This window comes from Saccopteryx leptura, chromosome 1, assembly GCF_036850995.1.
Source record: "Saccopteryx leptura isolate mSacLep1 chromosome 1, mSacLep1_pri_phased_curated, whole genome shotgun sequence".
NCBI classification, from domain to species: Eukaryota; Metazoa; Chordata; class Mammalia; order Chiroptera; family Emballonuridae; genus Saccopteryx; species Saccopteryx leptura.
The window spans coordinates 132,939,826-133,001,209 of NC_089503.1; the positions used below are offsets into that span (position 1 = coordinate 132,939,826).

The 61,384-nt window shown below is 50.8% G+C and overlaps 2 protein-coding genes across 4 annotated transcripts; both read left to right on the forward strand.

The window, feature by feature from the left end:
- The first annotated feature begins 13,799 nt into the window (after positions 1 to 13,799).
- Positions 13,800 to 29,630, forward strand: CLPTM1L (CLPTM1 like). 2 transcript variants are annotated; one of them, XM_066374912.1, is made up of 17 exons: positions 13,800 to 14,222; positions 14,736 to 14,836; positions 15,699 to 15,888; positions 17,273 to 17,421; positions 18,622 to 18,700; positions 19,950 to 20,067; positions 20,396 to 20,490; positions 21,243 to 21,327; positions 22,735 to 22,838; positions 23,809 to 23,874; positions 24,800 to 24,850; positions 26,105 to 26,187; positions 26,875 to 26,909; positions 27,693 to 27,748; positions 27,831 to 27,875; positions 28,351 to 28,466; positions 29,021 to 29,630. In XM_066374912.1, the coding sequence occupies exons 1-17, from the start codon at positions 14,061 to 14,063 to the stop codon at positions 29,103 to 29,105; spliced, it is 1,620 nt and encodes a 539-aa protein (XP_066231009.1). In that variant the 5' UTR covers positions 13,800 to 14,060; the 3' UTR covers positions 29,106 to 29,630. The 2 variants fall into 2 exon arrangements, with proteins under 2 accessions (XP_066231009.1, XP_066231016.1); XM_066374919.1 differs by having other exon boundaries at positions 17,276 to 17,421.
- A 9,992-nt stretch (positions 29,631 to 39,622) lies between these two features.
- TERT (telomerase reverse transcriptase) lies at positions 39,623 to 59,163 on the forward strand. 2 transcript variants are annotated; one of them, XM_066374933.1, is made up of 16 exons: positions 39,623 to 39,848; positions 39,977 to 41,246; positions 43,259 to 43,454; positions 44,722 to 44,902; positions 45,775 to 45,954; positions 46,701 to 46,859; positions 47,980 to 48,075; positions 48,676 to 48,761; positions 48,958 to 49,071; positions 49,459 to 49,530; positions 51,278 to 51,466; positions 53,984 to 54,110; positions 54,733 to 54,794; positions 56,719 to 56,843; positions 57,578 to 57,715; positions 58,277 to 59,163. In XM_066374933.1, exons 1-16 carry the CDS (start codon positions 39,630 to 39,632, stop codon positions 58,378 to 58,380), a joined length of 3,318 nt encoding a protein of 1,105 aa, XP_066231030.1. In that variant the 5' UTR covers positions 39,623 to 39,629; the 3' UTR covers positions 58,381 to 59,163. The 2 variants fall into 2 exon arrangements, with proteins under 2 accessions (XP_066231030.1, XP_066231041.1); XM_066374944.1 differs by having other exon boundaries at positions 58,199 to 58,360.
- The last annotated feature ends 2,221 nt before the right edge of the window (positions 59,164 to 61,384 follow it).

Consider the following 61,384-nt stretch of genomic DNA (forward strand, 5'->3'; position numbering starts at 1 on the left):
AGACAGGCCCCAACCCCAGAACTGTTCCACCGCAGGGCTGTTTCCACAAACATGCTCTATCACTGTTTGCACTGAATATAGTTCCCTTTACCACACCCTAAATAGGGGATTCCTGTTGGTGTTAGGTTGGTGCCAACGATCATCAGTTGACAGGTACAATACCCACACCACGCACAGATTACCACTGAGGACCAGCACTGCTATCTCTTGGCACCTGGGCTCCCAACCCTTGGCCTGAGCCCCTATGGTACTTCTCCCCTTCTGACCCTGCACTCACCCCACCCTACCCCTGCCCTTTCCCTCCAGCCTGGCCAACTGTCCACTGGCCCAGGGGTGTGTCAGCTCAGCCAGGATGAGACAGAGGAACACCTGACCCAGCCCGGCCCAGGTCTCTGGACGGCAGTATTTTGGCTGTATGCTGTAAGACAAACAGAACTGTGCACAAATGCTGTGCCCTAGTTAGGAAATTTGTTTTGCACAGAGCTATGAGTTAGCAATCCTGGAATTACTTTGTTTTCTAGAATTGAGCAAGCGAGCAAACATGTTTTGGATAATCAGAACTGGATACATAATTTTACATAATTTTCGGGCACTGTACAAAATGAGAACATGGGGCCCTTGTTCAGAACTCGTTAACAATTTCAGGACAGTGACAGCAGAGTGTTAAAGCAAGTCCTTCCATGCTGGAGGCCCTGTGGATCATGAGTCTCGTGTTTGGATAAGGTGAACGTTGGTCCCCTCAGCAGAATTCTAGTCATAAACGCAGAAGGAATGTCAGACAGAGAAAGACAGCATTATGTGATGTCACTTACATGTGTATTCTTAAAAAACCCTGAATTCATAGGAAAAGAGAGATTTGCACTTACCAGAGGTGTGGGGTGGGGCAGAGGAATTGGAGGAAGGGAGCTGACGGTACACACTTCCAGGTACAAGTCCTGGGAGTGTCAATACAGACTGCAGTTAGCATTGTCACGTGGAATATAGGAAAGTTTCTAAGACGGCATATCCCAAAGTTTTCATCATGGGGCAGGGGGGACCAAATTTTTTTCCTCCTCATATCTATATGAAGTGCTGGATGTTAACTAAACTTACTGAGGTCATCATTTCAAAATTTAACAAGTTAAGCCATTATGCTGTATATCTTAAATTTATATATCAGTTATATCTCAATAAAACTAAAAGAATATAAAGCTATTGATATTTAAAATTAATAATAATAAAGTAAAATGTGAAGTCCTAACAATACAAAGTGCTGACAACAATGCAGAAAACTGGAACTGAAAAAGAAATGCAGAAGGAATGATGGAAAAAGAATGGCCGTTTGGCAAACACCACAGTGGTCACTGTCTTAGGCAAGAACCATCAGGGGGTATTAACATCTGTAGACAGAATCATGATGAGAAATGGGATGCTTCCTTGGTCTCCCCAAAAGATAATTAAAGGGAAAGTAGTACCTTTGCAGTAGAGAAGCGTGGCTGACACCTGTCACTAAGCAACCCAGAATAAGACAGGTGGTCGTAGACACATCAATAGTACCACCTCTGGGTGAGGGACCCCAAGAAAGCCCAGCACCCTCCACAGGCTCCTGCCTTAAGGACATGGCTTGATGGTGGCCATGAGGAAAGAGCAGATGAGTGCACACTGGAAGACTGTGTACTTATCAGTGGCCAGTGCCCCCCAAAGTGTCAAGACTGAGGGACTGTGTCCCCTAGGAGGGGACACAGGAGACATGACAACTAAATGTAATGTGGATCCTGCCAGGAGAGGACATTGTGGTCAGGCTGCTGGTTGGTCAGTAGTGCTGCTGGTGTTAGGCCCGAGTGTGAGTTGTGTCCCATGGCCAAATGAACGGGACTTTGAGGGAAGCTGCTGCAGAATAGGCTGGAATTCTCTGTATGGTTTGTGTAACTTTTTTTATAAGCCTGAAGTCATCTTAAAATAAAAATTTAGGCCCTGGCCAGTTGGTTCAGTGGTAGAGTGTCGGCCCAATGTGTGGAAATCCTGGGTTCGATTCCCAGTCAGGGCACACAGGAGAAGTGTCCATCTGCCTCTCCACCCTTCCCCCTCTCCTTCCTCTCTCTTCCCCTCCCACAGCCAAGGCTCCACTGGAGCACAACTAGCCCGGGTGCTGAAGATGGCTCCATGGCCTCCACCTCAGGTCCTAGAATGGCTCCAGTTGTAAAGGAGCAATGCCCCAGATGGGCAGAGCATCGCCCCCTGGTGGGCATGCTGGATGGATGCTGGTCAGGCACATGTAGGAGTCTGTCTGACTGCCTCCCTACTTCTAGCTTCAGAAAAAATACAACAACAAAGAAAAGTTAGAACATAAAAACATTAACATAAAAGATTCTCTTTGGGTTGGCCCATTGGTTCAGTGGATAGAGCATTGGCCCAGCATATGGACATCCCTGGTTCAATTCCCAGTCAGGGCACACAGGAAAAGTGACTATCTGCTTCTCCTCCTCTCCCCCTGGTTCGAGTGTGTAGATAGCTCGGTGGTCTGAGCGTGTCAGCCTCAGGCACTAAAAATAGCTCAGTACTTGAGCATTGGCCCCAGATGGAGTTGCCGGGTGGATCTTGGTTGGGGTGTATACAGGAATCTGCCTCAGTATCTCCCCTCTCTAACATGGAAAAAAAGAAGATTCTCTTTTGCCCTTTGAGTATATCCCATTAAGGATATCCATCGTGTGTACTGTGTTCAAAAGTCATTCAGAATAATTCCTTCATCAGTGTGGTTATGTTACTACCACTTTGACATATAGTTGTACTGGAGTGAATAGTGCTCCCCAAATTCATATCCACCCAGAACCTCAGAATACAGCCTTATTTGGAAATTAGGTCTTTGTAGACATGATTAGTTAAAATGAGGTCCTACTGCAGTGGGCTGGGCTAATGTCCTTGTAGGAAGAGGAGAGACACAGACACAGAAAAGCAGCCATGTGAAGATGGACACAGAGACTGAGTAACACGGCCACAGTCCAGGACTCCAAGCACTACTGAAAACTGCAGAGCTGGAGAGACCTGGATAGGTCCTCCATCAGAGCCCCAGAAGGTACAGCTCTGCCAGCACCTTACTTGAAATCATCGATTTTTATTGAATGATTGAAATCGTTGTTGGCCTCTGGCCTCCAGAACTGCAAGAATCAATTTTGAGCCCTGTCATTTGCATATTTGCTATGCAGCCCCAGGAACTGACCCAGCAGAGCAGATGAGAAAGAGAAGGGGAGGAGGAGCAGGAAGCATCAACTCTCATATTTGCCTTGACCAGGCAAGCCCAGGGTTTCGAACCAGCGACCTCCGTGTTCCAGGTTGATGCTTTATCCACTGCGCTAACACAGGTCAGGCCACTGTTGACTTTCTATTTCGCCCAAACCCCCCACCCCCTGGCTATCTCCATGCCCTGTAACAAATCACAGTGATGCTTTAACCCCTTTCTTATTTCACTTAAGAACACAAAAGGGAGACAGCCACAATCAGCACAGAGATGACTTTTTATTTATTTACAACAGCATTGGCAGCTGTCCCTGTTTAACGCTTAATGAATAAACCTACTCTTCAGTATTTGGGCCGTTCTCAGTCTTGCACTATGAGCACCAGCATTGCCATTGTCAGGTACATGAGGACACAGTTTTGTGGCTGCAGCCACTCTCCCCTCCCCAGGGCGTCAGCTTGTCACAGGACCACCTGCTTCATCACAAGACGCTTTAAGCATGTTGTCAAACCTCCCTATCTCTGCCTCTGATGTGGCACCTTTGCCCATGGTCCACAGGAGCTCTGGCCCCTTTCTCTGCACATTTTCCTAAGAGATAGTTGGGCTTCTTCATCTGGATTGAAGAAGCAAGTTATAATTTATTATAATTTATAGGCAAACACTTCCCCCAGTGTGCTACTTGTATTTGATTTTGTTTGCAGTGATTTTGTTTGCACAAAGTTTATCTTTCATTTTTAATAGACTTTAATTTTTGGAGAAGTTTTAGTTTCACAGCAAATTTGAGCAAAAGGTACAAAGATTTCCCATCTACACTTTGCCCCTACACTCATGCAGCATCTCCCATTGTCAGCATCCCACCAGGTGAGACACTAGTGATAACTACTGAACCCATACTGACATGTCATCATCACCCAGAGTCCATAGTTCACACTAGTGTCATTCTTGTTGTTATGCATTCTGTGACTTTGAACAAAGGTATAAGGACACATAACCATCATTATAGTGTCATATAGAGTAGTTTTACTGCCCTAAAAATCCCCTGTGATCCATCTCTTCATCTTTCCCATCCCCAACCCCTGACAACCACTGACCTTTTCTGTCCCCATAGTTTTCTTTTCCAGAATGTCATAGAGTTAGAATCATACAGTGTGTTACCTTTTCAGATTGGCTTCTTTTGTTTAGCAATATGCATTCAAGTTTCTCCATGTCTTTTCATGGCTTCACAGCTCACTTATTTTGAGCTGAATATCTCATTGTCTAGATCAGGGGTCTCAAACTTGCAGGGGTCTCAAACCCGCCGAACAATTTTGTGCAGCCCGCAGACTAATCCACGAAGTTCAAAATATTTTGGATAAAATTAAGTAAGCCTAGGGGCCTACTTGTACTTTTCATTTCTCTAGCATCCTAGCTAGATATTAGCTTAGTTAACAGCAGTTGTGATGCGAACTACAGTTTCTGGTCGTTTTGTGACACTGAGTAAACTGCATGTACGATTGTGCTTGTTGTACTGATTTTTTTTTGTTTTCAACTGCAGTGAGAAAAGTGTTGCGTAACAGTTGCCTTTTGTAGACCTAGTGCGGCCTGCCGAATGGCTGTGATCTTGCTCTGCGGCCCACATGCTGAGTTGAGTTTGAGACCCCTGGTCTAGATGTACCAGTTTGTCCATTCACCTACTGAAAATATCTTGGTTGCTTTATAATTGCCAAGCCTTGGCAATTATGAATAAAGCTTCTATAAACACCCAAATGCATGTTTTTGTGTGGACATAAGTTTTCAGATCATTTGGGTAAATTCCAAGGAGCATATAACTGCAGGATCATACACAGTAATGGTATATTCAGTTTGTAAGAAATGGTTAAGCTGTCTTCCAAAGTGGCTGCATTCTCACCAGAAATGCATGAGACTTCCTGTTGCTCCACATCCTCACCAGCATTTGGTGTTCTGATTATTGGCTATTCTAATAAGTGTGTCATAATATCTCATTGTTTTAATTTTCATTTCCCTGACGACATATGATATGGAGCCTCTATTCATATGCTTATTTGCCATCCATATGTCATCTTTCATGAGGTGCCTATCAAAGTCTTTGGCCCATTTTTTTAAGTGAAAGGAGGGGAGATACAGAGACAGACTCCAACATGCACCCTTACTGGGATCCACCTGGTGACCCCCATATGGGGCTGATGCTCTGCCTGTCTGGGGCCATGCTCACATCCAAGCTATTTTTAGCACCTGAAGTGGAGGCTCCACAGAGCCATCCTCAGCACCCAGGGCCAACACAGTCTAACCAATGATCTATGGCTGCAGGAGAAGAAGAGAGAGAGAAGGGGAAGCGGGAAGAAGCAGATAGTCACCTCTCCTGCATGCCCTGATGGGAATTAAACCCAAGACTTCCACGCACTGCATCAACACTCTGTCGGGAGCCGATCAATGACTGCTGGCTGACAAGGTCACAGCAGAGAAGATCCACAACTGCTGGCTGACAAGGTCACAGCAGAGAAGATCCACAACTGCTGGCTGACAAGGTCACAGCAGGAGAAGACCCACAACTGCTGGCTGACAAGGTCACAGCAGAAGAAGATCAAAAACTGCTGATTGACAAAGTCACAGCAGAGAAGACCAATGGCTGCGGGGTGACAAAGTCACTGCAAAGGAAAGGCACAACGATACTTCCCCCTTTGACCTTTTTGTATTAATCTGGCCTTATATCCCCCTTTTTCTGGGTGTGTGCTATTATTTATGGCACAGGGATAATAGTACCATGCTTTCCCTGTAGATTCGTAGTAATTTCTTTGGAAATGAGACAGAGGGTGAGAGGGTGTGAGTTCCACAGGAAAGCCTGTAAGCCCCTTGAACTGGGCTCATAAACATAAGAGGCTGGCTATGATATCCCTCGTAAAGGGTTAAGTTTGTAGGAGAATTTCTTCTTATTAATCATGTTAGAAAGAATAGATTGTGACTTATGAATAGATAGGAAACAGTAACTATACACAGAGCACCTTTCAGCCTTCACTTAATTCATCATTTTTCCTCCCTAGCCTTTTCATGTGATAGAGTAAAGAAACTTTCCTTTCTTCTTGCATACCTGACCTGCAGGTGGTGGAACACTATTTTCCAAGAATAAGGAGAGGAATGTGGTGGGATCCATAGCAGCAATAGCAATTAATGCCTTCTGATATTATATTGCTACTAAGCTGTCTTGCAGGTGCACTCTATGTATCTTTTTTTTTTTTTTTTTTTTACAGAGGCAGAGATAGACAGGGACAGACAGACAGGAACGGAGAGAGATGAGAAGCATCAATCATTAGTTTCTCGTTGCCTGTTGCGACTTCTTAGTTGTTCATTGATTGCTTTCTCACATGTGCCTTGACCACGGGCCTTCAGCAGACCGAGTAACCCCCTGCTGGAGCCAGCGACCTTGGGTCTAAGCTGGTGAGCTCTTTGCTCAAGCCAGATGAGCCCGCGCTCAAGCTGGCGACCTCGGGGTCTCGAACCTGGGTCCTTCCGCATCCCAGTCCGACGCTCTATCCACTGCGCCACCACCTGGTCAGGCTGCACTCTATGTATCTTTAAGCAAAAGTTACTCTTGATGTTATGCCAATTTCTCAGTAAACAAGCCTTTTGAAGTCTTGTGAATAATTAGGACACTGCATGAACTCAGGGCCATTTGCCTGAGCAAGCGGTGGTCCTTTGCTAGTCCTTGATGATTTCGTCTGCTAATCTCTCTCTCTATGCCCTTGACTCACAACAACAGTAAGGTAGAGTTATTAATTAGTACTAATCTTTTAGAAGTTTGTACCAATATTGTTATTGCTATTCAAGTTATTGTATAACTGTACTTTGAATAACTTACCACCTGATTTATAGCTTATAGATATGAATTAACTGTTACCTAAAAATATGTAACCATAGTGAAACAAAAACAATGATTAATCAATGTATTCAAAATACCATGTGATTGTAACTTAGTGTGTGTGTATAAAAAGAAAGTTAGACCAGCATTTGGTGGAGACGCCTGGCAGTAAATGCTAACAAGAGAATAAAGAGAAAGAAAAGAATTTGGCTCTCTCACTCGATTCGTGCTGACGCCGTCTCTTCCTGTGGGACCCCTGGATTCCCCCCGGGGCTGGACCCGGCAACACTCTACTGCTGAATTTGGCCCATTTTTTAAACCAAGTTGTATGTTTTCTTATTAGTGAGTTTTAAGAGTTCTTTGTCTGTTTTGGATAACAGTCTTTTATCAGATGTGTCGTTTGCAAATAAAGCAGTCCCCCTTTATCTATGGTTTCACTTTCCATGGTATCAGGTCTGAAAATATTATATATTAAATGAAAATTTCAGAAATAAGTAATTTAAGAGATTTAAATTGTGAGCTGCTTTGAGTAGTGTGATTAAATCTCGTGCCATCCCACTCTGTCCTGCCGAGGACATGAATCATCGCATTGTCTGGTGTGTCCACACTACATATGTTACCCACCTGTGCATCACTTAGTAGCTGTCTTGATTATCAGGTCAACTGTCATGGTATCACAGTGCTTGTACTTAAGTCACCTTTATTTTACTTAATACTAGTGCCAAAGCACAAGAGTCATGATGCTGGCAATTCTGGTATACTAAAGAGAAGCCATAAAGTGCTTCCTGTAAGTAAAAAGGTATGGCTGTATAGGTAAAAAACAGAGTTATATAGGGTAGTTTCACACATCCACGGGGGAGGGGGGGGTCTTGGAATGTATCCCTCGTGGATAAGGAGAGAATAGCATATTATTCCCAATGTGGGGCTTGTTTTATTTTCCTGACATTGCCTTTCACAGAGCAGAAGTTTTTAGTTTTAATAAACTACAGTTTATTTCTTTCATAGATCATGATTTCAGTGTCATATCTAAAACGTCATCACCGGATCTAAGGTCTTCTAGATTTTCTCTTTTATTATCTTCTAGGAGTGCCATAGTTTTGCATTTTACATTTAGGGCTTTGATCCATTTTTAGTTAATTTGGTGAAGGATATAAGGTCTGTGTCTAGATTCATCTTTTCTCATGGGGATGTCCATGAACCATCTGTTGTTCCAGAACAATCTGTTAAAGAGACTATCTTTGCTCCATCGTAATGTCCAGGCTCCTTTGTCAAATATCAGTGACTATATTTGTGTGGGTCTGTTTCTGGGCTCTATTCTGTTGCATTGATCAATGTGTCTATTTCTTCACTAACATCACAATATCTTGATTACTGCAGCTTTATGCTAAGTCTTGAAGTTGGGTGGTGTCAGTCCTCTGACTTTGTTCTTCTCTTTCAATATTGTATTGGCTGTTCTGGATCTTATTCCTTCATACAAATTTTAGAATCAGTTTGTCCGTATCCATAGAATAACTTGCTGGGATTTTGATTGCGTAGATTTCATTTTAAGTGGTTGGTTGATTTTATTGATCCTCTATTTGTTCTTCTGAATTGTAAATTATAATTAGATAGGCTCATCTCTCTCCTGTGATATCACGGGCCTCACCACATTTTCCTCTAGACCTTACATGTTTCATGTTTTACATTTAGGTCTCCGGTCCTTTGGGGTTATTCTGAGGTAGGGTATGACCTAAGGATTCAGTTTTATTAGTTTCTAAATGGATACCTAATTGTCCCAATAATATTATTCAAAGTTGATTTTTGTCACCTTTACCATATGCCAAAGCTCAGTATGTATTTGATTCTATTTCTGAACTTTCTAGTCTGTTCCATTGGCCTGTCTAAAAAATAAAAATTTGAATATTTTGAACAATAGATGAATTTTCAAAACAATTATTGAAAAACTTAGCCTGAACTGTGGTGGCGCAGTGGATAAAGTGTCATCCTGGAATGCTGCGGTGGCTGGTTTGAGACCCTGGGCTTGCCTGGTCAAGGCACATACAGGAGTTGAAGCTTCCTGTTCCTTCCCACTTCTCTCTCTCTCTCCCCTCTCTAAAATGAATGTTTCAAAAAAAGAAAAAAACTTTCATACCTATTCTTTTCTCTTTTCATTCAGTTAAGAGCTAAACATCCGTGATGCAGACTGTGTTACCCAGTCACTTTTGTTCTCCAGCAAACAGCAATTGCAAAAACAGGCAGTCACACCCTCCCGCTATGATGAATATATCCCAATCCTGCAAACCATTTAAAAAATTGGAAATCCATTACTTCCTAAGCCCACCCAGAAAATCTCATCAATGTATTGACTGGACACTTATTTTACATGGAGTTGACATTAACCAAAATCCAGGCTTCTCTTTTAAATAATTATTTCAGATTTGTCACTTAGGCAAAGTGTGACAAGGGCCGATATTTATTTTTTCCAAGCAGATTGTACGTACAGTCAACCAACCACACTCCACTAGGATTTATTCATCATCTAACAGAAGTTTAGGATGACACATATCCCCCTGCCTTTAATTCTAGGGACAATGAGTATAGAAAAGAAGGATTCTAATGTCACTGTCTTATTTTCAATTCCTAAGCCCAGCCTCTTACAGATGTTCAGATGTTTATTCTTTCTGGTTTCCTTGAATTAAAGAATGTAGTGAAAAGTTGAGGTTGGCTTTAGGGCATCGTAGGCTTGCTGTCACTCCGTGGGGTGGCATATGCTTCTTCTCAAAAGAGCAATTCCACCCATTATTCCAGCTGGTTGTCAGAAACTATTCATTGGGTATCAGTGAGTCGCAATCTCATCAAACTCAATATCCCACCCTTTATAACAAAAGTGGGGTTTTTTTCTCTCCACCCCTCCTCTTTGGCAACCTTCAACTTTTTCTCCATATTTATGGATCTGTGTCTGTTATGTTTATACATTTGTTTTTGGTTATTTAGATTTCACATGTAAGTGCAATTGTACAGTATTTGTCTTTCTCTGTGTAACAAACATTTTATAGTGCCCACTTGCTCTGCTGAAAAATCAATTTAATGATCTGTCATAAAAGGAGAAGTACAGGTTGATTAGGTGTGCTAGTACACTGCATAAACCTTGGTACCTGAACATACAGCACCCTTTTACTGGAATATGTGGCATATTCGAGTCTCTTGTATAGAAGCTGTAGGCAGTGAGGACAGCAAGTACATATGACACATGCAAAACTGCCATCCAGAATGATGACCTACTACTGGATGTTCTCAACAAAGCAAAGACACATCCCTGAATACCTCAACACATATTCCTAGAAAAGTCACAGTATGTTAAAATCATGCAAAAATTATGTGTTTATTTGTAAACAAGTTGGAGTATAGGTTCCAGCTTTTCACTGTGGCAGAACTTCCAAATGTGTATAGGATGAATGAGAAGGCATTCTTTGTTTGAATTTTAGGGTGTCTGGAATCCAACACACCTAACAGACCTGTCTGTCATCAGGGCAACCTATCAAAGGCCCACAAATATTTCAAGTAGCTCTTCCTGGGCAGAGAACCTGGTGCTGTAGATGATGACTGGAGGGAAGAAATAGCAAAAAGAGCAGTGGCTTCCGGATCCACCTGCATGAACCTGACCAGCCCACGAAGCTCTGTGTAATGCCCAAGTTGCTTCTTTTCATATCTCTCATTCCACCATTGAGCAAAGTTCATTGCCACTTTCCACAGAAACCTAACTTGCAGATCCAACATTGGCTTGTGACACTGAGATAGGAAGGGAAAGAGGATGAGTGGTCAGAGGACAGCCATCATACCTGCGTTTATTCTTTTCAGATCATCTGAAACAATCTTGTCAGGTGGCCCTGGGGCTGCATGTCAGTTACAGCAGCATCTCTATGACTAGGGCATCCTCTGCCTGTGTGCACCTGCAGTGGGGATGGGTGTTACCCATACTTCCAGCATGTCTGAGGAGCCCACAGATGCCCCAGAGGCCCATTTCCTCACGTCTGGGAGGGCTCTGTGCCCTACTTGTGTCTCCATGAGGTTGACTCAGAACTGTCATGATTGTGCCCACTCAGGGGGCAATTATAATAACAATTAGAGCCCAGAGCTGGAACTCAGGTGAAATGTCAGCAGGGATCACTGGGAAGCTCGCTTGATGAAGCATCAGACATGGCCAGCTTGCAATTAGGTCTCCCTGCCACAAAAAGAGCTCTTCCAATAATACACTGTTGGCTTTCAAAGTCGTTTGGCTCCCCATCTGTGCCAGAGAATAAAATCTACTGTATGTTCAAAAATAGATTTTCTAAGGTGACTACAAACCCCAATATTAACACTAAAGTCATATTGAAAGCTCTGTGGGAAGGGCAGCCCAATTTTTATTTATTTTTTACAGAGACAGAGAGTGAGTCAGAGAGAGGGATAGACAGGGACAAACAGGAACGAAGAGAGATAAGAAGCATCAATCATTAGTTTTTCATTGTGTGTTGCAACAACCTTAGTTGTTCATTGATTGCTTTCTCATATGTGCCTTGACCGTGGGCCTTCAGCAGACTGAGTAACCCCTTACTGGAACCAGCGACCTTGGGTTCACGCTGGTGGGCTTTTGCTCAAACCAGATGAGCCCGCGCTCAAGCTGGTGACTTCGAGGTCTCGAACCTGGGTCTTCCACATCCCAGTCCGACGCTCTATCCACTGCGCCACCACCTGGTCAGGCCCAATTTTTTGTAAGATAATAACTGGGCTCGTGTGTTCTAAGGCTGAAACCTGTAATGTCATTGTTTCTCCTCCTAGGAAATCCGCCATCAATGAGAGTGGGGCTTGGTGAACTGTCAGCACCTCACAGAAGGCACCGGAATCAACAGCTCCTCTGAATGCCTAGAGAGGCCACAGCTGTGATGTCATGAGTGTTAGGTCACCAAAGGCAGTATGATGCATAAGGGCTGATGAGTTTTATAAGAAATTTATGTATGCATCTGTGAACAACTGGGCTGAGTCCAAAATGGCATCAGCAGCGAAAGGAAGAGAAGCCCTATCCTACATAGGATGGGGTTTGGTGGTAGTTACCACCGCAGGGCAAAAACTTCTGTTACTGTTACTGTTACCTAGGCGGTTAAACACTAGGAGAGGGTGGTGATTAATGACTAAGTAACAGAATGTTCAGATAAGTGATGGAAGGTGACTCATTGTCAGGATGTCCAAGGAAACAGGTATCGAAGCCAGAAGCCAGATTCCTATGTTGTGCGGGGTTTGCTTTCTTCTGGCCTGACCAACCTTAGAATGAGCACCCATCTCTCCCAGTGCCCACCACCCCTACATCAGCCCCCAGTTTAGATAAGGACAGAACAAGCTGCCGGAGCCAGCTGTCAGAGAGGTTCAGGAGTGCCTGGCTTGGCACTCCTTCCTCTAATCCTCAAAACATCAGATAATGGTGACATTTTTAGAAGGATTCACAATGGAATGGGGGACTGTTATGGGATGAACTGTATCCCTCCAAATGCATATGCAAAATCCTAATCTCAGCACCTTAGAACGTCACTGAATCTAGACATACAGTCTTTAAAGAGGAAATCAAGCTAAGTGAGGTCACTGGGGTGGGCCCTGATCCCAACTAGTATCCTTATAAGAGGAGATCAGGACACAGATGCAGACAGAAAACCACCATGCGAGGAGACAGAAAAAAGAGACCCTCAGAAGGAACAGCTCTGCCAACCTCCTTGAACTTCCAGCCTCCAGGACTAAGACAAGAAATTTCTGATGTGTAATCTGCCCCATCTGTACTTCGTTACAGAGGCCATAGGAAACTCATACAGTTTCCCATGTGCCAGCCCTTCTGTATTGTTCACCCCCAGCCACACACTTGTCCTAAGGGATGATGTGACAGCTCATACCACGTGGCTGTTCCTGTGTGGGCACTGGCCACGGGTCCCACTTACTCTTCCTGACCTGTGACTGTTTTGCTTCTTATCCAACCCCAGATATTTTACCATCTTCCTTTCTCCCACTTCCCTCAGTTACCACCCCCGGATTTCATGTAATTCCCACTCCCTTATGTCTCCTTCTTTGATTCTAATGTTAAAATAAGTCGTAAAACTGCTATTCTCCAGAGCATTTTCAAGCCATTGAGCGTCTGCTTCCCAGCAACTGTCATCAGTTTGGCTCACAAAAACTTATAAAAACTCTACAGGTTTAAACGTTTCTTACCCAGACATTCAGAACCAGCCTTGCTACCCTTGTCCTAACAAAACCAACATGAAATCAGGTATTTAATTTTTGTGGATTTATTTACTATTTCCTTCTACTTTTATCCTAACGTTTCCAGACTTAGGGCTGAAAAAATAATACAGAATCTCTGTATCGCCTCCATCCAGGTTCTTCAAAAGTTAACATTTCACCCATTTGTAGGTCCGGTCAGGCCTAGGGCATAGCGGGTTCCACCGCGCGGGGTCCGCCTGCGATCTCGGGTGCGGATCGGCTAGGGGAGGTGGGGGCGGAATCCGCTCAGGACGGCGTCCCCTCTCTTTGGCGCTCCATGCTTACCGGGTCCTTGTCCCAGCCCCGCCCCGCTCCGGACCGGACCTGCCCAAAGAACAGGACCCTCTGGGCACCTCACAAGAGCCGCGCGGGAAGATGACGTCACCGTCTCGCGCCTCACGTGACTGTGTGTGCGCTCGCGCGGCAGCTAGACTACGCTTCCCAGGTCGCTGCGCGGCGCGTCCACTTCCTGCGGGTGGCGGAGGACCCGGAAGCTGCCGGCGCTCCGGCGAATCCCGCGGAGACAGGTAGGCGACGGCGGCGGCGAGAGTATGCGGGGCGGTCGGCGGCTAGCGGCGCCCAGCGCGTTAGTTTCCCGGTGGCGGCAGCGGCGCGCGGCAGCTCTCGTGTGAGCGGCGGCCGGAGCGTCCGACAGGGCGCCGGGAGGCTCTCGGGTCCGCGGCAGCGAGACGGATCGGAGCGGGTGGGCGCTGCGCTCCGCCCGGGGGCGGCAGCGCCATGTGGAGCGGCCGCAGCTCCTTCACCAGTCTGGTGGTGGGCGTGTTTGTGGTGTACGTGGTGCACACCTGCTGGGTCATGTATGGCATCGTCTACACTCGTCCGTGCGCCGGTGACGGTAACTGCATCCAGCCCTACCTGGCGCGCAGGCCCAAGCTGCAGGTGAGCTCTCGAGTGGGGTGGGGGTCTCCGCAACCGACCCGGGCCAAGGACTATTCTCACCTGAGCCGGGGAGGGTTGGTTGGGGTGGGGGGCGCTTCTTATTTGAAAAAACAGGGCTGGACAGGGGTTTGGACTCTTCTCACCTGAGCGAGGGGGCTCTCCTAGCCTGATCCTGCATCTCCCCCCACCCATATCCTAAAGACCCTGCCTGCATGGTGTTCTCAGGCAGGCTCCAGACACTTCCCCTTGTTTCCCCATTACAAGTTACCCAGAGTCATCGTACCCCTGCTCTGTGATCTAGTCAGCTACACACTTCAGCAAGTTGGTTTTTTGCAGCAGACACATCAGATACAGCCATTCATTCATAGGTCAGAGTGCTATCCCTTAGGGAGTTAAAAATGAAACCATTCCCTATCCAGCAGCATCAGATTGCTCTCCCTCAGGGTAGGTGTTTGACGTGTGTATTTTGCGGCAGGGTCCTTGCCAAGCTAATTTTCTTGACGTCGTTTCCAGCTGAGTGTGTACACCACCACTCGGTCCAACATTGGTGCTGAGAACAACGTGGATCTCGTCTTGAACGTGGAAGATTTTGATGTGGAGTCCAAATTTGAAAGGTGTGGTTATGGGACAAAGTGTCAGTGATAGGGTTAGCATCATCAAATGTTTAGGTTGTTTAAAAGTTGACTTTCTGTATATAACAAAGTTACCTTAGAGGAGCAGTATTACCTAATCTTGTGAATAATAGAAGTGTTCATGGGAAACCTATATGTGATATATAAACAGTCATACTTTTGTTTTACTTGAAAGTAACAGATAAGTTTACCATTTAGGAAGCAGCTAATACTAGCGTCAGATGACTGTAGGATATGCACCAGCCACGGGGGGTTGTTGAAGGAGTGGGTGTTGCAGTAGAAATGACATACGGTTTCCCACAGCAAACTACTTGTCTCTTCCTAGCTGAAGGCATTTCATATTTAACTGTGGCTCTAGTGTCTTGAGATTTCAACAAGCATAACAAAAAATGATGTGCTTGTCAGGAGTCTACCTTTTTCCTCTACATCGTCTGGAGGTATCAGATAGAGTAATGGGAACATATGCTGGAATGAACGTCCTCCAGCCAGCCTGCCACATCAGAGAGCTGCAGAGGCAGTACAGCGAGCAAGGGACGTGCACACTTGGGGTCAGCCACTGCCTGCCTGTGGCCTAGGCAAGTGACTGACCTCTCTGAGCACCAGGAAATGCAGACTTTTTGGCTTTGAGGCATTGCTGCCCAATGTTTTAGAACATGTTCCAAAACCTCTGTACCTGGACTCACAGTTAGTCATAGGCAGGTAGGTTTTGTTTTTAGTACTTACGAACTAAAATTAGTTGGTGGGAAGTGGCATAATTTATAAAGATATTTGAGTAGTCTCTGCTGTGTACATATACATAGAATATAAATGTACATGCTTGAAATTGTAATTTGTCTTATTTTAGGACAGTTAATGTTTCTGTACCAAAGAAAACAAGAAATAACGGGACGCTGTATGCCTATATCTTTCTCCATCATTCTGGCATTCTGCCGTGGCATGATGGGAAGCAGGTGCACCTAGTGAGCCCTCTGACCACTTACATGGTCCCAAAACCGGAAGAGGTCAATCTGCTTACCGGGGAATCTGCTGCGCAGGTGAGCCTCTTCATCAGGTTATCAGTCAAATGGGGCCTATACTGACTACTTGGAATTCACACCTGCATGTCACTGCACATGCAACTTAGATCTAGGGCTGGGGTGACTGTTGTACAGTAAAGCTGTGTGACATTATTGAACACATCAATCTTTCAGCTGAATAATTTCCTATGGTTTTCCCATAAATTTTATGTCAAATTAGTGACGTGCACATTAACCCACTGATACTTTTTATCCAGATTGTTTCTCAGGGAGCATAAGTGCAGGGCGGTGCTTTCTGCAGAGCTCAGCTGCAGTCATTACTTAGAGTTGGGAGACTCACTACACTGTGTACGACAGACAGCTCGTCAATATTTATTCTACGAATATAAATCAAAACTATTAAAAAGGCGTATGTACAGGTTATGGTTTATACATTCATGAAAACTATATGGTCCAAGAAACAATAGAAATCACATAAGTGACCATTAACAAAGCCTTGGGTAAAGGAATTCTGGTGTTTGGATCTGTGTTGAATGTAAGGTGAGATTTACAAACAAGAAAGTTGGTAACTTTTCAGAAAGTTTCTGTGATGCTGCTCCCGCGGTTCAGGGCAGGTTTTAGAAACCCTGCCGGGCTGGTCTGACCTCTCAGTGTGTACTCCCTGCTGTGTGCCCTTGAGACACCCGTCACGTCTCTTTCCCTAGAGACAGTGGAGCCCGCCTCGTGGGGCATTTGGGAAATCAGAGAAGAGGTGGGTGTAAAGGTTTTGGGGGGGGTCTTTGGAATATACAAATGCCAAACGTTAGCTGTTACTATTTTTTAAAATATTTATTTGTTTTGCTGCTATTATTTGGGAGATAAATTATTGCATCTAAACTATATTTTTGGTAGGAGATGAATGAAAATTCACTGTTTCCTAGAATTTATCAGTTAGATCTGAAATAAAGATTTAGTTAATTGGGATGGATGCCTAGTCATTGACATAGCTCCTTCCAGACAACCTGATGTCCCTGGTTGAGAAATAGTCTCCTTTTCAGTCTCATTGCACTCGCACGGCGGTTAGCTCCAACTCTCCTACACCTCCTGCAGTTGTCTGGGGGCCTCACCTGCCTCAGGATCCCTGAGAAGTGGGCCTGCTTACATGGAAGACCCAAAATAGGAGTCAGTGAGATCTAGTGCCCTGTGCTGCTCTGTGGAGAGAAGGAAGTGAGGGATGTAAGTGTTTGGGGAACGGGCAGTCACAGCACCTGCCACACTCTGCCAGGCTTTGCTTCCTGGTTATGCAGTCTTGTCACATATTCCCAGGTGAGGGTGTCGGCCGCCCTCCTGCCTCGCCATTTCAGGCCTGGTTTCCCACCCAGCATTGACTTCTTTTCCTACTAAGTCATCCCTTTTCATTTAGCAGAGGATTGAAGCTGAGAAGAAGCCGATGAGTGCCCTGGATGAGCCCGTTTCTCACTGGAGAACAAGACTGACACTGAACGTGATGGTGGATGACTTTGTCTTTGATGGGTCCTCCTTGCCTGCCGATGTGCATCGATACATGAAGATGTAAGTGTGCTGGTCTGGCTGGTGGCTCAGGACCAGCATGGTGGGAGTGACTGTAGGATGCACCTAACTTGAGTGGCTTTGAGCATCACCCATTTGTCCTAAGCTGACATCAGAGCGGGCAACCCCAGTGGTGTGGGGGTGAAGGAAGCCCCTTGGGATGATAGCTCATGAAAATCCAAAAGTGGATTGGTCACACTTGTATCTTTGAGCCTTCCATAGGACGAGAGGCCAAGAGGGGCCTGAAGTGTTGCCCGGGCACCTTCCAGCCTTACCCTTTTCTCTGGTAGTCTGGCAAAGGTTGCTGCCAGAGCATTGGAATGAATGAGACTGGACGGGAGTTATCCTGCCCTTTGTTCTTGGTGAAGGCTTTCCTTAGAAAATGGAACATTGATGAGACCATGTCGTTTGAGTTTTGTCCTGTCTGTATCCTGACTACCTTGGGGGGCCATGGTCGGTGTTAATGTGACTCATTTATGTGTATTTAAAATTAACTTTTAGATCATGGTACTGTTACTTGCCATCATTAGTTAAGCGTAACTGTTAACATTGTTTGACCAGCTTAGACTAGTCTGTGTCTCGAGGCTTTGGGGAGCCAGCTGGTAGGTTAAGACCTATTATCAGGTCATCATGTAGCACTGACAAGTGGCCACGATAGTAATTATTTTTCTTCACTTGTCAGTGGTTCCTGTGATACCAGGAGCCTGTGATATCAGGAGGGGTTTTCCTTTTGTAATTTAAATCTTATTTTTGAATACATGATACATTTAGTTTAAAATACGAAAAGTATAGAAAGTGTCATTTGGTAAAAAGCCCCCAATCCAGACCTGTGGCATCGCCCCACCGCTCCCAGGCATGAAAAGCAGATAGGTTTTTATTTTCGTTTTTACTGCCTCACCAGGCTGCATCATGTCATTGCACAGATGGGCCCCTTGCTCTCTTTTTAAGCCCTGGGTGATACTGCACAGTGTGGCCATGTCCCTGTTTACCCATCTCCTCCTGGTGTGCACTCTGAGGGATGAGTGTAGCTTTTGAGACCTCTCTGCTTCCATAAGGAAGGTGTGTCCCTAGGACTATTGTGACCAGAAGCAACTGAAGGTGCAGGGTGGGATTTCTCAGGTAAATGCAGTGTCTGGGGATGCATTCAGTTCATCTAAGGTGACAGAAAACTTCATAGTGACTTGAAAACTGCTTCACTCCCAGGATTCAACTTGGGAACACTGTGCACTACCTCCCCATCCTGTTCATCGACCAGCTCAGCAATCGTGTGAAGGACCTCATGGTAAGTACTGCTCCCCTCTGGACTTCAGCGGCCGGTCTGCAGTGTGGCTGCCTCCTCGGCCTGCACTCGTGGTCCTTTTGTGTTTCTCACCTGGCATGGCTGTGCTCTGGGTTTCCGAGGCACACCCTTGAGCACCTGTGCCTCGCTGATGAAGGGCTCAAAAGATCCTTCATTAAGTGTTTGGACAGCAGGCACACAGGTTTTGGAAGGGCTGCCTGTTGGCTGAAGCAGCTTGTGGACATTGTTCTGTGATTCCTAGGTTTCTGCCACAAAGGTGCAGACTTTGTCCCACAAAGGGTACCCCAGTGAGGTGGTCCTGGCCAGCTGTTTGCCTGGCCTGAGGCTGGTGCACCGCATAGGGTGGCCTGACACCTGGCCCTGGTGTGTGGTGATGTGGTTTGTCTGGTTGCCAGGCTCACATTGTCCGCAGTACTCACTGTGAGGGGTCAAGGTGAGCACAGAATGTGACACTTGTGGGTGTGCCCAGGACCTTCAGGGACATGGTGGGGTCACTTCACTTTGTGCTAGGGGTTCCTCTCTCCTGGTACCTGGCCACTGTGGCCACGTATGCTGCTGGACATGAGACTGTACTTTCATTGCTGAGACAGCTTCTACTCCTATTTCTCTGCACTGTCGTGAGCCCAGCCTGAATGCTGCCTCTCCCTGGAGCTCTCTGCCTCCCCAGGTGGAGTGACTGCCCCTGCTCTGCACTTCGGGGCACTCGGCATGTAGGTGTGGGCAGAGCCGTCTGGTCTCCAGCCCTTCTAGGAGAGGGGCCTGTGTTTGGCTCAGTGGCACATGTGTTGCTAGTCCCTCGCATGTGGCGGTGCCTCTCATGCTAGGAAGAATGAGCAGAGGGGGCGTGGTCACAAGAAATGTGCAGGGCTCCCTCAGGAAGAGCTCTGAACATTGTGTGGAGGAGGAGCCCCGCCCACTCAGAGAGGATAGCATGGGCACTGGAGCGCCAGAGGAGAGGGAAGGAAGGAGGAAAGCTCAGCCTCAGGTGTGACCATACTGCCCAGGATGTAAGAGCATCTAAAGTCCACCAGCCATGTGGCCCTGGGTCTGAAGCCTCAGCCTCCACTGTGCCTGGGCTATGGTGGGTGCAGCACTTAGGGACAGAGTTACAGGGTTCATGCTCAGGGTACAACCCAGAGTGTGCAGTGGTCCGACCAGAGCCGAAGGAGGCAGGCTGGCAGCTGGATGCGCCCTGGCGGGGCAGGTTCTGACCGCACTGTCCCTCTGTTAGGTCATCAACCGCTCCACCACCGAGCTGCCCCTCACTGTGTCCTACGACAAGATCTCGCTGGGGAAGCTCCGCTTCTGGATCCACATGCAGGACGCCGTGTACTCGCTGCAGCAGTTAGGTGAGGCTGCACGTGCCCTCCCATACCTGTGGACAGGAGTGTCCTGTAGTTGCCAGTCCAGATAGTTTGTGCAAACTCGTTAGCCTTTGAACCTTGTGGTGCAGGTTCCTTCATGTAATTTTAATCAAGAAGGTCACTAGTGTTTGTTTCCAGTTTCTGTCTTTGAAAAGTCCTTGCCGATTACCTGAAAGTTTGCTTTACCCAGAACATAGTATTTGAAACACCAGTTTTGCTCAAGTGAACTCTTACTACCAAAACTTGCAAAAACTTTGTAATGTTAGGTAAGGTTGATGCTCATTTTATGTTATGTTATTTTTTTCCTTTTCAGGGTTTTCAGAGAAAGATGCTGATGAAGTGAAAGGAATTTTTGTTGATACCAACTTGTATTTCTTAGCATTGACCTTCTTTGTCGCAGCATTTCACGTGAGTTGGTGACTGAGTCCTTGTTGGTAATGGCAGTGGCAGGTGTGGATAGCTCTGAGGTGGTCAACCATGCTCAGCCTGGGGGTTGACATGGCGATGTCTGGCCTGGTGGTCCCTTGGTTCCCAACAGACCTGAGACTTGGCAGGTGGTCGTGCAAGGGCTTTTCTTCCAACTGAGTAGAGGGTGTCTGGAACTTAAGGACTTGGGACTTGGTTGATATAGGAGAGTGTTTTGAAAAGAAATGATATGAATTACTGATTATAAAAGATAAGTATTTTGTTATATAAATCCCAGTGTGGTGATCATAACATTAAACACCAGTTCTGTGTGGATGCCCTGTTTGAACATGGGTTTCCAGGCTGGTGGAGGGGAGCCATTACCGAGGGTGGCTGTGCCAAACTCAGTTCAGGTGGGAAGGTGAGACAGCCAGGCCAGGGGGCCGGCTGCAGCTGGTTCTCAGTGCCTTGGGCTCAGCCCCAGTCCAGCTAAAACCTTCCAGAACTGTGCTAGAAAACCACACTTTTTATCAAAAGGTTATATTCAGAATGAGCCTGTGTGCGTCTGAGGAGTACACGCCATGCACTGTTGCCACGACGGGAGGGGACTCTCCAAGCGTCCTGCGGCTTCCCGCCACTGCAGGCGGGGACTCCGGTTATTGTGAGCCCCGCAGTGCAGTACACGGGACACGTGGGGTCCACCTGCAGACTCACATGGGAGATAGATGCACACGACTGTCCTTTCTCCTTTTCAGCTTCTGTTTGATTTCCTGGCATTTAAAAATGACATCAGTTTCTGGAAGAAAAAGAAAAGCATGATTGGAATGTCCACCAAAGCAGGTAGATGCCCTCGGGATTTTTGACCCATTCTCAGAGTATTCTGCCATTGGTAAAGATGGGCTATGATGTTCATTTTGAAACCTAAGGTTATGGTTGTCTACGGCGAATGCTAGCTAGTTGCAGACCCAGCTCCCTGCTCCTATTCAGAGGGGCCTCTCTAGGGTACGTATGGTAATAACTGGGAAAGAGCTGTCTCCACAGTCTTCGTGTCATGTAAGCCTTTGTCCACAGAGAACAGAGGGCCATGGAGGCCATACAGTCCCACCTTGGTGACGACACAGATGCTGGTTTTAGTTATCGTCTGTCAGTTAGCCAAGCGTCTCCCTTGGAAACGGCATGCCCCCGTGGATGGTCTGGGATGCATGGCTGCTCCCCTGCCCGAGTCATCTGTGTCTTGAATTTTTCTTTTCTGTCCTCTAGTTTCCTCAGAGAGGACATCCCTCCCCTGCTGAGCCTTCCTGCCCCCTCCCAGCATTTTCAGGGGAGGGGAGGAGGAGGTCCCCAAGTCTGCCTATGGCAGGCAGCTGGCGTCTTCCTCCCTGGGCCCGTGCTCCTGGCGAGCACCATGCAGAACTGGCGCTGTGCTGCCACCAAGAGAAGCACGTAAGGCCTCAGGACATTTTTGGTCAGCTGCAGTGTTTTCTGAAGCATGATTTTAAAAGAAAAAGGGTACAGGTTTTAAAAGATAAATGTGTTTATCACAGACTTAGTATAAAAACGGGCAAGTGTGACGACTACAGGAAAGCAAGCCGTCATAATTCCAGTCAGGAACCCATTTTCTCACATGTTTGCTGTTTGTTTATGTGTTTGCAAGTATAACTTAAACAGTTCATGTAGCTAGGGTTGCCTTCTGCCGGGTTCTGGGGCCTTTTCTAATCATTTTAAACCATTTTCCTTAGTGCGTGTGGCCCACTGTTCACTGTTAGTACGCAAAGGGGGAGAAATATTGTAGGTCCACGCATGAGTGTGTGCGCATGCATGTGTTGGGAGCAGGGGCAGGGTGTGCATGTGTGGGCTGTACACATACAGGTGTGTATGTGTGGACTTCATACATACAGGTGTATGAGCAGGGCAGGCGTGAGCGTGCAGACTGTATGCAGGTGATAGGATGGGTGAGTGTGTGGGCTTTGCATATGCAAGTGTGTGGGGTGGGGCTGTACATGTGCAGGTGTGTGAGTAGGTTGGAGGTGTTGCACGTGTGGGCTATATTGTGCAGGTGTGTGTGAGGTGTGTGGGGGCTGTACATGTGCAGGTGTGTGAGTAGGGTGGAGGTGTTGCACGTGTGGGCTATATATGTGCAGGTGTGTGTGAGCTGGGCGGGGTGTTAAAGGTGTGTGGGGGCTGTACATGTGCAGTGTGTGTGTGAGCTGGGCAGAAGCCCCTCTCAACGCCCCCCTCTATTCCCAGTGCTCTGGCGCTGCTTCAGCACTGTCGTCATCTTCCTGTTCCTGCTGGACGAGCAGACAAGCCTGCTGGTACTGGTCCCGGCGGGTGTTGGAGCCGCCATCGAGGTGAGCAGTTGTCTGAGTTGCCACATGCCATGGTCCTTGGGCTCAAGCAATCAGTGTAGTCAGAAACCACGTAACTGTAAAAAGTGACATGGGGCCACCTCCATGGGCAGGCAGGGGTATGACTGCTGTTGGGTGTTGACCAAAGTGAGTGCTTAGAAGGTACCTTCTGGTGGCCCTGCAGTTCTTACTAAAAGGTCCTAGCACATCACATCCATCACAGAATGTGTTCTGACACATTTAAAGCCCCACATGGCCTGTACTATGCTGGATGCTGTTGGGAGCAGAAGCATGCAGTGTGGCCTCCAGAAGCTTAGCACCGTGTGGGCTCAGGAAAGAGCGCCCTGTGGGGCCGGCAGGCTCAGGCCACACCTCAAGGATGAAAGTAGTGTTGGGACACAGGAATGGTGGAGGTGGCAGCCTGCATGCCCCTGCTCTGCGAGTCCCAGCCCTCCTCACACGTGGCTGTCAGGTCAGGGACTGTACTCATGCCCATGGAGAAAGATCTCAGATGAAGAGCCTCCCAGAGCCACTCCTGCAGTGTGGAAACCACTCTCTGAGGCAGTGACGTCCCTCCTATCTCAGTAAGGCAGCAAGTGGTGCATGGGTCCCCGAGAGACCCAGAAATGGCAGGGTTTGGGTTGAGGCTGGGGCCTTCCGATGCCAGGAAGAAAGTGCCAGGGTGAATATTTAGAGGCAGGCAGGCAGGCAGACTGGTGTGAGCCAGTCAGGTGCAGACTAGCTGAGAAGGGGGCTCAGCCCAGAGGACAGCCACCCTGAGGGCCTGCTTGTTGGTGCCCAGAGTCAGTTATAGAGTCCATGTGGGGGACAAGCTACTGAGTTGGCATGCAGGCTAGGGGCCAGGTCCCGGGGCCTAAGCAGGCAGGTGCCTTGTCCACAAGGGTTTGAGTGCTGAGTTCTGGTATCTCCTTACTCTAAGGATCATAAATGTTGTTTTATTGTGTCTCCTCAGCTGTGGAAAGTGAAAAAGGCTCTGAAAATGACTGTTGTTTGGAGAGGCCTCCGGCCCACATTTCAGGTCTGTCTGCTGTGCTGCTTTCTGGGGTTCTTTCTCCCTTTTGTCCAACTCCGTCTGTTTCCCTCTGTATTGCCCATCGTTCACATGCACCAGCTTGTCTGCTGGTGGATTTCATAGCCGCACCTAATGGGACCCTATAGCATGGGACTATCCTCCAGTGACATGACTGCTTGGTTGGTTGATCACAGCTGATTCTAGGTACACATGGGGATGCCCCAATCATAGACCAGACCTTGCAGCCCCCTCACTAAAAGGCAAGTCACTTTCACACTGAGATAAGACGCTGGTCTGACAGCTCCCACACGCCGGTGAGCAGTTCAGACTGGCTTCCCAAAGAGCCTGCTACAGCCTGGGGCTTGTCTCAGCTGCTGGGTGTTCAGGAGCTTCCCACAGATTGGGGAAGGGGGTTGAGTGGCGTGTGGGGTTTCCAGGTAGACCTCAGTTGAGGGATTTATGACCCTCCCACATCCAGGTCCTAAACAGATCAAGGACTGGAAATCTGACAAGTAAAATGCAGTTTGTTTTCTGTAAGTTAGACTAGTGAACCCACCTTTATTGATTTAAGAGCAGTGTCAGAGTGCATCTGTACAGTGTAAGTGTTTTCACTGAAAAAACAATCCACCAGCGGTAAGAATAGGAAGTAGCCCCATGAGTAAGATGCACGTGGATGGGGCTGCTTCTGCCATGCAGACACAGTGTGGCTCAGGGTTCAGGATAGAGTGGGACAGAAACGCTGCCTGCTGGTTCCGCAGGTGGAGGGGGGTGTGGTTATGCTAACCACAACCTTGACGGTGGGTGGTGCTTTCAGCCGAGTGTGGCTGGGTGTATGTCTCTGCTGGTCGGTACAGGTCTCTGTCCTAGTGAAGCCATGTTCAGCCTGTCTTAAGTCATCCAGTTAACATGATTGTGTTGAATTTTACAACAGTTTGGCACCTACAGCGAGTCTGAGAGGAAAACTGAGGAATACGACACTCAGGTGCGAAGCAGGGGGGTATGGGCAGTGTGCAAGTCCAGCAGGCAAGTAACTGACGATTTACTGTGACGTTCATGGGACCAAGCCTTGGAATTAGGGACAGAGCTGCATTGGAGGTGTCCCTTTGCTGGATCAGCAGGAGCATAGGGAGGCCGACCCCCACAGCACTGGTATCTGGAGTGAAGTCAGATGCTTTTGACTCCTCGGATTATTGGATACAATCCTGAGTGGTTTTCTAACTTGGAAAAGAGCCATAAGGCTTCTCCCTGTTTTCGGGTCCCTGCAGGTGTCCTTGTGCTCGTGTTTCCCAGGACATCTTTATTTTCATAAGCAGATTCATCCCCTGGGGTGTTTTTGGTTGCTATGCGCTCACTCTGTCACTCAGACCTGGGTGGCCCCGCAGGGAGGCCCATGGGCTGGGGCTGTCGTGGCGGAGCAGCAGTTTGCAGTGGGACCATACAGCGTGTCCTATAGAGGGGTGGGTGTGTTGATTGCATTCTAACTTTTATTGAGGCTACAACAGGGGTCCCCAAACTGCGGGCCACATGCAGCCCCCTGAGGCCATTTATCCGTTCCCCACCACACTTCCAGAAGAGGCACCTCTTTCATTGGTGATCAGTGAGAGGAGCACATTGACCATCTCATTAGCCAAAAGCAGGTCCATAGTTCCCATTGAAATACTGGTCAGTTTGTTGATTTAAATTGACTTGTTCTTTATTTTAAATATTGTATTTGTTCCCGTTTTGTTTTTTTTACTTTAAGATATGTGCAGTGTGCATAGGGATTTGTTCATAGGTTTTTTTTATAGTCCGGCCCTCCAGCGGTCTGAGGGACAGTGACCTGGGCCCCTGTGTAAAAAGTTTGGGGACCCCTGGGCTACAATAAAGTCCAAGTCAGAATAAATACAAGGATATGGCTGCACTGACTAGGACAGCAGTCTTGACGCAAGCCTAGGAGAGTATCTTCAGATTTTTATCCACCACATTTATTCACTGATTGTTGTAGGCTAGTTTGTTTTGGGTGAGCCAGTACTCTGTTATCGACATCACAGTCTACATAGCCAGGCTCTGGGTGCTATGAGTTCTGTGGGTTTGATAAACACACTGACGTGTTTCCTTTTGCATTAGACAAGAGACAGCTACCCACATGTCAATTTCTTGCCTTATTTGTTTATTTTCCATTCTTGTGAGTTGCACTAAACACATTTACAAAGTTGTGAGGATTGGGCTCTAACAGGAAATTCTCTGCTCGCTGCAGGCCATGAAGTACCTGTCCTACCTGCTCTACCCTCTGTGCATTGGGGGCGCCATCTACTCACTGCTGAACATCAAGTATAAGAGGTATGTGTGCCACTAGGATTCCCCCTGCTACACTGGCACCAGGAGAGACCAGTACATCACTGATAGCCATGCTGATGGCCCCTGAGCCTCTGTCTGTGGCTCCGTCTCCTCTGCAGTGTGGAAAGCAGGACGTGTAGGGTCAGGAACACTCATGGGACTAGCCTTGGAATTAGGGACAGCTGCATTGGCAGTGTCCCTTTGCCCCTTTTGCCGGATCAGCAGGGAGCATAGGGAGGCTGACCCCCACAGCACTGCTGTCTAGGGTGAAGTCAGATGCACTTGACAAGGGAAAACCTGGTAGCACTGTGTGACTCTGCGTTCAGGGCCACACGGACCTGGGAAAGGGCCGGAGTGAGGACACAGCCCTGAGAGCTGGGGTTTTTCCATCTGCCTGGCAGTTCTGAAGGATAGTGTCTGTCTGTGCGCGCGCGCGCACACACACACACACACACACACACACACCCACCCACCCACCCCAGTGAGCCCAGGCTCCCAGGAAGCTGTTGGCGTGCTGGTCTATCCTGACCAAGGACCCTGGCCTCCATTGTGCAGATACCACACCTTGTTACGGGCTCTTGAGAGCTTGGGTGTTTACAGAGGACTCCCACAAGAGTCCTGGTTGTCAGTTCAACACACACTGATGAGGGAAGTTGGGCCTTCCGCAGTGACGGCTCTCTTTCTTTTCAGTTGGTATTCCTGGTTAATCAACAGCTTCGTCAATGGTGAGTCGTGTGTTTTTCTGTTCTGGTAACAACGTTTACAGCAGGTACCTTTTCACTGCTCCTGTGACATGAGGTTATGCTGTCAGGCCCTCTGCCCTACCCTGTGCGATCGGTTGGGCCCCAGGGTACCCAGTTTGCGACAGTACCACACAGGCTTCTCGATACTGGTGCCCTGAGTGGTCTGTTTTCTCTTCATGAAAACTCTCAGTGCTAGCAGTAAACAGCACTGTTCTTTATTTTTAACTATTTATTGACTAGAGAGAGAGAGAAAGAGAGAGGAACATAGATCTGTTCCTGTCTGCCCTGATCAGGAATCAAACCAGCAACCTCTGTGCTTTGGGACAGCACTCTTAACCAGCCGAGCTATCTGGCCAGGCATGAACAACATTGTTCTTACATCGGTTCCTTAGAGCAAACTAAAAGAGCAGCCCGAGAGCATGGAGCTCTGCATGGGCCTTGGGCTGCCCCAACCACAGCGCTGGGTCTCTGTGGGCATTTAAGGGCACAGAGCAGATGGGAGGGCTCCCTGATTGCCATGTTCACTGGGTTTGGTTCTCAAACCTGGCCGCAGACCCCAGAGGGGACCATATGGGGCAGACATCCTGCCCGCACAGCCCCAGCACTCGCATGGCCTCGGTAGGCGAGACGTGGCAATTGAGGAAAAAGATGCTGCTCTTTGAAGTTACTCTACCACCCAGAACAGCACAGGATGGAATGCCCAGTTCCGGGCTGTCAGCGTGTCACGGTCCGTGCAGGCTCTCTAGCCATGGCTTCTCTCCCTAGGGGTGTATGCCTTTGGGTTCCTCTTCATGCTGCCCCAACTCTTCGTGAACTACAAGGTAAGACGCATCCCCAGCCAGACGGTCGCCTCTGTTCTCTGTGCGGCCTGCCGCTGATCTGCACATGTCTCCTTGTCCCCAGATGAAGTCAGTGGCGCACCTGCCCTGGAAGGCCTTCACGTACAAGGTCAGTGTTCTGCCTGAAGGAGGTGCTGTGTGTATACAGGGCCACATTCCTGTCACAGTGGTAGGGTGTCTCCTTTAAACAGGAGAGCACAGAGTGACTTTAAAAGAGAGCAGCTCTGACTCTCATAGTGAAAGAAGATATTTTCTTGAGCTAAAAGCCGTGTTACTTGACAACACATATCAGGATTGGACACCCCTGGCCCAGTGACTGGTGTCTGGGAGTGGGGTCCCTAGCCCACAGTTAGGCTGCCCTGAGGGCTGTCTGGGCGTGCTGTGGCCAGTCCAGAGCCTCTGCCCACTCTTTTCTGTTTTCATTGTCACTACAAGAGTCTCATTGCCCGTGATGTATCTGCTATAAGGTGATTTGCTGACTCAGGTTATGAGTGTGAACAGGGCTCAGGTGGTTGGTTGGGCATCTCTGGGCGAGCCCCAGTGACCCATTCCTCACCTTGTCCCCTCTCCCACCCGGCCCACAGGCATTCAACACTTTCATTGACGATGTCTTCGCCTTCATCATCACCATGCCCACCTCCCATCGCCTTGCCTGTTTCAGGGACGACGTAGTGTTCCTCGTCTACCTGTACCAGCGATGGTGAGTGCCTCTGAGGTGTGCTGGCCAGGTGGAATCACACAGTTCCCGTTGCTGTGTACCTGGTCATCCTGTGGGGAAACCTACAGTTTGCAGTGATATTTGTGTGTTGCCCAAACTAGCATTCTAATTGTCTATGGTAGTCTGTGGAAGAAATTATTCTGACTGCCTATCTGCTGGTATAGAAATGCTTGTTCTGTCTGAATGATAGAGTCAGCCACTGTGGGCCTGTATCTCCATAGTCAAATTTGGTGCAGCACAAAGGAGGTTGCTGCCCCAGCCCCCATGCTGTGCTCCTAGGAGCTGAGATCAATCCGCTGGGCAGGCCTTCCCTAGGGCTTGTTCGAAGCTTCACTTTGACGTGTATGTCCTTGTCCTCTGATCAACCTCGAGCACAGAGCTCTGGCCTTACCACTTAAAAACATCAACAGGAGGGCAAGAGGAAAATCCCAAAATTTCTCTCACACAGTAAACTTCTGACAAACTTGATTGTTAATTATTGGGACTGGAGGAACTGTCCTCCCTTCAGAAGCACTAGAGCAGTTGTGTCCTTGCAGGCTCTACCCTGTGGATCGGAGCAGAGTGAACGAATTTGGGGAGTCCTACGAGGAGAGGCCCCAGCAGAAACCACACACACATTGAGCCCTGGCCTGGGTTGCCCGCGAGCCACTGCACAGCACGTCTTGGATGGTCAGCTGACTATTTTTGGATGTTTCTGGTGAATTCTTGGACATTACACCTTCTACATTGCCAAAACCTCTGAGCATTTCTCATACGTCCCGAGTCCCTTCACGTGGTGTTTGAGAGGAGCTGGCTTCACGTATGATGCCCCGGTGTGAAGACGTCTGTCTCAGTCACTAAGATGTTGGGTGCTCGTGGTCACCCTTGGCTGCTGGTGGCTCTCGGCAAAGGAGCGTCCAGTGTTAGCAGTGGCTGTGCCGTCACCGCAGCGCCCCCCACCCGGCAGAGTCCGGGGGCAGGAAGTGCGGATTTCCATCTCCAACTGTCTGTAAGTGCTCCTTATGTGAAATTTCAAATGCCTCTAAATCCATGCTGTATAGACTCTGGGATCAAATGGCTTTTTTTTCCTTTTTGTTTAAAAATTGGACTATTTTAAAGCTTAATGTATGTATGTTTCTATTTTAAAATAAATTTCTCTGGCTGTAACACTTTGTTGGCCTGCTACAATATGGGAAGCCTTTCAGCTACTTCAGTTTACCTTCTTCCCAGAGGTGAACATGTGACCTGGGTTTATAATGTGTTTGTTAAAAGGACAAATTTAAAGATCCTCTCCCCAACTTTGGGGTCATGAATGTTCTTAAATGTTTATATCTGATACTGAAGACTAGATGACTAAATTACTACACAGTCATGACTGGTCAGATTAGTGGTATTCTATTAGAGAAACACCCTAGGTCAACGTAGAGAGAGAAATAGCACAAGCAGGGCAGAGAGCAGCCACAGATTTGGAGGCAGTGAGGTTAATTGTGTGTTCAGTGAAATTGCATTCTTTTTTTTTTTTTTACTTTTTTTTTCTTTAAATATTTTATTGATTTTTATAGGGGGGAGGGAGAGAGAGATAGAGAGAGAAGGGGGAGGAGCAGGAAGCATCAACTCCCATATGTGCCTTGACCAGGCAAGCCCAAGGTTTCGAACCGGCAACCTCAGTGTTCCAGGTCAACACTTTATCCCACTGCGCCACCACAGGTCAGGCCTGAAATTGCATTCTTGAGGATCTGCTTTCAAAGTGTGTGTCCAGTTGCATGAGCACAGAAGGTAGCTGTCCATGTTTGCAGCACAGACATCAGTATCTCAGTCCCAACAGCTTGTGGGCCAGTCTTGGATTTCAGTCTTGCCACTAAGGGTCATCTTGATGCTCTGGCCTCTGCAGAAGTCCATGGAAGGGGGGCCCCTACTGGGAGACGGTGGAGGTGAGCAAGAGGCCGGCTCGCAGGAGAGCACATGTCCTTCCCATGTGTCCCCACTCGCTATCGCTGTCAACCTTGTCAAGAGTCAGCAGTTTTAGTTAAAGTGTGTGACTCTCCCTCAATGATTTGAAAGAGGAACACTGGTTTCAAGTGACCCGTTTTTAGTTTTATTATCAGAACATTGAAGTGGGTCCAGGAATCAGTCACTGCGACTCCTCACTTGCACAGAAAGTACTTATGAAGATTGGAACACCCTAGTGGGCTGGCCTTCTCCACACCCACAAGTTTTTTTTTTCTTAGGGTCGTTTTTTGTTTTGATCTTACAAAGGAAGAGAAAGAAACATTAATTTGTTGGTCCACTTAGTTGTATATTCATTGGTTGCTTCTTGCATGTGCCCTGACCTAGGGTCAAACCCTCAATCCTGGCACATTGCAACAACGCTCTAAACACCTGCCCAGGACTGCACTCACAAGTTTTACATAATGTATTTTCTTTGGGGAGCAGAGGTTTCTCTCTGAGGGTTCATTCCCACCCAAGTGGGCATGGCTCTGAGTAAAGTTGCTCCACGAACAGACCACCTGGCTAGGCCTGAGGGACTCTGCTGACCCTGGTACCAATTCAAGGCAGGCCACAAGGGGCTCTCGGCACCTGGGCCCAGTCCCCACATCAGTGACATCACACAGAACTTACTTCCTGGCATTTGAAGCCTAAAACTTGGCAGACTTAGAAAATTCTCTACGGACCTTTGCTGCTCTCTCATTTTCAGCATTATAAAATAGGTGTTAGGAGACTTGTTTTTGCTGACAGATTGTACAAAGGTTCTCATAGTACAGGAAGCTAATGAGTCCGGCAGCAAAGTGTGGGAACAGGGGTTCTAGATGGTCATTTGGACATCCCTGAGGACTGGCATTCCGAGGTGTTGGCACCGTTCTGCTGGCGGGTTTGTTTCTGAAGAGTCCGAGCTCACAGTGGCCCTTCAGTCACTTGTTTTCCAGGTTGTAAATCCCAGTACACATGGATCAGTCTTGTCTTGCGTCTGTTGAAGTCACATTCTTTTAAAAGAAATGTTTTATTAATAATTCCTTTAAAAAAGCTGTAGTCTCGTGTGTTAATAAGTTACTCACATTGGTCACTTTGGTGCCTGCCTCCATTTTTTTAAAGATAAACAAGTTTAAATCAAACGAGTTTGATATGAGAACTTAAGGTCCCTTCCAGCTTCAGGACTTAGCATTTTATTCTGACAGTAGGTAGAATGTCTCATAACCCTCAGAAGCTGTTAGGTTGGTTGTTGGGTAAAAGTGGAAACCTTGAAAACAACCAGAACGTGGAGTCACCCAGCAGCTCCTGATTTGGACTACCAGGCTCCGTACCTGGGCAGGTGGGCCTCTTAGCATAAGCACCCATGTCACAGAAGACATTCTCCAAACTGAGCCCCCTGGCCCTACCATTCTTGCATCTGCACAGACAGAATCCTGCAGTGGATGCTCAGGGCCTGGCTTGTCTCAGAATTCTCTGTCATCTGCCCATACTGCTGGCTGTGGCTACTTTGTTGTCTCCTGGGCGGTGTTCCATGGCATGAAGCTGCTACCATTTATCAACTGCTGGACAGACTTCAGGGTTTTGTCCATTTTGGCTTAGGAGTAGTTACCCTGAGCATTTGTGCACGTCATGTGGCAGACCTCGCAATCATTTCTTTTGGGGATTTACTGGGGGTGACAGGACCGTCATGGAGAATGTGCTTCAGTTTAGCAGAGCGCCCCGCCTCCAGTGCAGCCCCAACCCCACCTGCGTCACGCCCTCCCCGCCCTGGACTCCACCATCTAGTTATCTTACTGTTCAGGTGTGCGTGTGTGATCTTTTCAAGGTCCTGGTGACTGATCGTGTGGAGTGCCGCTTCATACTCTCACAACTCATTTCCCCTTTTTAGTGAAGTGCCTGGTTTTTCTTTTCTGTTTTTACCCCATCGTCATACTGTACATTTCTAACACCATTGCTGGGTGTGTTTAAAACTGCCTTAGTGAGATGAAGAGCATTTTCTCCTTTTTTATTCCTGAGAGTCATTCCCACATGATCTGAGAGGCAGCTGGCGAAACCGTCTGGACCTCAGGTTTCCCTTGTGGGCATGGTTTTACAACTGTCCTACCTGGTGTGATTGTGGTTAGAGTACTACGCAGGTGTTCTATTTCCTCCTGAAGTTTTACTGTTTTGTTTATTTAGAGAATTTGTTCATTTGATCTAAAGTTTCAAATTTATTGGTATGAAGTTGTTCATAACATCCTGTTGTTTTTTTATAATGCCTGTAGTGGCGTCTTCTTTTACTTCTGTGGTAGTTTCCCGAGGCTGCCATAGCAGAGGACCACAGACCGGGTAGCAAGCAGTTAATTAAAAAGATGGCAGTACCAAGTGTGGGTGAGGGCATGGTGCCAGTGCAACTCTCAGACTTTTCTGTGAACTGATAGGGATCCTTCCACCAAACTGTTGGCTCAAACAACAGACCTTTATTGTCTCCCAGAACTGGAGGCTGCAGGTCCGAGATCAAGGTGTTGGCAGGCTGATCCCTTCCAAGGGCTGAGGAGGACCTGTTCATTGCTCTCCTTGGCTTCATCTTTACTAGTGCTCTCCCTGTCTATGTGTCTGTCTTTAAGTTTCCCGTTTTTATAAGGACACAGTCATAATGGAGGGGGGTGGGGGGCCCTTCCTAATGAGCTTATCCCTTTTTTTAAATTTTAATTTATTGATTTTAGTGAGGGAGTGGGAAAGAGAGAGAGAGACAGGAGCATTGATCTGCTCTTGTATGTACCCTGACTAGAGATCGAACTGGCAAGCTCTGAGTTTCGGGACGATGCTCTAACCCAATGGTCCCCAACCTTTTTTGGGCCACGGACCGGTTTAATGTCAGAAAATATTTTCACGGACCGGCCTTTAGGGTGGGACGGATAAATGTATCCCGTGACCAAGATAAGAGTCAAGAGTGAGTCTTAGATGGATGTAACAGAGGGAATCTGGTCATTTTTTAAAAATAAAACATCGTTCAGACTTAAATATAAATAAAACGGAAATAATGTAAGTTGTTTATTCTTTCTCTGCGGACTGGTACCAAATGGCCCACGGACCAGTACTGGTCCGCGGCCCAGGGGTTGGGGACCACTGCTCTAACCAACTGAGCTATCCAGCCAGAGTATAATGCACTTATCTTAACTGGATTATATGCAAAGATCGTATTTCCAAATAAGGTTACATTCATAGGCTCTAGAGATTAGGGAATCAGCATAGGAATTTGGGGGAGATTCAGATACAAATCCATAACAACTCTTTGCATAGTTTCTGTATCTTCTTTTTTTCCTAATGCGTCTGATTTTGTCAATTTTACCATTATTGATCTTGTCAAAAAGATTAAAGGGTTAGCTGTGTTGATTTTTTATATTTTGTTTTCTCTCAATTTCTGCTCAGATCTTTATTGTTTCTTTTTACATGTGTTGGGTCTGTTTTGATATCCACTTTCCTACTTTTGGAAATGGGTAATCAGCTCATTAATACTCAGTCTTTCTTTTTCCCAAATGAGACATTAAAGTTCTGTTTTAGGAACTTCTTCTGGACAAGGAAAAGCAACAGGGGCTGAGTTTACTTCCCATGTGAAATGACAACATCTGGTCAAATGTGTGCTGTCACCATCTAAAGACCCTGAGCATCCGACAGGGAGAGGCGGTGATCTCTAAGAGGCAGGGCACAGAAGCGGCCAGTCCACACTTGCCCACCAGGAGAGACTCTCCAGGCTCCCGTGTGTGAACTGGGCAACCTGGCTGTCGCCCTGAGGCGAGGAGAGGAGACAGCATTGAGAGAGTGTTTGAGGGGAGGGAGCTACCCAGGGAGAAGTTTGGAGACCAGCAGAGGGTCCGCTGAGTACGCATCTGGTTATTGAACAGCGCATGTGTGTCAGGAAGCTACAAGTCTAACAAGGAACTGCCCAGAAGGACTAGAAGAAATGAGTTGTAGGACTCAATAGCAGCCAGAGCAGAAACCTCATAATTCAGGAGGTCCAGTTAGAGGACTCACAGGAGCATGGCCTTCAGTAGTTGGGGAAAATGAACCTTACGACAGACTAAGCACTGCTCTGGTTCCACCAGCAAAGCTTAAACACAAGATCTAAAAGGTTCAAGCTGTTTCCAAGAAAATGCTAAAACATATTCATAGGAATACAAAAATGTCCTTCACCCAACAAGATGAAATTCACAATATCTGCATCTGAATTAACAGATTGCAAAGAAGCAAGAAAATATAGCCCATAGTAAGGAGAATAACCAGTCACCTGGAGCTGAACCAGAAACGACAAATGTGATAGAATTGGCAGACAAGGATAGTAAAACGGTTATTAAATTTATTCTACATGAGAGGAAAGGTTAAAGGTGTTAAATCCTTCTAGATGCTCCTGGAGAATGGCTGGCAGAAATGGAAGGACTTAGAAACCTGTTGCAATAGTGGAAGAGATGACTGTGGCTAATGTGGCATGTACCGGAAAAAGGGATCAAGGACATTTCCTAGCATGTGGCTTTAGTCTTGCTTTCATCTTAAGCAGTGGCTGAGTCTATCTTTAAGGAAGTTCGAGTTTAGTTCCTCCTTTTATAAAATGACTGACACTCTTCTCAGGCTAAACCCAGAAGCCCTGGCTTTGCGGTCAGGTCATTACCCCCTACCTTCCCCTCACTCTTAATGATGGGAACAGATTGCCTCCGGGTCACAGAGTTACCCAGCCCTGAGCTTCTCTGAAGGACCCTGCTTCTGAAGGGCCTCACAGAGGCGCCTGGTCCCTGTGCCTTGCTCACAACAAACCAGCACTTGGCTAGGCCAGGAACATTGTGTTCACAGAGGGAGTGATTAAAGGACTTAATTCTGTAAGTAAATTCCACCTTTGGGCATCCCAGTGGATAATTCTAACTTAGTGCTTTCTTAAATTTCATCAAATACCTCCTAAGAGTGCAGAAATCTGAACGTGGGTGGCAGGAATGACTGTTTGCCAAGGTGCGAGGAATCAACACAGGCAGCCACGGGGGTTATGAGCCCTAAGCAGTTTTTATTGGTTTTCATAAGGGGGTTTAAGGTGCAAGAAAAAGTACACAGGAGATGGAAGCAGGTTAGGAAGGATTAACATTGTAAAGCCGCCAAGGGGGTGAGCAAAGGTCTCGTCCAGCTAAGAAAATGGGAAAACATGACAGTTTTCCCCAGGAAGTTCCAAACTGGATGAGGCTACAGCACCCGAGCTCCCTTGGACTCTCATGACCCAGTGGGGTCATGTCCCCAGTGTCCCCCACCCTGACGCTGATGCTGTCTGTCCTGGCTGTACTACAACACCAGTCTGGGGCCCTGGAGAAACACTAGCCTTGAACTGGGAGAGCCCAGGTTTGTGTCCAGGCTCTGCCCCAAATTATCCTGGGTTTCCAGGGAGCCACTACCTTGAACCTGGAAGAAAGCACAATAGCACTTATCTACCTACTTCCCAGGGGCTGCTCAGTGCTAGTGAACTTGCTAAAGTGTGCAAACTTGCCGGTGACTTGTAAAGCTTCTCATAAACAAAGACCATTATTCATAATATTTATCTTCACCACTAAGAATGAAATGTTGAGTAACTTCTTTGGCTTGACAAAACAGGCATAGAGCAACCACTATTTTATTACTCTTACTGTGTTCAGAGACCTGCTCAGACTTTTGACCTGTAAATCCAGAACAGAAAATGACTGGGGTTGCTGCCCCAGGCTGAGGTTGCTATCCCCCAGGCTGGGGAAACAACAGCAGCTGGAACAATGGTTCTTGGATTCAGTGAACCTGGGAGACAGGACAGATAGATGCAGAGATTCTATAGGACAGCCCTCCTCCATGCCACCCACCTACCTGGGACGACTGGGCACACAGGTTCCTGCAGCTGCGTCCTCTACTCCTTCCCCTTCCCAGCAGGCCCTTTGGCTCTCCTGCAGCTCTTTGCTTCCGCAGAAAACACTTTCTAAACTTGCCTTAAGGCTGTCCCCTCTTTTCAATCCCTATCTAGTTTGAGTGACAGCTCTCCTGGCACTCTCTTTACCTCACGAACATTCTCTGAGCCTGAAACGACCCCACAGCCCAAATGCTGGTCCTGGCGTTGCAGCCCTGAACTCGGGCTCTGCCAGTTTCTGATCCAGATCCCCCTCCTGGACGCCTCCCCCATCTCTGAGGTTGTCAAGGCCTCTCAGGTCTACAGGAGAGTCTCTATTCATCTACACACCTACAGTAAAAACTAGTTACACCACCAGATGCAGGCAAGGACACAGAAATGACAGTGCTGGGCACACAGTTCTATACAGGTAATAAGTAAAGTGATATCCAACTACCCACACATGTACCAGGGTCAGCATCTTGGCTCTGGCTTTAGTGCAACTGAGTTATGGGGACTCTGGGGGAGGAACCTGAGGCTGAGCTGAACTGGTTCCTCTAACTCTCCGCAACGGTGAGGGTTCTGGGCAGAATAATGCCCCCGAGATGCCACATCCTGGTCCTAGAACCTGTCAGTGTGACCTCACTTGGCACAAGGGGCTTTGCAAATAGGATTATATTAAGGATGTTGAGGTGGGGAGATGGTCCTGGATTATCCAGTTGGCCATAAATCAATCAATCCTGCAGTCCTTGGGAGAGGGAGAGGGAAGTGGAAGGGTCAGCCTTGGGGAGGAGTTGGAGTCAGAGCGATTGGAGGTGCTCCCAGTGTCCTTTCCTCGTGCCTAGCACCAGGTTTGGTATTGCACTGGCATTTCCACAGGCAAGGGCACGCTGTTGACTGGGTTTTGGTTTTACAGTGCTTAGTGGTCAGGTTCATGAGGAAGGTTTGTGAGCATCCATTATTTCAGACTGCATTCATCTGGCCACCTCCTTACCCAATGAGCCCTGTTTAGATCTGATTCCTTGACCTGGTCTTCCCTTTTCCTCCCGGCTGGAGGTCTGAGGCACAAGGTGTATGTGTTCATCCAGGACATTGACAAGAGGGTGACCAGGTGGGGTGTGCACTGGGCACTAGGCATGCTGTCCAGTGGGCACGGGCATGGGCAGTACCAGAGCACTTCACTGCAGTTTATCCATGCACAATCTTCCCCCTATTCCTGGGCTGCCACCCAGAGTTGAGCCCTGTGCAGGAACCAACTTAATCATTTTTAAGACATCTCCCTGGGCTCAAGTCACACTGGTCTGAAGTTTATGGAATTCCATTCCCCTCTTTGCTCAGATGTCTCCTCTTCAGTGTTTTCTGTAAAACACTGGGAGCCACAGTGGGCAGCACTGCAAGGCAGCTCTGGGCTACAGTCCCTGCAGGGTTCCTGACTCTCCCGGGGAGGAACCCAGTGTTCACTTACTGTGCACATTGTTGCAAATCTCTGGCCCTCACTCTCTTATTCATCATCTTCCACTGAATGAATGGTAGGTAGGTACATCTGCATCCTTTGGTTCCTGGCACGGAATCTGTCCTGTTTAGAAACCTTTGAGTGTAAAGTGAAGCCCATCCACTTAACTCCCAGTTGAAGTTGAGTAGGATTTTGTGGTTGTATCTTAAGTCGACAATGCCACTTTTTCTTGGAACATTTATCATGTGTTATGAGGCAATAGATTAAGACTATCTCTTGCACTGAAGCTACAATACTGGAGGACTCTGGATGTGGAACAATTCTATTTAAACTGGGAGATTTCTTCACAATAGATATGGCACTAGTCACATGCCTGTCATTTTCTGCCTTGGTTTTATATGTGTTTCGTTTTTTTAATTATGTTTTCTTGCCGGTTTCTCTGAGTAAACCAGAATGGCTTTGTTGCTGGAAAAGAACAAATTTCCTGAAGCAGCCACAAATCCTCTAGCAGCACAAAGGATCAAGTGCTCGCTCCCTGGACTTCGAGAATAGCAACCCTCATCCCCAGTATTACTAGGCAGCAGACACCCCAGGGCACGATAAATCTGAAACACATCTACCTGTCAAGGAAGGGAGAGCTGAACTGAGACCTGTTTAAATGCTAAGGCCATGAATAAAAGCAATTTCATGAGCAAGTTTCTTACATTTGTGAAAGGATAACATTTGTTTAGCAGTTCAATGTTTGCCAAACTCAGATCTGTCACCAACTACCATGAGCCTCTCCAGACCTGGAAGCTTCTCCACTTCTTAGTGATGCAAACATGACATCCTGCTGTGTCTGGATTTGGGTGGAATCACATTAGGATAACTCCTCTGAACTGTCTTGTTCCTGTGACCAGCCATTGTCTAAACTGTCCTCCTGTCTCTGGGGGAGGGGTATAGGGTGTGGAGAGTCTCTGCCACTAGGCGGGAACGTGGGGCTCCTGGCTCTTTCTGGGGCTGAAAGGCTGTAGGCCGGTCCTCTGGCCTGTCCAGTCTCACCTTCATCCGCCTGAGTTGGAGGGCCCACAGCTCTTGGGGGTCAGGCATGAAGGGAGGATGCTGGTGTGAGGAGCCCATGAATGGTGCCATGTAGGGAGCCTATGGTTCCACTTTCTAACCTTTCTCTGCAGACCAACCAGGTGCGTGATTTTGGGTTTTGTGTTTATGGTTGGGACAAGAGAAGCCTGAGGAGCCAAAGAGAAAGTACAGCCCTAGGCCAAGGAGACCAAGTCGGCAGGGGAGTACTGCTGCTGCCCGTTGCCTGCGCCAAAAAAAGCTCAAGAGCACCAATCGGTGCGCTTCGAGGATGGGCCTGCGCCTCTGATTCCCCCAAGCCTGCCTGGCCAGAGTGGTAGGGTCCATTCTCTCCTTTATACATCATTATGTATTGTCCGCTCCTTCCAACCCCTTCTGCTGGACCCCAGAGCAGCCCTTTATGCCGGAATCACGGCCCACGTGAGAAAATGACAAAACCCAAGGCCCTCTCTCCAAGGGGTGCCGAGTGCACCAGGTCTCCCACAGACTCCCTCGGGTAACCCCGGAGCCTTTCTGCTGTGCGATCCTCGCTGCAAGCCCTGCACCCTGGGAGTGGTCGCAAGGCGCAGGTGGGCAGGTTGCCGGGTGCAGCTGCTCAGTGGGTCTACTCCGGACTTCAGTGGCACAGAACGTCAGAGACCCGCGACCCCGCCCCTCCGACCTGGCCAGGCCCCGCCCCTTCCTTCCCCAGTCTCACCTCCGCGAGGACCCCGCCGGCCCCGCCCCTTCCTGCGAGCAGACCGCCCTTCTCCTGGACCCCTCCTCGCTGCGCGGCGCGTGCACGTGTGAGCCCTATCTACGGCCAGTGATGCCGCGTGCGCCGCGGTGCCGCGCCGTGCGCGCTCTGTTGCGGGGTCGCTACCGTGAGGTGCTGCCACTGGACAATTTCGTGCGGCGCCTGGGTTCCGAGGGCCGGCACCTCGTGCAGCAGGGGGACCCGATGGCCTTTCGCACGCTGGTGGACCAGTGTCTGGTGTGCGTGCCCTGGGACGCGCAGCCGCCCCCCGCCACACCGGACTTCCGCCAGGTGGGCTGCCCGGGGACCCCGGTTGGGCCTGCAGGGTGGGGTGAGGACCGTGGGGAATAAGGCTGTACGCCGCCGTGCTCCAGTTCCCGGGCACCTTGCACCAGCGACTTGTGTTCCTTCCCCCGTAGGTATCCTGCCTGAAGGAGCTGGTGGCCAGGGTCGTGCAGAGGCTTTGCGAGCGCGGCTTGAAGAACGTGCTGGCCTTCGGCTTCTCGCTGCTGGACGGGGCACGCGGCGGCCCGCCTGTGGCCTTCACAACCAACGTGCGTAGCTACATGCCTAACACAGTGACCGAGACACTGCGCGGCAGTGGCGCGTGGGGGCTGCTGCTGCGCCGTGTGGGCGATGATGTGCTCACCCACCTCCTGGCACGCTGCGCGTTGTATCTGCTGGTGGCCCCCAACTGCGCCTACCAGGTGTGCGGGCCACCGCTCTATGACCTCTGTACCACAAGAAACGTGGGCGGGATGCTGATTGGCCTCAGACCCCCCCACCAGGTGTGGAGTGGCAGCGGCCGGGAGGCTGGTGTATCCCTGGGCTGCCGCACTAGACGGCGGCGGAGCAGTGCGGGGGGAAGTCCGCCTCAAGCCAAGCGTACCAAGCGAGACCTGATCCTGGAGCCGGTATCTAGTGCTGGCGAACCCCGCGCAGGACCACCTACCAGGGTGCAAGCCGTGTCTGGGAAGGTCGAGCCGCAAAGGACCCAGCGCCCCATACCACTGTTGGGCCGCAAGCACGAGGCCCACTGCCCATCTTCTCGGCCATCATGTCCCCAGACCGCTCCCGGTCCCGGAGTTTTCATTGAGACCAAGCAGTTTCTCTACTGCTCTGGTGGCAAAGAACGACTGCGCTCCTCCTTCCTGCTCAGCTCCTTGCAGCCCAGCCTGACGGGGGCCCGGAGATTGGTAGAAACCATCTTTCTGGACTCAAAGCCCTTGCAGCCAGGGGCTCCCCACAAAACACGCCGCCTTCCAGGGCGTTACTGGAGGATGAGGCCCCTGTTCCGGGCACTGCTTGAGAACCATGCATGGTGCCCCTATGGCGCGTTGCTCAGGAAGCACTGCCCGCTACCGGCTGCAGCCACCCCAGTGGCAGCAGGGTCCTGTGACCAAGAGCATGGTAGAGTGGGCATTTGCGCCCGGGAAAAGGATCCTGGCCCACAACGTCTCATCCAGCTGCTCCACCAGCACAGCAGCCCGTGGCACGTACACGAGCTCCTGCGGGCCTGTCTTCACAGGGTAGTGCCTGCTGGGCTCTGGGGCTCCAGGCACAACGAGCGCCGCTTTTTGAAGAATGTGAAGAAATTCATCTCTCTGGGGAAGTACGCCAGGCTCTCATGTCAGGAGATGACCTGGAAGATGAAAGTGAAGGACTGTGCCTGGCTGTGCCAAAGCCCAGGTAAGGAGGTGGGTGCCATGGCCCTGCAGGCCCAAGCCCCATAAACAGCAATGCAGTAGAGCCCCCTCATTCCCTTCTCCATACACACCTAGCTTTTTGCTGCTGCTGGGTGGCTGTCTAGTTTCTCTGCAGCTGATTCTCCTGTCCCACCCACTTTGCATCAACCTAGAAGACTTTCATGAACTCAAGCAGGATCTGGGTGCTGGGCATGGGCAGTGAGATGGGACACATGGAGTGGGGCTATGGCAGCAGGATGCAGCATCCAGAACTTCTCTTGAGTGTTCCCAAATGTTATTCTTAATTCATTTTTTGACGTCCATACTTATCACCCTTGAGATAGTGGCCCGCTGATAGAAACAGAGGTTGGGACTAGAGCCCACTTTTCTGGGGGACTGAAGATAGAGGTCTGGCTTCCTGGATGCATCTGGTCAGCCAATATACAGACCCGAATTTAAGTTTTAACTGTGCAACTGCAGTGCCAAGTCAGGGCAACTGGACAAGTGAAAAAACTCTCCTGCACAAGGACCTTAGCCATCTTTAAAAAGGAAAGGGTCACCAGGGAGCAGAGGGAGCAGCAGGACGCTCTCCTGTGTCAGAGGAGTGAACAGCTCCTATGGGTGCTGGCTTGTGGTGTCCTTCCCCCTGGGTTTTTGTTCCCTTTGGTTTTTTGGGCTTGATGATGAGGTTCCCCTGGCCCCTACCACTCGGGCCCCTCTTGGCCAGTGTCCTTATCTGCACACCAGTGCCAGGAGTAGACAGAACCAGCCACCCTCCCTTCACCCCTGACGGAGGAGGAGCAGTGAGAACAGACCCAAGTTTTGCTATTTGACCTCACACCAACTTCCAAGACATTTAGAACTTCTATAAGGAAGATGGTTCAGAGCCCGCTATTACAGCCAGGCTTGCCCCACCCCCACCCCCACCCCCCATGCATGTTACAGCCTCCTGGGGTGGGAGCCTGAAAAGCGTTGCTCACATTTTCACATCAACTGCATTTAAATATTTTGTGGTTTCTTCCATCATGTCTTCTTTGATCTGTGAGTTATTTAGACATATTTTAGATTTTCCAAATGAATGGATATTTTAGGTTATCTTTTTCTTACTGATTTCCAGTTCACTTGTGTAGTGGTCTGAGTGAACCCCAGTTATATGAAACTTGCATTGAAAAGAGAAGAATGGGCCACCACCTCAACCCCTATGTCATTCCCCCACTAGCCTGGTCATGTCCAAAACTGGACACTCACTGCTTTCCATGGTTAATGTATATTTAGCTTTACCCCCTGTCGCCTTTGTTCCTCATCCTGTCTTCTGTCTCAGAGCTGCCTGTGGGTCCCTTTTCTTCTTTACGTTTCTGTCTGTGCAATGGCCCTTGTGGCAGCTCAGCTAGGTGTCACCCATGGACCTCTTCCCATGGTGTTTCACAAAATAAAAGGCAGAGAACCACAGAGAAGGACAGCGGTCTTGGTGTGTGTTCAGAGCCTGCAGAATGTAATATCCCTTAGCTGGCATATGACTGCCACCACTCACCGGTTTGTCCAGCCTGGAGAACCCCAGGCATTTCTGGATCCTGCTGCTCCATGAGGATGCCAGGATGCATGAGATTATACAAACCAGCACTCCACTGTGCGTCCCAGGTAGAGAGCTTGTATCTGTATTCTACATTCCGCTTGTACACCAGGACAGAGAGTGACCCCTTGTATCATCGCTGCCCAGTAGAAACAGAACACGAGCCACATGTATAAGTTCAGTTGTCCTAGTAGCCCCATTAAAGTAAAAAAGGAAAGGTGAATCTGACTTAACAGTAGATTTTATTAAAGCCCATTGCCAGTTCAACATGTAGTCAGTCAGTAGACATGTCATTGATGAGGTGCCCCACCTTCTTTCTCTGCCTGAGTCCATAAATCCTAGCCTGTGGGGTACGTGTGTAGCACAGTCAAGACCTGCCATTTCAAGTGGGCCACGGCAGCCGTGATGGGCCACGCAGGTGCGGTGAGCATGCGCTCTTGTTCCAGGGGTTCGCAGTGTCCCAGCTGCAGAACACCGTCTGAGAGAAGCGATCCTGGCCAAGTTCCTGTGCTGGTTGATGGGCACGTATGTGGTCGAGCTGCTTCGGTCGTTTTTTTATGTCACGGAGACCACATTTCAGAAGAACCGGCTCTTCTTCTTCCGGAAGAGTGTCTGGAGTCAGTTGCAAAACATTGGGATCAGGTATCATAGAGCGTCCCTCAACCTACTTCTTTGCACCTGCAGGTGCAGCCCTGGTTCCTGCTCTGGGTTCCCTGTGCTCCCCCTCACCTGGCCCATAGGGCTCCTACACTGGCCTGGACTCCTGGAGCTCTTCTGTTATCTATAGCATCAGGGGTTTGAGCTAGGTGATCTCTAGGAACTTGAAAGCGGGAACAGTGGTGCAAGGAAACCACTTCTACCCGGCGTGTGGTCAGTTCTATTTTAATTTGCACAGAGTAAGTGAGACTTAGGTCACAAGGTCATGAAACCCACCTACTGACGACTCACTGTGGCAAGTGTCTAGGGACAGAGGTGTCTGCTGTGAGGCAGGACCCTGAGGTGGAAACTTCCAGAAGGTTGATTTACCTCTGAGTGGGTTTGTCTCAGCTGCGCAGTGGCTGTTTGGGGTTTGTTGTGCAGAATTGTGGCAGATGCAAGCTGGATTGGGATCCGTCAGGGGTAGGGGCATAATGGCCCGACACACCAGCCTTCCTCCTCTCTGTGGCCAGCCTGGCCAAGGTGCCCTGTGCCCTTAGAAGGCTTAATGAGGACCCTCAAGTGGCCAGATCAGGGCTTCCAGGCTCCATGCACATTTGGGTCAAACCCAAGTCCGAGCCACACGTCGCTGGAGGGATGTGGTTACTTCTAAACCAGGGGTCTGGTCCCAGTCTTTCTGTGCCTGGGAGAGGGTCTGCAAGCTTTTATCATGGGTCTGTGTTGATACACAATGCACCTTTTTAATAATTTTTAAAAATTCATGGCATATGATCCAAAGTGGTCACTTAGACCCTCACCATGGGACCATCACCCTGCCTGTTGGGCAGTTAAATCTTGTGATGGGCTGTACTCTCCAGTGTCCTTTCACTGCTGGGACTACAGCTCAAGGGGCATTCTCAGCCTTGGCCCCTCCCTGTGGGTGGTTCAGGGGAAAGGCCAGCAGGGAGCTGGGAGGGTTCCCTGGAAAGACGATTCTGAGCCTTGTAGGGTTCCACCAAGTTACCCCCTGCACATTCCATGTGGTTGAACATGGGGTCTTTCTCCCAGGGGTCCCGTGGGGTCCCAGCGTAAACTACCCAGGGTTCTGTACCAGAGAGCACTGAGCATCCTGGACCCCTGTCACAGAGCGCGATCCAGCAGCATCTGGTCAGTAGGTCAGTGCAGCCTCATGGGCACCAGCACCTCTGCAGATCGACCTGCCTGGGTCCTCGTGTGGCCACCGAGCCACATCCCATGAGCTTCTCTATTTCAGACAACACTTCAACAGGGTGCAGCTTCGAGAACTGTCGGCAGCCGAAGTCAAGCAACATCAGGAAGCCAGACCCAGTCTGCTGATGTCCAGACTCCGCTTCCTTCCCAAGCCCAGCGGGCTACGGCCAATTGTGAACATGGACTACGTTGTGGGAGCCAGAACGTTCCGCAGGGACAAGAAGGTCACCACCTTTGTTTTATTTTTTTAAGCAAACTGCATTTAAACCCCAGACTTGGTATCTAGGTAGACAACCTGGAGGGGCCGCCGCAAGGCAGGCAGAGTGCCGTGGACGGGCCGTGTTCTTGAGTCCAGAGGAGGAGCTCACTGGAAGACCAGTCCTAGAAGCTGCTAAACAGGCTGTGTCTGAGAACCTACAAGATTCTTAGGACATGGACCGACAATAGGAGGAACCGACAGTGTCCGGGGTCCTGCCGTAGGGCTGGCGATGTGGACTCTCCCAGATGCAGGGACAGGAGGAACTGGGCCATTCGGCCTCCAGGTTCCTGGAGCCCGTAGGACCCCCACCTGTGGTTAGCACCCCCTACCCACTCAATCACCAGTAGTTCTGACCCCTTCCAAGTGCTTCCCTGTAGCATTCGAGGCCAATTTTATTGTTATCATGGGTCTGTGTTGATACACAATGCATCCTTTTTAATAATTTTTAAAGGGCCATTATGCCCCTACCCCCGCACCCCCCAAAAGAAAGTGAAGCTGTCAGTGTGAATAGGGCATCTGGTTGGGCCTGTCGTGAAAGTGAACTCCCTGTGTGTGGTGGGGGTGGGGGTCAGGTGGGAGAGGTCGTCCTCTGTGTAGCTCCTTGGCAGTTTTCTGTCCTGTCTCTGGGGTCCCAGATGGGTCTCGGGGAATGCCCAGAATCATGTCGATCATTTGGCCCTTCTGTCTGGAGGAAGCCGGGTGGGTGGCAGGGGGGTGTGCAGAGGTGGAGCTGCCCCTCATTCCTGCGCCCCATAGGCGGGACAGGGGCAGTGGGCCCGGGTCCCCTTGGCTTGGGGCACCCTGTGATGATGCCGCCATCCTGAACTGGCCCTGTAGGTGCAGCATTTCTCTTCGAAAATTAAGACGCTGTTCAGCGTGCTGAACTACGAGCGGGCGCGGCGCCCTGACCTCCTGGGCGCCTCTGTGCTGGGCATGGACGACATCTATAAGGCCTGGCGTGCCTTTGTGCTGCGTGTGCGGGCCCAGGACCCAGCACCCCGTCTGTACTTTGTCAAGGTGGGTACCCCCCTCCCAGTGAGCTCAGTCAGCACCCTCAGACTCACCCACAGGGTGACTCCACATTGTGGGCCCTGGCCAGGGCACGAGGCCTGGCGTTCTCGCTCAGAGCCCGTGTCTGCTGGGCAAGGTGCCTGTGGTGGAGCTGCAGAATTTGGGAGCAGGGAAGGCAGGTGACTCCATCTCCATTTGTGAGAACCTGGCTCCTGGTGGCAGAAACTTAGAGCCTTCCCTGCTGTCATGACCTCCACAGCTCTGTGCCCCAACTCCACAGGGGCTCCTGCTCTTGGGGACGATATGACACTGCCACCTGCTCAGGGTGTGGGAGACTCACAAAGCCAGGGTGCCCCCACACCCAACTCATCTGCCAGGGACCATCTGCACCCAGAGAGGGACACAGGCCCACCCTGGAGTGTTACAGTTCGGGGTACGGAGAGAGAGCCAGACCTACCCCTGGGATGCTCAGAGTCTAGAGGATATGGGGCTAGCTCAGCAAGAGCCCCACAATAGAGTGAGTGTGTGCTGTTGGAGTGAGGCTCCGGGATGGGTATTCAGTGGCTCCCTGGTCCTGCGTGTTCACTCACCTCCGGGATGGGTATTCAGTGGCTCCCTGGTCCTGCGTGTTCACTCACCCCAAGGTTTGCGAAGGGCAGGCTGGCTCATCAGGGCAGAATGGGTGGGGCCCAGGAAACAGGCGGCCAAGGTGAGCGTGTGAGCAGCCTGTACACACACCTCCATCCGTGTAGGTGGACGTGATGGGCGCATACGACACCCTCCCTCAGGACAGGCTGGTGGAGGTGATTGCCAACGTGATCAAGCCCCAGGAGCACACGTACTGCCTGCGCCAGTACGCCGTGGTCCAGAGAACTGCGCACGGACACATCCGGAAGTCCTTCGGAAGACACGTAAGACCCACGGGTGTGCGCCATTAGGAGTTGGGTCCGTGACCCGGACAGGTCCAGCCCCACCGTCCGGCCCTCCTCCATGGGTGGTGAGCAGCACTTCCGTGCTCCCAGTGCTGGGAGGTGCCTCCGTCCTGTCATCCTCAGGCCCTTGTTCACGTCACATCCAGTTCTCTCTTCAAGCCACTCTTGCCTGCTGTCCCTCCAGAGGGCCCTGGGTTTGTGTGACAAAGTGGCCGCAGAGCCGTTTGTGTGTTTCTTTTGTGTCCCATGGTTGCCCCTGAGTAGCCCAGACCTGGCCCGTGGCCACAGGTGGGGCCAAGTCCTTGGTGGCTGGCACTGTGCTGGCTCTGAGGAGAGGGCCAGAGGGCATCTTGCCCAGGACCCTGGGCCTCGCCCACCATTCTGCCTCTGCAGTGGGGCTGAGGGGACCCCTCCCACAGCAGCCAGGCCTGAGCCTCAGAGCTGCTGGGAAAGGACGGCTGGAGCTCAGGTCACACTCGAGGCCCAGCCAGCAGATGGGGCTTTCTGAGCAATCCTCACGAGCACGTTAGGGGGTAGGGTACCCAGTTCCCCAACACCGTGCTGTGAGAGAGGCGGGAGGGCACAGAGGGAGTCCTCCCAGAAGGGCACATTTGAAAACCCCTGGGCAAGTCAGGAGAGTGTGGACTGCAAATCCTGAGTGTACAGCAGTGATATCCTGTTTGTGGGCAGACCCAGATGCTGTCATGGCCCTGAGCCCCAACTGTCTTCCGTCGTAGCCCCCCACTCTCTGCACAAGCTCCACCTTTCCTCTAGTGTAGACAGGCCACAGGGAGAAAATGTGGGATGTACCCAGGACAGGGACCCCAAGTCCAGCTGCTTCCTGCCTCTCCAGCACCCCCAAGAAGCTTTCATCTGCATGTTGTTGGAGGACAGAGTGGTCATGGGGAGGTGACTGAAGGTGGCATCCCTGTGACTTGGTAGTATTCTCCTGTCCCCAGTATCTCCATTCTCCCTTTCCTGAACACAGGCTGCAACCAGTTTGGTCTCCCATGAAGTACCTTCTGCTTGTCCAGGCCCAGGCCAGGGTTGAGGGAGGGAGGCCTCCACCAGCCTTACACTCTGTCCTCTTCACCGGCAGGTGTCCACCTTCACGGATCTCCAGCCTTACATGAAACAGTTTGTGCAGCATCTGCAGAAGACAAGCTCGCTGAAGGACGCTGTGGTCATCGAGCAGGTCGGTGTGGGCAGACACCTGGCACACTGCTGAGGGCAGGGCCGTGGGCACAGTGAGGCCACCCTCCTCAGCCAGCAGACATTTGCTTCTGCCTTTGGCCACATTTCTCCTTTTGCTGCCTTACTGACTTCTATGCTGGTGTCCAGCTTTTCTATTAAAGATTTGATAAAAAAAAAAAAAAAAGAAAAAGAAAAAAAAAAGATTTGCTAGAGATGTCCCCTCTCCTTTAAGAAGCCATGTTGGAATTGACCCGTAAGTGGGAAACCCATTTTTCTTGTGCATGAGCAGAAACTTCCTGAGTCTGTGGCTTTTTGCAGAACTAGTTTTAGGGTCAAGCCAATACTCCCAAGTATTGGCTCTGAGACCCCCAGATGCCGTTCTTTTGGCCGCCAGAGCCCCACCACATGCCGCAGAGTCACGGTATGTGGCACAGCCACGTGGGCAATGGCCATGGGTCTGAGCCAGCTAGAGCCACAGGTGGCCCACGCTGTGCCCAGTCGTCCAGTGCCGCCCACCCCTCCCCACCCCTGCACATGCCTTGCCTGCGTCTCTGCTTGTGTTTCCTGCTCGCCCACACGCAGCTCCCACTTACTTTTCCAGAGCTGCTCTCTGAACGAGGCCAGCAGCAGCCTGTTTGATTTCTTCCTGCGCCTGGTGCACAACCACGTAATAAGGATTGGGGGCAAGTGAGTCAGGGCTGCCTGCTGCCATGTTGGTAAAAAGGGGTTGTGGCGTGTGTGGGTAGCCCACACCAGGGCTTTGTGGGTGGTGTGTGCATATGTTTATGTGGCCTGAGCAATGTGTCTGCATATGTGTGTGGCCCGCACGCATGTCTGTGATGTGAACACGTGCTCTAGCCTTCTGCCCACGTCTCTTCCCCAGGTTTTACGTCCAGTGCCAGGGAGTCCCCCAGGGCTCCATCCTGTCCACCCTGCTGTGCAGCTTGTGCTACGGAGACATGGAGAGCAGGATGTTCCCCGGGCTTCAGCAGGATGGGTAATGGTTCCGTCATTGGTGCCCTTGATTGCTTTGCCCGTCTCGTGCTCCGGCGCAGCGCTGCCCGTTCTTCACGGGAGGTTGCCCCAGCGCAGGCGCCGGCCTCAGACATAGGCTGTGAGTGGCTCCCAGTTCCCCGAGGAGTGAGGTGCTTCCAGAGGACCCCGCTGGCAGCTGTGCTGGCCTGAGGCCGGTTCCCAGCTCTCCGTCCCCAGCCAGCACGGAGCCTGAGGCCGGTTCCCAGCTCTCCGTCCCCAGCCAGCACGGAGCCTGAGGCCGGTTCCCAGCTCTCCGTCCCCGGCCAGCACGGAGCCCCACAGGTTACTTTGTTCTGTACATGTGAACTCGGGTATTTAATGCCCGTTCTCGGGCATCTTTCCCTCTCAGGGTGCTCCTGCGCTTGGTGGACGACTTCTTGCTGGTCACCCCTCACCTTACGCAAGCGAAGGCCTTTCTCAGGTAAGGGCCTGTGCACATGTGTGTCTCAACAGGTGCTTCTGTGACCACATGCAGCTGACCTTGATCACAAAAGAAGTAATTCTCAGCTCATGCCTGAGTTTCTCACGGCATCCCAGAGTCTCTGCTGAGGGCACATGGCACAGTCGTGCTGTTCTGAGAACCTGGGTGTGCTGTGCAGAAGCCTGGATCTGGCAGCCTGGCACCAGGATGCAGGTGTCCCCAGAGGGCGGGAGCCAAGCTGGGTCAGGCATCTGGGCTGGGCGGGGTCCTCCGAGCCTCCTTGGAAGTTACACACATGCATTGCGCCGGACCGTGGAGAAAGCGGTGACACGCATGGGAGGCTGTGTCATTCAGGGGGGTGGGAGCCAGCCTTCATGCTCATCTGCAGCGTCTAACGTGGAGTCGCTTTCCTCTGTGGCGGCGTTGGGAGAGAATGGAGAGGGCAGCTGCTAATGACGGTGTTACGAGGCACAGGGATCTCTTGGCGTGTTGGTCTTAAAGTTCATTTTGTTCAAACTAAAATCACACAGACAGGGATCCTTGCCTGAGAGCGAGGCCTACAGGACACTGTCCCTTCCAGGACCCCAGGAGTCCGGAGCCTGTGTCACGGTGTGGTTTTCCAAGGAAGGGGAGACTCTCAGAAGTGTCACTGCCTGAGGGGCAGTTTGCTTTGGTCACAGGATTGTCTTTGGATAACCCATCTGGATGGCATCCCTCTACCCCGTGCGTGCCCCTGGGGGCCCCTGGGGGCTCAGAGGCGCACAGCACTGCTGGGACAAGCTCAGCTTCGCTGCTACGAACAGTAGCCCCGTACAGGATGATGTGCAACTGTAAAATCATAGAAGTTAAATCACATGACAAATTCAGGTCCTTGGGCACCAGCCCTGTTCTAAGGCATCAATAACCACATGTGGCCAGTGGCTGCCAGAGGGGTCAGTGCAGACAGGGAGTCTGGCCTCCATCATGGAACATCTGGGGAGTACTGCTGCTCTTAGGGTATTGGGCAGGGAGGTGGCTCAGGGCATATACATTGGGTCCCTCTCAGGAGCTGGACCACTGGGGACATACACAGTTATTGCAGAGTCAGCCCATGTGATGGTAGGGGCTGGTGAGGCAAGTGTGAAATCCATGAGGCAACAGCAGGAAGGGTGGGAGCTCAGACCACCGTCCACCAGAGGACACTTCCTTCTCAGGACACCCCTCTTCTGCTCTTGGGCCCTTCCACTGATGGGTGTGCCCAACCCGCTGGGCAAGGTAGCCTCCTTTAAAGGTGGCTGACTGCAGATGTTGACCTTGTCTACAAGTACTCCTCATCTGGGAACTGTGGGCTCTGAGTGGACACAACTGGCCATTGTAGACAGGATGTACGTCACCCATGGGCCCTGCCTGCCCTCCCACCTGGCCTTTCTCAGTTTTAGCTGGGAACCTGAGCTCATTGCTCATCTGTCTTACCTGCTAACAGGGTCGCGTGGCGTCCACTCAGCCTTCAGGATTCAGCCCCGTGTTCCTTCCCCTGCTGCTGGCCTCAGCCCTTCCTGGTGGCCACCTTGTTCTCTGATCATTAGCATTGGACATCCAGAACCTTTGGAAACCAGCACCTAGGGGCCAACAGGATTGGTGGGACCTCCCTCCAGTGCCAGCCCTTGCTCCCGCTCGCTGCCCCTCGGGGTGTTATGTAGCTTCCTGTGAGTGCTTCTGAGGCCCCGGGTGGCGTCCCTCTCCTCCCAGTGGCTTCTCTCTGCTCCAGGACCCTGGTCAAGGGTGTGCCCGAGTACGGCTGCATGGCGAACTTAGGGAAGACAGTAGTGAACTTCCCCGTGGATGAGGATGCCATGGGCAGTGTGGCCCCCGAGCAGCTGCCAGCCCACTGCCTGTTTCCCTGGTGCGGCTTGCTGCTGGACACACGGACCTTGGAGGTGTTCTGTGACTACTCCAGGTAAGTGCACCTGGCCAGCTGTACGTTGTCTAGCCCAATCCCGTTCCTGCTTCTGCTTGCATTAGCTGGCTATGGTCCCAAAAGGTCAGAGGCTGAGGTGCCTTCTCCTCCAGAGGGGGCAGGGGTGTGTCCTTTGGGGGTGAGGAGACCCTCCAGGTGAGCAGTTGTCTGGAGTACTTTTGGTAAAAGGAATGTGTGGTAGACCTGGGGACCCCAGCATGTAGGGAAGCGGTATAGATCTGAACCAAGATTTCAGGTCCGGCTGGACGTGAGTTTCTTTACAATGAGGACACACACTTTAATATCCATCCATGGTGTCACTGAATGTTACATGTTTATGGTTACCTTTGATCTATCAGGGAAACAGGACTATATCACATGGGTCTGCTCTGTACACAATACCGTGGTCCCTGTCTTAGCTCAGACTGCCATAAAAAATAGAACCAGTGGGATGGTTTAAACCACAGATGTTCCCTCCCAGTCCTGGAGGCCAGAAGTGGAGATGCAGGTGTGGGTAGGGCTGGTTCCTCCTGAGGCCGCTCCTTGATGGCTTCCCCCATGTCCTCACATGGCCGTCCTTCTGCATTCAGGCATCTCTAGTGTCTCTCATTTTTTTGCTTTTGTATTTTCCTTGTTTATGTCTTTCTCTTCTTAGAAGGACAGCAGTCACATTGGATTAGGGCTCACCGTAATGACCTCATTTAGCCTCAGTTACCTTCTCAAAAGCCCTGTCCCCAAACACAGTCACACAGAAAGAGGACTGTGACGTGTGAAGTCGGGGGACACAGTTCAGCCTGTTGCTCCCAAACCTGGGTGCTCACCCACAGCTCAGCTGCCAGCCCAGCCCAGATAGGAACCGACTCAAGTGAATGCCAATAAAGGAATCTGCCGTTTTATGAACCAAAGTACAGATTCCTGAACAGTGGTGGAGGGCGGGCCTTGGGAGGTCCAGCTCTTCGGCTGGAACCTCTGGGTCTGCACGCGCTCCTGTTTCCAAGGGGCTCGTGCAGTTTGCTCAGAAAGGGGAGAGGCAGGCGCGGGCACTTTAACTCCTAGTCCAGGATCTGTCCTTCTTTGGGGGCGAGGGGCCTTCTTAGTGTTATGTGATCTCCCATTCATTTACTTAGGTTGTTTCATTGCTATGGCAAGTCATGCTACCCGGAGCATTTGAAAATGGTCAAATGAGCCTGAGCAGTGGCGGTGCAGTGGAGAGAGTGCCGACCAAGCCAGCCCAGTGCTTCCTGTGCTGACCCCACCCGCCCACGCCCAGCCCCAGCCCCCAGCTTTGTCTGCTTCATTTCTCTGCATCTCGGGAACTCTGCTTCGACTTCCCTGACTCCCCTACCCTTCGGGCCCAATTCTGCCAAAATGGCACCGAGGGCCCGGCCCCTCCCTCGGGCAGCTCCCCTGCAGTGCACGTGTCTCCAAGCCCTGGAGCTGGGGTGAGGGCGTGTTTGTGCGTTTCTTAGGGTGGGGCAAACAGCAACTGCTTTTCTGGAAAGCAGAAAATTTGTATCGAAGTTCTTGAAGTGTTAAAACGTTTTTCCAGTAATTTCAATTCTAGAGATCTAAGAAAAATATCAGACATCAAAGATTTCATTTAACCCCCCCCCTTTTTTTTAGAGAGTCAGGAAAGGAGAGAGATGAGAAGCATCAACTCATAGTTGCAGCTCTTTAGTTGTTCATTGATTGCTTTCTCATAGGTGCCTTGATGGGGGGCTCCAGCTGAGTCAGTGACCCCCTTGCTCAAGCCAGCGACGTTTGGGCTGTGATCCCATGCTCAAGCCAGCGACGTTTGGGCTGTGATCCCATGCTCAAGCCAGCAAACCCTACGCTCAAGCTGGTGAGCCTGAGCTCACTCTGGGGTTTTGAACCTGAGACCTCAGTGTTCCAGGTCGGCGCTCTATCAACTGCGCCACTACTGGTCAGGCTCATTTGACCATTTTTAAATGCTCAAGTGTAGCATGATTTGGCATAAGTAAATGACTGGAAGATCACATAACACCAAGAAGAAACCTTATTCTGCCATTAAAATTGTTTTCAAAGGATATGTAGTAAATGGAAAGTAGATAAATTTCAAGATAAGAGTGTTAAAGCTGATAGAAAGCACCCAGGGTGTGGACGTGTGTATGTTTGCCCGTCTTTGGAGTTACATGTAGGGGAATGCATAGCAGTAACACCCCCGGTGCCAGCGGTGGTGAGCCGGCCCCACCCATACTCCGTCCCCGTGTTCCCCATTGGACGACCGCATCAGCCTTCAGCTGGGCATGCCAGTGGTGGTGAGCCGGCCCCACCCATACTCTGTCCCCGTGTTCCCCATTGGACAACCGCATCAGCCTTCAGCTGGGCATATTGAGAGCACGTCAGTCGGGCGTCCTCTTGGGCAGAGCCTGCAGCTTGTGTGGATGGACATGCGTGTGGCGTATGATCAGAGCACGCACTGACAGCGGGGGATGCGGGCTGTGTGTGATGGTCTGAGGTGAACTCGTGTTATGGGATACCCGCTTTATGTTGCAGTTATGCCCACACCTCGATCAGAGCAAGTCTCACCTTCAGCCAGGGCTTCAAGGCCGGGAGGAACATGCGTCGAAAGCTTTTTGCCGTGTTGAGGCTGAAATGTCACAGTCTGTTTCTGGATCTACAGGTGAGCACACAGCCAGCAGGTGAGCCATGCAGCCAGCAGACTTCAGAGCTCAGAAGGCCTGCTGCTCAGTCTACCTCTGGGAGTTGGTTTACAGGTCCTGTTGAGTATTGTGTGTATAAGTATGCAGATGTGTGTGTGTGTGTGAGCATGCATGTGTGTTAGTGCATGCATGGGTATGGGTGTGTGTTCACATGTGTATATATGAGCGGGGGGCGTGCATACATGCATGTGAGTATGTGTATATGCCCGCACATGTGTCTCGAGGGCCTCTTCCCCCAGCCCTCTTCAGCCCCCATCTTTCTCCTCCCCTGGGTTCCTCCTTACAAGGTATGGGGGTCCGGACCTCGGTGGGCTCAGGCTTTAGAGCCCTGGGGCCCCAGGGTGTCATCCCAGCCACTCTGGGTGCTCGCCTCCGCATCCCCCCCTTGCCTGGTTCCCAATGGTGGCCCCAGAAGAGTCCTGACCCCCTCCCCCCAGGCAGTGGGGTCGCCGCTTAGGACCTGGTGTGATGTCACTGGAGAGACAGCCGTCTTCTTTCTTACTCCGCTGGAGCCAGTGAAAAAACAAAAGATAGAAATTTAAATTTCAACATTTCCAACATTTTCTTTTCTTGTGGCCCCAGATGAATAGCCTTCAGACGGTCTGCAGAAATGTTTACAAGATATTCCTGCTGCAAGCCTACAGGTGGGCTCATGGGCTGCGCCACCATGGGGGGGTACATGGCCACGTGCTGTCCGGGCCCCGCTTTCCCGTGGCCTGGGGATAGCGTCCACTCCCTGGTTCCCAGGCCTTCACGTCGGAACCTTCAGTTTATGAGAGCTTTTTCAGCAGCACGGCTGCCTCCTCATGTATGTCCACGGAGGCTTAGCTTTGCTGGAGGGCCTGTTCCCAGTCATCAGGTGTTGATAGGAGGCCAGCACAGCCCGGGGTGTCCCTGTGTCCCTGCACACTAACTTGTCCTGCTCCAGGAGGGTGTCATAGGAGAAGAGCTGTGGAACACGAGGAAGGCAGCCCACATGTGGATGCGGGTCCCTGGGTGGGGCCGGGGGGAGCCTGGAGAGCAGAGATTCCAGATGGGTACAGATGACCATCTGCTGTGGCCGCAGACCCTCCAGTGTCCCCCAGAAAGGGCCTCTGGTACATGTCTCCCAAACAGCCCAGCCACCACTCCTGCCCCACTCATTGGTCCATGCTGAGGTTCAGCTCTGCTTCTGGAACATTCCCTATCCCCAGGGTTTCCACGACCACCTGCCGAGAACTCGGGCAGAATTGATAACTGGTGGGTAGTAGCTGTGGAGCTAGCTGTTCACTGGCTGTGCCTGGGTCTTCTGGGAAAAACAGTTCCATTCAGGCTGTGCTGGTCCCGCAGGAAGGTGGACATTAACCTGGCCACCTGCCCATCTGGCCTCAGGACACAGAGCCAGTCTTTGCTGAGTGGTCTCCAGGGAGACCTGTCAGCAGGCAGGTCAGGGATGAGCTGCTTTCTCATCTGTCATGTTTCTTCCCTCACCTGCATCTCCGCCCCATGCATGCATGCTCTCATGTGCAAGCTGCGTGACCTCTGCAAGTGTGCTCAGTGTAAATAGGAACCTGCCCACAGGCCATTCCTAGCTAGCAACAAGGGGCTGTGAAACTGGCTCGCTTCTCAGGGGCCCTCGTGGTGAGGAGCAGTCAGGTGATGCTTCCAAGTCAGTGTGAGGCCAGCCTTGATCAGCCCTGGTCCCTGGAGGCCGCGTCACCTCATCTGCTGAGGACCCTGCGCAGGTGTTCAGCCCAGCCTTGCCTTTGTGTCCCCAGCAGTGAATCCCCTTGATCTGTGGGGCCCTGGCCCTAGACACCTGGGTACAGGGCAGGCACCGTGGGGCAGCTTCACACCCCTCAGTCAGGGAACATGTGGTCCCAAAGTGGCAGCAGGTGCAAAGCTACTGGCTTCCCCATCACGGGCACGAAGGTCAGTTGCTTCCCGATATGGAAGGTTAGGCATGTGGGAGGTCTGAGAGCCCATGCCCTCCAGGGCAGGAAGGAGGCACGTAAAACTGGACCGTGATGGTCACAGCAGCAGGGATGTGGCAGGCAAGGCCAGGGGAGTCTGCCTGGCACCCAGAGCAGGACACTCAGCAGGCACCATGTGACGAGGAGCTGGTGGGCTAACTCTTCTCAGACAAGTGTGGACTCCAGGCCAGACTTGTGGAGGCCTCTCCCTATTTTGCATTGAGCACCATCCCTCCCTTGGGAGAGGGTCCTCCACCCACAGAATGTGATCCCCTTCCAGGCCAATGGTGTGGCCCCAGCTCTGTCCAGGCCTGACTCCCTCCCCCATAAGTGGAGAAGATACCTCCATGTAAACAAGGTGACTGGGAGTGAGGGGTCAGATTGCTGGCTGGGTGGACACACATGCATGTTGTTCCAGAAAGAGCCCAGGTAGTCGGTGAGATCAGGAACTCCAGGCACCTGGCGAGGAGCTTGTCACTGTGGTCCCATGTACACGTGGGTCGTTGTTCACTCATACATGTACACACAGGTTGAATGCACATGTACATATGCACACCTGCTTGTGCACACATTGCAGCCAGGGGACTGTCCTCCGATTAATCTGATCTTCCCTCAGGTTTCACGCCTGTGTGCTCCAGCTCCCATTTAATCAACATGTTCGGAAGAACCCCTCGTTTTTCCTCCGTGTCATCTCCGACACCGCATCCCGCTGCTATGCCCTTCTGAAAGCCAAGAATCCAGGTGACCCGGGGTGGGGTGGCCTGTGGTGCTGGCCAATACTGGATGCTCACCGCACGCTTCCAACACGGAGATGCCGTGTGCTCCATGAGTGCCTGCGGCCCTGGTGCAGGGGAGGCTGGGGACCAGGGGCGCTCTCGACACTTCCCAGCACACTTGAACTTGCTAAGCGCTCGCTGGCCTCATCTCACCACAGACATCTCTGATGATGGGACGTGAGGAAACGGGCTCAGGGGCCTCCCAGCTTGCCGTCCCTCCTCCTGGAGCAGGCCTCCTCTCCATGGAGCTCAGGGGACACTTGCACAATGCAAGCCAGTAGTCAGGAGGAGACTGGCCCCGAGTCTCATGCCCCTCTCGGGGAGAGAAGTGAGGGACAGCCGTGCAAGCCTCTCAGCTCGTCTCCTCTCTACGCCTTGTCACGCAAGGTCATGATCAGTCCGAGTTCAGGCTGTGCTGTGTGTTCATGGTCCTGAGGTTAACAGACTTGACTTTCTGTTGTTTCTGTTTTGTGGAAATTTCTTTAGAGAAGTTGGAAACATTTCAGTTGTCAGCGTTCCGTGGTACTTTTATTGGGCAGCCCCTGGAGTTGTCTGTCCTCCCCTGCCCCTCGAGCCCCTGCTCCTACGTTCAGCCCAGCAGGGACCCAGGTGTCTGGACTGGAGCACGCAGTCTCTCCTGGGAGGAGCACTGGGGCATGAGCCCGTGGAGGCCTCAGCCTCCAAATATGTTGTCCCCAGGTACGTCGCTGGGGACCAAGGGTGCTGCAGGCCCATTTCCTTCTGAAGCTGCAAGGTGGTTGTGCTTCCACGCCTTCCTGCTGAAGCTGTCTCGTCACGGCGCCACCTACAGGTGTCTCCTGGGAGCACTGCAGACTGGTAAGCTTGGACAGAGTGTGCCGAACCCCAAGGCGCCCTTTTGTGCATGTGCAGGTTATGTCCTTGCTCTCCCATGAGCAAATGTCAGCTCCTCCACCTCTTCAGTAGCAGGGGTGGTGGGAACAGGAGCCCCCACGTGATGGAGTGCAGGTAACTCAAGGGTCATGGCTCCCTCATTCTGGGAGCCTGACATGGCCAGTCAGTCACTCTACCTCTCCCCTCCTCACCTCCAACGCTGACAGTTCCCTCAGGGACCATGCCTCCCTCGCTCTCCCCTCCAACCCCCACTTGTCTGGGTGCCCTTCCTCTCACCCTTGGCCTGTGTCCTGGCTGCACCCCTGCTTCCGCCGTGCTTTGACATCCCTACTTGTCCCTCGGCCGTGTGGGTATGTATGCGCCTTCTGCTGAGGCTCCCAGCACCTGGTGCCTGGCCTGCACCCCGCAGGCTCTCAGCTCACAGCCCGTCTCTTCCTGGCCCCTCAGCGGGTCCGTGAGGCTGACATGAAGAACATTCTCGGCTTTCTTCTGGGAAGACGTCTCATCTCGGTCATCTCCTTGCAGCCCAGGTGCAGCTGTGCCGGCAGCTCCCGAGGGTGACGCTGGCCACCCTGGAAGCCACAGCTGACCCAGCCTTGACCACAGACTTTGAGACCATCTTGGACTGACGGCCAGTCCTTCTCACAGCCTGGGGTGGGCTCCAGGCCCTTGTGCCCCAAGACATGTGCTGCCTGCTCAGCAGCTCCCTGGAGGGGTCTGCTCCCAAGTCCTCAGGGAAGCAGAGCCCACACCCCTGAACCACCGCCCCACCCCACCGCCACTTTCTGGTGACAGGTTCATCCTTCAGCTGCTGGCCGCCAGGCGGAGGCAGATAGGAGAGACTAGCTGGGGTGTTGGCATCTGGAAGGGAAGTGTCAGGGACCTTTGTCATCCTCCTCGCTGTGGGGACACCCTGATACAGAGTCATGACCCATGTGTGGTGGGTGTGGGGGCTCCTTCCTGCTGATCTGCACAGTGCCTGGAATCAAGCTGTCCACACTTGCTGCAGCAGCACCCACCCCAGCTGACCTCTTCCAGCTGCATCCAAAGTCCATGCCTTGCTGAGCTTGTCCCGAAGCAAAGGACACAGTAAGCTGTTTGAGGCCTATCACTACCAGCCACACCCACACCCACGCTCTGACCTGCCTGTCCCACACCCTGCCTGGGCCTCCTGGAGCCAAGTGTCCAGCACCCCCGACTCTTGCCACCCGCACTTCCGGAGTCTTCTGCTGGTCCCCCACTCAGTACGCATCTCACATGCCCCTCCTGAACCACCTACCCCCACCACGCCGGTGGCAGGGTGAGAGCTGCAGAGAGGAGTCTTTGCTTATTGTTTTCTTAGTTTTTAAAAATATTTCTCTGTATTAAAATATGTATCACATAAGTACTATTATAAAAACATGAGTACTGAGTGTCGATGTGTGTGGCCCTTGGTTCGGTGGGGGCCTGAGGGGGCTTCCTGGGGTGGGGATGTGGCGGGAAGAGGTAGGAGGTAAGTAGACGGGAAGGGGTACTCCCATGGGGCGGGTGCAGCAGGACAGTGGGGGGCAAGGCCCCGCCCAGCACCCACCTTGATCTACAGCTGACTGCACTGGCTCTGTTTGGAGGTGACCTGGGAGCTTGTGAGACGACAGATTTCAACCTGAGCTTCGGGTTCCCTGGAGTTCGAGCCACACATACTTGGGGTGGGACTGCTGTTGGTTCCCAATGTTTCTGGCTGGTGAGGGGGAGACCCCACACAGAACCACTGCCGGGGAGACTGGGAGGTTGGGGGCTGGTCTTAGGGTTCTCCTATGCAGTGGTCTGGGGAGCAGACAAGTTCATTTGAACTATGGTCAGGGTCAGGAGTTTGGAGATGTGTGGAGGGTGAGGTTATGGGAGACACAGGTGACGCATGCCACCCAGAAGAAGCGACTGGGAGCCCTAGAGGGGTTGTCTGCAGACGGACAACCTGGAGTCTTGCTAATGGGAAGGAGGGGCCATCCTCACAGTAACTTCACCGGAGCCTCCATCCCCCACATCCCTGATCAGATCCCTACCTTCTGTGTCCACCTGCCTCCAGTCCCTGTGGGGAGCCCCAGTGAGAGAAGGCTAGTCCACAGAGCTGCAGGTGTTGTCAGGACAAGGAGCTGGAGATATGCCCTCATCTTTGTGAGAATGACCCCTCCGGAGTGAGACCCGTAACATGCCCTTCTGGACTACCATGGGAGGCCATGCTGTGCACTGGTGGGCTATGCAGGGAGCGGGGAAAACATCCTCGAACAGACAGCTGGGAGGATTACGCAAAGGACAGGAGGGGACAGCCCAAAGCAGGTGTCATCGTAAGAAACAGTCTCCACCAGGGAATTTGGCACTCTGCCCTGTCCCCTGGGGTGGAGTGGTGAGCAATTTTGAGGCTTCTTCCTTCCGGATGTCCCTGATGAGGCCACAAAACGTGACAGGTGCCATTGGGTGTACCTTGGTAGGGGTTGAGTGCACGCTGTTGTTGGAGTTTATGGATATTGCCTTGTTTACTGCTGCTGCGGAGAGTGCTCAAGTGACCTGGCTATGCATTTATGGCAGACCCAAGTCCACTAAGTGTGTCGTAAATGCCCAGGAGAGAAGAGCAGTGAGAGGGTGAGCCCCACCCTGAGGGTCAGCCTGCAGTGCCCTCACTGTCATACATGGGGGGAGGGACTGGCCTGCTGCACAGGGTGTAAGACAGGGCAGGTAGGACGGGACACAACCAGGACTGAGCTGACCTGCCTTGGCTACACGGGCTCACGGCACCCTGGGCATTCCTGGCATTTCCGTAGCTGACTGGGCCCAGGAGGTCGGCCACCACTGTTATTCATTTTTGAGAAGCTCCAGAATCTTGTTCTCTAGATAATGCATTCTGTGACAGTTTAACTCAGGGTCACATGCATCTACCCAAACGTCAAACCCTTGAGATGGGAGCCGGCTCTGGTCAGGCTTCGCTCACTAAGAATTTCTGATTGACCTCTTTTTTAAAACCACTTGCAATCTGCCAACACTCAGATGACATGTGAAAATAACAACAAAAATAATTTAAGTGAACAGGAAAAACTGGAGAATTTGGATCTTGCCTAAATCTACACTGCATGAACAGGAGCCCGTTTGCTCCTGCATCCCGCAGATGTGTAAGGAGCAAGTGGGTCAAGTTATGAATAGGAGTAACAAGGAAACCAGAGTGGAAGCAGATGATGCCGCCAGTGCTCAAAGTGCTGAGTGGTTAGCCCCAGTCCCACGATCCTGCCCCTCCCTCAACCTTGCACATGTGCTCAGCTCCGGGCTGTGCAGGACGCTGTGGAGCAGAGGGCTCCCAAACCTTGGTGGGCTCAGAACCCCCAGGCACTGTAATGATCCCCCAAAGGCACCCATGCCCTAATCCCAAAACCTGCATGTGAAATTTGGTAACTAATCAACTCGCTAAAAATGGGAGATGATTCTGAATTGTCTAGTAGAACCAGGGTGATAGTTGGTTCTCCAAAAGGCTGAAGAGACAGTGTGTCAGAGAAACACCATATAAGAAAGACTCGCTGGCCATTGCTGGCCTTTTGACAGAAGAAGGGGTCAGGGTCACAGCATGGGGTGGGGGACTTGCCCAACTGTGAGGCTTAGCACACACTTTGG

Coding starts and splice junctions, on each gene's coding strand:
- CLPTM1L (XM_066374912.1), top strand. CDS start 14,061: ATGTGGAGCGGCCGCAGCTCCTTCACCAGTCTGGTGGTGGGCGTGTTT. Junction 20,068..20,395: donor GTACTCGCTGCAGCAGTTAG/GTGAGGCTGCAC, acceptor TTTCCTTTTCAG/GGTTTTCAGAGAAAGATGCT. Junction 27,749..27,830: donor AACTCTTCGTGAACTACAAG/GTAAGACGCATC, acceptor CCTTGTCCCCAG/ATGAAGTCAGTGGCGCACCT.
- TERT (XM_066374933.1), top strand. CDS start 39,630: ATGCCGCGTGCGCCGCGGTGCCGCGCCGTGCGCGCTCTGTTGCGGGGT. Junction 41,247..43,258: donor CTGGCTGTGCCAAAGCCCAG/GTAAGGAGGTGG, acceptor CTCTTGTTCCAG/GGGTTCGCAGTGTCCCAGCT. Junction 44,903..45,774: donor CGTTCCGCAGGGACAAGAAG/GTCACCACCTTT, acceptor CTGGCCCTGTAG/GTGCAGCATTTCTCTTCGAA.